General features: G+C 43.6%; 1 protein-coding gene across 1 annotated transcript; it reads right to left on the reverse strand.

The window, feature by feature from the left end:
* Positions 1-23,282: 23,282 nt before the first annotated feature.
* IL17REL (interleukin 17 receptor E like) lies at positions 23,283-58,209 on the reverse strand. Its single transcript, XM_053256224.1, has 17 exons — positions 58,138-58,209; positions 52,982-53,131; positions 52,288-52,397; positions 49,060-49,174; positions 46,076-46,120; positions 45,295-45,431; positions 43,135-43,206; positions 41,718-41,772; positions 40,354-40,520; positions 38,563-38,604; positions 36,794-36,851; positions 33,334-33,479; positions 31,010-31,075; positions 28,644-28,701; positions 27,678-27,794; positions 25,604-25,658; positions 23,283-23,366 (listed from the first exon to the last, which is right to left on the reverse strand). The coding sequence occupies exons 2-17, from the start codon at positions 53,064-53,066 to the stop codon at positions 23,339-23,341; spliced, it is 1,356 nt and encodes a 451-aa protein (XP_053112199.1). The 5' UTR covers positions 53,067-53,131; positions 58,138-58,209; the 3' UTR covers positions 23,283-23,338.
* Between the last annotated feature and the right edge of the window lie 13,880 nt (positions 58,210-72,089).

Below are 72,089 nucleotides of genomic sequence, written 5' to 3' on the forward strand. Positions count from 1 at the left end.
ATTCTACCAAAGACAACCACAGGGTTCTGTCATTGCCAGGAGTTGACACCGACTTGATGGCACGCTTTACTTTAAATGCAACCTGAAATTGAAGCCTAAGACAACCTATTTTTGTAACCTACTAAAAGCCTCAGGTGGAAGTAATCTATAGTAATTGGATAAACCTTTTCTGGTTGTTCTTTTCTTTTTATAAGCCTCTCAGAGTTGGTTTTTAACTCAAGAAAATGGCGGGCAGAAAAGGGGATTTCTCTGGTGCAAAAGAATCCTCATGCGCTCAGCAGTTACCAGTTTTCTCAACTCATGTAGGCCTACATGTGGAAGTTTTTTGTACTTATCAAATAGCAAAATAAAGAGAGTTTTCCCTGGAATTCCACCCGAACCCCAGGGAGGTTCAAGCTTTGTTGATAAGAGGGGTGGTGGTGACAGCATTTTAATTCTACCAGAAATATAGTTTTATGAGAAGCCCAGCCAGGCAGCTTGCCAGGGATGATTCAGCATGTTTGCCCCACGTGAGCTGCTCTGAGACAAAGGCTTTAATCCACTACATCTTTAAAGCCCTGAACAGCTTAAGTCCGGTTACCTTAGAGAGCATCTTCTGTATGATCCCCACCACACATTAAGGTCGTTTACCACCAGTACATCTGGTGGCAACTCGGAACCAGGCCTTCTCTGCGTTGCTCCTGGCTGTGGAATGCACTGCCAGCAGAAATTCATGGTTTGGAATCATTGTTGGCCTTCAAGAGAGCCCTTAAAACCTATTCATTTGGTCTGGCTTTCCAGGGTTTTTAAACTGCTTTTAAATGTTTTCAGGTTTTTAAATGGTTTTAAACTGCTTTTAAATTAGTTTTTTTATTGATTGTTTAGGAAGGTTTTTTTTGTCTGTGTGTGTGTTTGTGCACTGCCCAGATCCTTTAGATGGGGCAGTATAAAAATGTAATAAATAAATAAATAATCAGCTCTTGTAGTGAATCCACCCTCAGTCTAGTAAATACATCAAAATTATGAAGAGCATTAATTGAATTCATTAAAGATGAAATGCATTAATGGAAGGCACTCCCATGTGATGGAGGAAATTTATTCCTGCTTTATTTTGTGCTTGCTCATTGTCTATGTAGAAGAATGAATCGTGACTTGGAGCAGCATGGAATTACTCAGTAGCTTCATGAACAGAGGTGACACAAAACCTCTAACCCAAGAAACAATGACAGACAGCACGTTTGATCATCTGCACTTTGATAAGGCTATGAACTGACAATATTCTATAAGATGGTAGTGTCTGCATTCTAAGGTCAGTGCTACTGTGCTCAACCACAAACATAAGCAGAAAGAGCAGGTATCTCTTCATCCAATCTCTTCACTGTTTTCATCTAGAAAAACAGTGAGTTGCCTACTGTAGAGTGCAAATCCCACGGTTCTGCTGCCATTGCCACTAGTCATGGACACTGGTCAAAACCCACGTCTTTGTAATCCTCAGAGGCAAGGGGATGCACCACATAGAATGCATTGCCCTGACTATATAATTCTTACTTCCACAAAGCTAGCTTGAAAAAGGCATCGCTCATCGCATATACAGCGGGAGTGTCTACAGCAAGCTCACTCAGTAAAGTCGAAGCCAGTAGCTTGTTGACAAAATCTAACATTTGCTTTGCTTATATCTCACAAAGGGCCTTTCTTGAGAGGAGCCCTGGGGATTCTCAGAGGGATACTGCAGGGCCAGCGTGGAAGAGGAAGTTGCACTTCCTCACTTCAGCCCACATGAAAGATGACAGACAACGGTGGCATTTGCTCAGGTCTTGGTGTTTGTCTTACTCATGCTGTTATCACTCCAGTTCCTCACTCCTACTGTTATCACTCTCTAATTCTCATTCAATCTGGCAGCTTCCCAGACTGTGCCAAGATGATCTTACCATCTTTTGTAATATAAACATTACAAGGAATTTTCAGGCAGGGGTGACCTTTGTGGGAATGTCAATACTTCGAGGGAAAGGAGTGGACACAAATATCAGGCTAGCCTTAGTGATGACTTGCTAATAGCCATCTGTATTTTGAACCCACGAAATCCATTCGGTGGCTGTCTAATATGCAGCCAAGCATCCTTTCTTCAGAGCATTTTGTTGAGATGATAAGCTGAATCTTCCATTTTCATTGCTAATGCTTAAGTTTTAATTCTTCTTCACAGATGACACCAGTAGCTGTCTGCCAGGGCCCAGACCCATTAAAGGCCCCATGAAGTGTGAGCTAGAACCACCATCTCTACTCTCTCACAACTTCCTGCCAGGTGGAGGAAGCTTGCACTACCTCTGTGCAGGAGGCAGAGACCAAGACTGAGTCCCCGCATGATAACGAAAGACATTGTGGGACAGTTCCTCCGTGTACATTACCCACTCTTTTCCACTCCTCCATTTCATCCCACCAACAGACATTTACCATCTTTTAGGCCAAGTTGTCCATGGACTGCCCTCCCCTGTCTCCAGATCTGGAACCAGCCCTGCATATTAGGCCTTTCACATGAAACACTATTTTTCAAACAAGAGCCACTTTGAGGGAAGGAATCCAATGTGAGAGCCATTCCCCACAGCACTGACTTCTGTGCAGTGCTGCACTTTCCCCAGTGCCCAGGGGGAGAAACAGAGCCCTGTTGAGCCCCAGCCATAGAGCTCTAAGTAGATGTGGCCAGTGCTCACTGTGCCAGGAGAGTGGCAAGATTGGAAGAGTATGCCTTTTAAAACTGCCCAAACTGCCACCACCCAGCATGCCTGGTCCAGCACCCAACCCGGCATCCTGTGAGTACAGCTCCTCCACCCAGTTGGCTGATGCACATGGCAGGGCAGAGGGTGGACCAGGCCCATGGGATGCCGGATTGGACTCTGAACCAGGGCCTCTGACTGCTAGGTAGCAGAAGCATTTTCAGCAATTTTCAAAAGGCCTACTCTACCACCCTCACTGCCCCCCATGCTAAAGAAAGGACGAAATGCACCTGGCTCTAGAGTAAATTCTGGGAAGGGCTGCACTTCCCAGCACTCCATGCACACCCTCCCAGATGTCACTGGGGCTTTACAAGACTCCATTTCACTTAAAGTCCCACCCCTCTAGGGAAATCACTGCACTATGCTGGAGATGTGCACAGAACAGAATTTGTGTTCCATTCCAAGCTTGGAATGGAACTCATATACCTGGAACATTCGATTGGAACAATAAATTGTCCCAGTTATTCTGAAGGAACAAGCACAGGATGTTTTGAGTGTTCCAAGCTGTTCCGAGTGCCATTAGCTTGCAATCAACTTGATTTGCATGATAGCAAACTAAGAAGCAAGGAAATCGCAAGCCAATCAGAAGTCAGTGCCAAAACCAGCCAGCACGGTAAAAACATGCCTCCCAAATCTCTCTTGGGACACTAGAAACATTCCTGCTCAGAATGGGGTCATTCCATTCTGAGCTCAAAACAGGCCTTTCATTTGAAGGGTGTTCTGCAAGGATGTATAAGGAACTGGCCAGGCCAGTTTGGTTCAAATCGGAACCAGATTCAAACCAACCAAGCCCTGTCTGGTTCCAGTCAAACCGGACTTGTTCCAGTTCAACCGCTGGACAAGTTCAAACTGGTGGGCAGACCAGTTTGGGGGGTCTACTCGTAAAGAGGAATTGGGTGAGGATTTCCCTTTATAATTAAAGGGCATAGGGGGCTTCCTTACTGCTAAAGGAGGTGAGGGAGTCAGGGGTACTTACCTTAAACAGCAGTGGTATCAGGGGCAGAGGCATAGGGGCAGTAGCATCGGGGACAGAGGCAGGAGTGATGGCAACTCCCCCCACCCCTGCCAGCCTCCTCCAGAGAAGCCCAGGCCAGTTGAGGCCCAGTTCGGGGCTTTTACAGACCGGTTTGGGCCTCCACATTGAGGCCACTTAAATGAAGTCACTAAAGTGACCTCATGACTTCACTAAAATTGCCTTCATGCATGCGTGGAGTAGGGATGTGCGCTGAACCACAGAGGTGTCGTCCGGCACTGGGGGGAGTGTCGCTTTAAGGGCAGGGTGTAGTACTTACCCCTCCCTCCGCTCTTCCCCCTCCAGTGCTCGACTTTAAGGTTATGTTTTGGGGCGGCAGGGTTCCTCCCTGCCGCCCCTGCCCCCATAGTTGGCTACAAAGCTCCAGAGCAAGTAGAAGCTGGTGCCACGCATGTGCTCATCGCAGCGCATGCACCGGCGGTGGCAACGGGCGCGCGCACACGCCGCAACAAGTGCATGCATGGCACCAGCTTCTACTTGCTCTGCCCTGACACCCCTCTCACCCTCTTTAGTGGTAGGGAAGTCCCCCTGGCCCTTTACTTGTAAAGGGGAATCCTCACCAGATTACCCTTTATGAGTAGACCCCCAAACCAGTCCGGTTTGAACTCAGACCACTCAAACTGCCCTGGTTCAAATCCAACTGGTTCACATACCCCTAACGTTCTGTTTCAGGTTCAAAACATTCTGCACATCCGTCTACACTGCACAGTGGAAAAAGTCACAGAACCACAGGGACACAGTGGCATATCGGGCTTTGGCCAAAGCTTTGCACAGCCTAATAAACAATTCTTCACGAAGCCACACTTAGGGTTGATGGAAGCTGCCACTGGCTCCCACGCCTTGCAATCTAGAACACAGGTATAAAGCAACCCTGGGTGAATCTCTTTCACTTTTGGGTGAGTGTAGACTACACCCAATTCCCAGCTCTCCGTGTTGCAACCATCACTTCCTTCTCCATCAACTAGTTTTATTTTTCCTTCTTACAAGGAGGCTGCTGGCAAAAATTCAAATACAGGAAAGGAGAAGCACAGGGCCAGTCCAATCATAAATACTGCCTAAGGTGCTAAAATTCCAGAGATGCTTGCTTCAGTCATGCAAATGTTTTGGAGAGGATGCTATTTAGGGTACTTCTGAAGAAGGCTCATGAAATATCTTAGCAGCTTGACTTAATCTTCTCAGCTCTTCTGGGCAATGAAGGCATAGACTAAATTGTAAATGGGGGGAAGAAAAGCAGTTACAAACCTTTGACTTGAATATGAGAAAATAGGGGAGAGCGATGGCAACATTTTTATTTATCTAAGACAGCAAAAACAAAAGACAAAACTGGGAGAAAGACACTACATTTGGCATTTGTAGGTTATACTGAGTCTAGTTAAGAAAGATGCCAGCAGAGGGTTAGAGTGTCATATCTCCTACAAGGCAAGCCTGCTCATTTGCAGTCTTGTCAATTAGCTTGGACAAGGGCCCGTATGGGAAGGTGGGCAGGATGATGACCCAGGAGATCTAGGATAAAATCCAAACTGATCATCGTCTTCTCTGCACTCTCCCCAGGGAGTTATTCACACATGGCTTCATGTTGCGGGGTAAATGTTGAGCGAAGCCACTTCGAATTACACTCATGGCATTGAGGGAAGCAGCCCCTCCCCTCGGCTCTCGGTTTTTGTTTTTACAAGTTCACAAGTTCCTGCCTCCCTCTCTTCCTTCTAGCCAAGGGGGTGGGAGGGAGAGACAGAGATTACTAAAGAGCTACATCTGCATTTCTAAGACAGTATCCTTCTTATCGTGCAAATGATTCTAGTCAGTGCCTCTCCCTATTTGCTCCTGCATTTTCAGAAAAAAATAGCTTAAAACCAGCATTTTAAAAACCCGGAAATACCTCAAGATAAGCTAGAATTTGCAAGACAAAGCCTGACTTATGTGTGGAGTGGGTCCAAGGATCTTGAAGGGACCTTTGGGGTAAGTTTGGCTGGTGTGTGAATACACACAATCTCTCCCAAAGGAGATTCAGGGTAGAAGCCCTGTCTGTAAAGCATCCAGGCTCCACACATGTCCTTCCAGGTATTTTGAAAAAGCCCATCTGTTCATGACTTCTCATTCCTATAGGGGCTGCACAAGCCATTTCTCATATTGGGAATAACTGCTAAACAGGTGATGATTCATCAATAGTTCACAAATTTCTCCCAATGGCCATGTATTCATCCACATACACAGTAAGATGGAGGTTAAAATGTTCATCGCATGTATGAACCTGATCTAAAAGTTGATTAGAAGGGTGAGTTTCCCCAAATGCAGTTTCCTCCAGTACTGGTTCAATGACAGGAGGAGTTGCCTTTAGAATATTACTTTTTCTTCTATGCCACTGTTTTAAAAGTTATACGAATCCTCTCAGGGTCTGGACCTGGCAAATGATTCTTTTCTGAACATAACACAATGCAGATTGTGAGTCCAAAATCCACTGCTTATCACTTGAAAGTACTTTATGTTGCCTCCTTGTTAAATATTGCAATTTGAATAAAAGAAATGCTAACCCCTCTGGTCTTTCATTCTAGAAATAAACAAGTAGACTCTGCAACTGAAAGGGCAAAGTGGTGACTCACTCCAAGCTAAACAATGCTTTGCATAAATTAAGGAAATAATTTATCTAGCAGCTCAGGGCACTTAATACCATTGCGCCTTTCCCTTTGGAGAATGACACTGTGGACTAAATGCCATCTGCCAGTCAATGATATATTCTATCCCTTAGTTTTATGGTAAATGTCACATATTGTATTCTGATTACGCAGTCTATGTAAATATAGCTCACAAGGATAATTATAGTAGCTGTGGGTAAGTTCTGGGGATTAAAAAAACAGAATCATCAGAGGTCAGGAGTGAGCTGGGGCCTGAACCTTTGGAAACATTTTCCCACTTCCTTCTACCAAGAATAAAAGCAGCACACAGGAAGCTTAGAAGAGGGGATATGGAGGGGAAAGCATGTTGGTGCTTTGCATTGGCTTATTCTGAAGAAATACTCAGAATACTCAGGGCCATGGAAAGTACAGTGCCCTTGCTTACCCTGGGCACTTTTGCACAAAGCCATGGTGCTGTAGTTGTAAGAAGGACAAGCCAGAGAGAGAGAGAGAGAGAGAGAGCAGTCACCTCTCTGTTTACCACCCCATTTTCCCTAGTCACACTAGCATGACATATCACAGAAAAACATGTCAGCCTAGTAACACTGCATTTGTGCGACCTATGCAAATTGTACTAATGCAATGTTACTAGGCTGATGTACTCTTGTGCAGTCAGCCACTGTCTTTCCTGTCCACACCGGCCTCAAGGGCTCTCAGCCCAGGGACTGAGTGGGAGGATGGGTGAGGTGGACAAGAGCACGAGGGGTGGAAGAGGAAGGAGCCTCTCTCTAGAACATTCCCTATTCTGCCTGTCAAATTGCCAAGTCAGTAAACTGCTTGGAATTTTGATTCATCCAATGTGTAGATAAGGAGGGGCCAAGATCCTGGAAGCAGTTTTAAAGTGGGGGGGCTCAAGGCAACTCCGTATGTTAGTTACACATACGTAATGAATGTTGTGTAACCACACATCAAGCAACATACTTCCCACCCCCACCCCAACATTACTTTCAGAACAATCAACTCATGTTTTCCCGTAATGAAACATTATATATACAGTATTCGTTAAGGTCCCAGGGTGTGATGGGGACCTCCTGACAGTCACATGTGAATGGGGAAGAGAAGCAATTGGCCATCCCAAGCAGGCTAGCACTCAGGTTGTGGGCAAAGCAGCAGGGCAAGAGAATTCCTCTCACCCTGCTGGTCCCTTCCTACTCACCCAAGTACTAATTGAGCTAGCCCGCCCCTTTCCCCACTCACTCACAGCAGGAAGGATATAGCACAACAGTCATTTAAGGCAGGTGATGTGCTCCCCAACTCATTCTGCAAACTGGAGAGGGAGGAAGAAGGCAGCAAGGGGCAATGGAAAATTGACTGCCCCAAAATTGCTGCCTGAAATCACCACTTCAACCTGCTTTATGGTAGGGCAGCCACTGGGCACTAGAAAAATCAGTACTAATTTTCAGAAAGGTGGAGGGGAGTAGAAGCAGAATATGTACAGTATCTGCTCACCTCCCTCCTAGACTCTTTGCCATTAGAGACAGGGGCGGAGCCACCATTGGGCAAATGGGTTCAAAGAACCCGGGCTGCCACCAATCAGGGGCTGTGAGTGTGGCCCCAGACACACACACCCGTGTCTGACGTCAGATGTGGGGGGCATTATTTCGGTCTCAAACGGGGCCGTGCGACCCTGTTTGGAACCAAAATCGGCCCACGCTGCATTGGGAGTGCGGCCGGAGTGACTCAGAACTGCTCCTGGTCTCACTGCCGGGGCCAATCTCCCTCCCAAACTGGGCTGCATGTCCCCGTTTAGGAGGGAAATTGGTCCGCACTGCCCAAAGCAGTGGAGCCAATCAATCTCCCTTCCAAGTGGGGCCGCACGGCCCTGTTTGGGAGGGAGACCACTCCCCCACATCTGACGTCAGACGTTGGGGCATGGCTAGCTGGCCCTGTGTCTTACATTAGATGCAGGGGCAGGGCCAGGGGGATGCAGTGGCGGCCACACACAGGCCGCCACCAGCCTCCCTATGATCCTGATTAGAGACACATCTCTTTTAGTTCTTTGGAGGCATTTTTTCATCCTCCAAGTCTGGGACATATACTCCTTCCCTCCCATCTGCAGACACAGCACAAATCTACCTAGAAATGGCTGAGGCCTGCACAGCAGTCAAAGAGCTACAATCCTATGCAAACTTACCTAGGATCAAGCCCCACTGAACTCAGTGGTACTTATTTCTGAATAAATGTGTGTATGATTGGACAGTTAAATTAGAAGAGGCCTGTTCTACTTTAAAAGGGGATGGCAGCCTGTACAAGCTTATGTATAGCTTGTATACAATACATATTGTATTTATGATCCAATTAAATTGCACATTCAAAGGAGATCTCAGTCAACTGTACTGAAAAAGACATAGTTCATAAATGTTAAAAGGACAGTAGAACCAAAATCTTGCCATTTGACATTTTTTTGGCCTCTCCTCTGAGCCTCAACACTCCCCCCTCCTCTCTCCCCACACATACAAATACTTCTCTGCAGAGGTACACTTAGGTAATTTTGGAGCCTGGACCTAAAGGCCTTTGGAGCCCCCCCCCCCACAAATTAAGCATCATCATACTCTGCTGGGCAATCAGACCACCCAGGACAGACTAATGAGGATTTGGGGGGGCCCAGGGGCTGTGGTTGTCCTGGACTTCGGTACCAAAGTCCAGGGGTAAGAGCGCCTCTGCTTCTCTGAGTCTGATCTCAGCACAGCTAGACTCCTCTGTTCACAGCTAAACTGTGCTCTGCTCTCAATTTCAGCAAGCAAGGCTCTGCGGTCAGCTACTGGGTCCGAGAAAGAATAACTACACATCTCGGTTATCAATCAATCAGCTGATGCCTTTTTGCTTAATTATCCCCGAGGGAGCTTAGCCCCCACTGACTAGTCTTTGGTGGGGCTCTAACCCCTCCCCACCCCCATGTTCTGGAGTGAGAAAGATAGCTGAACCACTTAGTAACAGAACTTCTTAGAAACAGAAGATTTTTTGTAAACATTTCAAATAAAGAAAGACCACATAGCTATGCATAAGTAAATATAAACTTTTAAAAAGTTATTATATAGCAAAGTTATTGTTTTAAAGTTATTATATAGCATTATTATTATTATTATAGTTATTGTTTTATTATTATAGTTATTATTATAACATTAATAATACTAATTAATATTCATTAATAATTTATTTATTTAATAATTTAGTTAATATTAATTACTTAATATTCTACACTTGATCTTAGCCAAAAGGCCGAGAATATTAATATTAGTAATAATATTAACAATAACAATATTATAGTTATTGTTTTAAAGTTATTATATAGCATTGTATAGGAGTGGCCTGAGTCAGGCAATACCATTTGCCAGTATTGGCATCCCTCTGTAACTGTAGTATTGAGATCTATAAACTAAAGGGCTCTTATGGGCCTGGAGGCCACCCCCATCTAAGAAGGAAGTCCTTCCCTTCCCTGGGTAATCAGTGCCGAAAGAAAGTTGTCCTGGGCATTTCAGAGAAATTCTGCTATTCCATCACATTTTCCTAGATTCCACCATGACACTGAAAATGTCATGCTCCACCTGGAAATCAAAATTCATAAGTGTGGTGATCCATTTGGCTGTTCATGGGGTTGCTCGACTGGATCCCTGAGTAGTAAATAAAGCAGATAGGGGTTTATGATCTGACCATAAAGTGAATTTTCTGCCCCACTAGTAAGTCTTGAAGTGCTTCACCCCCCAGAAACATGCTAGAGCTTCTTTTTCAATGACAGAATACATCTTCTCTGATGCAGTAAGCACTCTGGAAACAAAAGCAACAGTAATATCTCTGTTCCCTTTTTGCTGGGTCAAGATGACAGCCAAACCATATTCAGAAGCATCATTGGTTACAACAGTGTGCCTGTTGGTGTCAAAAGAAGTGAGAGCAGGGCTTTCAGCAATGACCAATTTGATAGTCTGAAAATTAGCCTTGCAGGATGCATCCCAGTTATATGCTACATTCTTTTTAAAAAGCAGATGCAAGGGAGCAACTTTGGAGGCAAACGGTCTAACAAATTTAGAGTAATAAACACCGAGTCCTAAAAATGATTGACGTGGATCCTTGTTGTAGGGCTCTGTTGTGGGTGTGTCCCAAATAGCTCTCACCAAGTCTATTTTGGGATGTATGCCACTCTGAGATATTGTGTGTCCCAAGTACATCACTGAGTGTGTGCAAAACTGGCATTTCTCTGCAGAGATTGCAAGTGTGTGTTCTTAGGTGTTTTCTTAAAGACTTCTGTCAGTTTAGCATCATGTTCCTCAATAGTTTTGCCATATACTACAATGTCATCCTGAAAGGAAGTAATGCCATCCATAGTCCCAAAAATTGCATGCATTGTTCTTTGAAATACCGGAGCTATAGTAGAGACTATCCAAAAGGCAGTCTTTTGTATCAAAAAAGACTCTCTGAGGTAATGTAGGCTGTGAATTTGGGGAAACATTTCAGCAGAGGAATTTGATGATAGCCCAAAGACAAGTCCAAAGTTCTGAACACTGAGTTGTGAACACTCTTTCAGATTAAGCAGCATTTCATTGATATTGGGTAATGGATTGTCATCCATTACCATGTTAACATCTCTTAAATCTACGCACATTCAAAGTGTACCGTTTGATATCCACATATGTACAACAGGAGACGCCCATTCTGATGAATCAACAGGTTCTATGATGTCAGCATGCTTAGTCTTAAGAACTCCTCTCTAAGTGGTTGGTGCAATGCTATGGGTATATTCCTCACTTTGTGTTGTACAGGTATTTTTTAAATCTAATCTAATCTAATCTTATCTTATCTTATCTATCTATCTATCACACTTGTATACCGCCCCAAACTTGCGTCTCTGGGCTGTTCACAATGATATAAACGGTTAAAAACACATATAAAAATAGATGAACACAAATAAAAACTAACAATTTAAAAATCAATCACAGAATTAAAACCTATAAATTATCAAGAAGCTGAAAACACCTGAGTAAAAAGATGGGTTTTAAAATATCTTTTTTAAATTGTCAGAGATGGGGAGGATTGTATCTCAATAGGGAGGGCATCCCATAGTCCCAGGGCAGCAACCGAGAAGGCCCGTCTCCATGTGGCTACCAGATGAACTGGCGACAACTGGAGATGGACCTCCACAGACGACCGCAATGGACGGTGGGGCTCATAATGAAGAAGACGTTCTCTCAAATACCCAGGGCCTAAGCCATTTAGGGCTTTATAAGTTATAACTAGCACTTTGTATTTTGCCTAGAAACCTACAGGCAGCCAGTGTAACTCCAGCAGCAGAGGTGTAATGTGGTCTCTCCGAGATGACCCAGAGACCAGCCTGGCCGCCGCATTGTACAATGTTCTTCTGAATTGTATGTTTGAAATGTATGGCAGTGCCAGGAGTATCAGCAAAGAAATCAGCAGTCACATCAGCATATGGATGCTTCATTCATCAGCTGTAATATGGGTTCTGTGCTCTTTGGATCTAACACTATTTGTAGATCTTTCTGAGGTATCCAGCCCAATATTATGACTCTTTTTTGTGACACAAACACTTTCCGTTCCGCAGTTCATCTTTGTATTCCACAGGGATGTGCACGGAACCAGTTTTGCCCATTCAATTGAACTGGGCAGAACCAGCTCACAGGCCAGCTGGTGTGGGGGGGTATACTTGTAAAGGGAAATCCAGCAAGCATTCCCCTTTACAAGTAAAGGGCATTCCCTACAGTAAATTGGTGGTGAAAGGGTAAATTTTACCTTTAAAATTAAGGTGCTGGGGCAGCAGAGATGGTGGTGGCCATGGAGACATCAGAGGTGGTGGGAGGGGTCTCCTGCAAGCGTTCCCACAGGCCTCCCAAATGACAGCCCAGATTGGCTGCAGTGTGGTTCAGGCAGGCTTCTGCGCACGCATGGAGACATTAGAGTGACTTCCGCATCGGCACAGAAGCCATTTGCATCACCATGTGGTGACAGAAATGGCCTCTGCACATGCGTAGAGCCCAAAGCAGGCCGCAGCTGTCCTGGGCTGTCATCTGGGAGCCCAGTAGAAGAGGTTGGAGGATCCCGCACTGCCGCTGCTGATGTCTCAGCCACTGCCACGGATGCCTCCGCCATCCCCACTGCTTTAATTTTAAAGGGAAATACTGCCCTTTCTCTCACCTCCCCCCGTCCATTTATTGTAGGGAATTCCCTTTACTTGTAAAGAGGAATCCTTGCCAGATTCCCCTTTCCCCCCTGAGCTGGCCCATGAGCTGGTTTTTTAAACCAGGGGTCAGTGTGCTTGAAACTTGGACCGGCACCCGCCTTTAGGGACTGGTGCAGTTTGAACTCGGACCCTGGGCTGGCTCAATGTTGAGCCCAGCAAAGCAAGCCAGCTCACAGATCCCTAGTATTCCAGGGCAGTAGTGAAGTATCCATTTATGGCAACAGAGGAATCCCCATAACTCCATGGGTGGATGTCTGAAGGCTACAGGTGCCGCTCTGATGGAGTAATGAGTTTCTTGTAAAATAGTTGAAGGATGATAGTGTATGCAGAAACAGAATCCGCCAGCATCCAGCCTTCATGGCCATTAAGTTTAACTTGACAGTGTGGAAAAGCAGGCTCTGAGTCTGTCACACTTAAAACTCTGTCAGGAAGGGGTTCATCCGCTTCATCCTTATCATATAGTGCATCAGTAATGGAGTGGATAGCAGACTTGCAAACCTTAGCAAAAAAAATGTCCTCTTTTCTTGCACCTGTTGCAAGTTATCCTCCATACAGGACAATGAGAAAAATGGGCTTTGTGGGCAGAGTCTCCACCACACTAGCACTGGTAGCTCTTCCTTTCTTGTGCTGCCACTTTCTGGGGCAGTGCCATGTGAGAAGATTGGGATTGGAAGAATTTAGACTGAACAGCCTGGAATTCAGGAGGTTGGGTTTGGGGTACCAAAGAGAAAAATTTGGCACAGTGAAGAGCATTTTCCACCCTCCTAGCAAGCTGTATAACTTTATCCAAGTTTCTGCTTCAATAGCAATTTTTCACGCAGTTTATTTTCGTAACAATCTGATCCCTGATCATTTCACCAATAAAACTCACAGATTACACTTCAGACATGCAATGCTGTGACATACTGATCGCCAGATTCACCAGGCAGTTGGGATCTAGAATAGAACTTGTAACGTTCAGCAATCATATTCAAATTAGGATTGCAATGATCATCTAGGGCTTGAAGAGTAGCTTCATAAGAACTGGTATCCCTTTCCAAGTTAGCAGGAAAAGACAAATGATCATATTTTCTTTGGCCTTCAGGGCCCGGGCAGTGAAGCAATATAGCCTTCTGCTTTTCTGGAGTAAAATCAGCGAGTCAGTAGGGTGAGGAGGTAATTGCAGAAGAAGGATCTTTATTGTTTCCAAGGAATAGCAAGTTCTCCTGGGGTGGACAAGAAAAAAGATGGTGGTGGGATCTGAGCCATGCTGCAATGGGAATCCAGTGAACAACAGAGAGAACGAAAAAGTACCTTCAGGGGTTGTGCAGGTCAGGAAGCTGGAGAAACAATCAGCAGCAGCAACAGTAGAAAGCAGCAGTTCAGGAATGTAGGCCCAGTGATGCAGCGAAATGAGGTTGTAGGAACCTTCACAAGCTTTGCAGGCTCACACATTTAGCTGGTTCAAAATCTCATCACCAAATGTTTTATAGCTGCTTTCCTCATTAACACAGTTAAATCTGCATAAGATTACTTCAAGTTTATTCATAAACTCAATTTTCTCCTTTTCCCTCCCCTCCCTTTTCTTTTCTGATTCCACAGGATCCGCACTCTCTACAAGATCCCCACTGGGACAAACCTCTCAACAACTAAACATAAATAGACAGAATACAACAGTCAATCCCAGGCAATTTTTGTTTATGCACACATGCACTGTCCTTGGCCTTCATGTAGCAGGAGCCAGGCCTGTCTTCGCCTCTGCATCTTGATTTTGTGCACAGAGCTTTAACATCCAAGCACGTTCCTTTAAACCCTCCTAAAGGCAACATGTGTTTCAAGCCTTCCTGAAGGCAACTTGTGTTTCAGCAGAACCAATATGGCTTTCATTTACAAATTCCTCTAAAATGTGCCCTCTGCAAATACTAAGACAAAATTTCTTACACTGGGAAAGAATTCTTTAATGCCTGGCCTCTTTTTCTCATCCTTCCCTTTAATCTTTTCCAAAGCCCTCTATAAACAACTCCCTGCATAACTTAACTAATCCCACATGGTTTAGACACAATCATTTTTATGTCTATTTAACTTAACTTAACTTAACTTGTTACACATCTGAAATAAGGAATGCCTGACAGGAATTTGGACTGCAGTGAAATAATGACAGACAATGGCATTTGGCATAGTTCATAGTATTATTCTCATTTGTAAATATAAATATTGGCAGCAATGCATAACAAAAACATTTTATATTCTTCAGATCTCTGAATTTTAAATGGCTTACCATTTAGAATGGCCAATTTCCCCTCTGGCTGAAACCAACAGAGGGTTTTCCCCAATTACATAAGTGAAAAAGAAATGTACAGTATGTGATGTTGCACGACACTAACGAGAAAAGTTACAGTGTCGTGCAACATCACATACATTTATTTTATGTGAAGAACTTGAGAAGGAAACATGGTCACCCTGTGTACTGTGTTCTCCTCTTGTGACTGTACCCACACATTTTGAATCTTCAAAGAGACTCTGAGAGTTATATCCTGATTGGAGCAAGACCATCTGTTCTTACAAGGCCACAAAGGACAGCAGTATTCGTACTAATCAGCTGTACTCTACACAGTCTTCTAATGACATTAGATCTTTGCTTTTGAATATTTGGTGTGAGCTTCAACACCCACCTGACACCCATTTCTGTCTCTTAGGGGCTGCTGGTATCCAGCCACCATATTTTCTTAAGGTACTTCAGAATGGTACACATGTGCAGTGAAAAAAATATGGACACGGAAACTTGGCAGTGCCTATGGATATTTATAAGTCACCATGAAGTTTTCCATGCCTGGCTTTTAGCTGGCATCTCCTCCGGAATGGAGAGAAGCACGTTCACATATTCAGCAGATTTACCCTGAAGTCCCTGCGAGTTATCTGGGGGCACTTCACACACGATTCAGGTTTGTCACTGCTCGTGCAACCTGATTTATATCCGCGGTTAAATAATCCACTTTTTGCATCAGGTTTTGGGGATAATGTTGAGTTTGCAGTAAACTCTTGTGTAGCAGAATTCCCCGGGTTCTGAGACAGAGACTTGACACCAACGGTGGGAGAAAACAGATTTCTTTATTTGCCGGCAAATGACCCCAGCAGAATAATTTCCAAAGGCTGAGGCCCCGTTTACATTGTGTCTTCGCCTTTTATACACATAGCAATTTACATATAGTGGATACAATTCTCATTAGTAAGCATCGCCATCTTACAATTACTACCAATCAGACAATTTCCATACTAAGCTATAACTAAGCATTTCACCCCCTCCTTCTTTCTGCATACTGCTAAAAACTATTTCCACTCCCTACAGATGTGGCCTTGAGCGAGTGCTGGCCAGCAGGTTGTTATCTACAAGGGGCTCCACGTCTTCATACCAACAAGTTGACAAGAATTATTGTGCTGTCAGCAAGTTGCAATTAAAGCAGTTTGGTACTACATACCCTTTTAACCATTTCTTGACCATAAAGCTGAGTCTGCCTCATTCCCCCCTTTGCCGCTTGAAGCGGCACCTACCAACTCATTGTCCTTCCTGGACAGTGCGTGGTACAAGGGCAGAAGGTGAACAGCTGTCTTTCATTCCACTATTGACTCAAGGGCCCGTCGCCCCGAAGAGAGAAGCAGGGGCAGCATACAAGGTATTAGTGTGCAGCCCAGCAGCAATATCAGAATTCCCTCCACCATTGTTTTCAAACCTCCCATGGATTCAAACCAACCCCCAAACCAATCAGAGGTGTCTAGACCCTGCCAGGTCTGGGCAGGAACATGTGCTAGCTTGCGCATGCGATCCATGATCTCCTCTATGGCTTTCCCTTGGTCATCTATCTGGATACAACAATTGGAGAGATTAAATTTGCCACATACCCCGCCCTCCATTGCTTGCAGATAGTCAAGTGCTAGGCGGTTCTGGTACACTGCCGTGCGGAGCTGGGTATTGGTTTTAGCTAGGAGGCTGAGAGCCAGGGAAGTCTCATTTGTGATGATCTCTGCTTGTAGCCTGATAATGCAGTTTAGCATGTATATAGGAGTCCTGTACCCATAAGTTCCATCCTGGGCCCAAGTGGTGGGCCCATAATACTGTATTATCCGCTCTGGGGGCCACTCATTGTCCTTCCAATTTCCTATCAGAGGTGACCCAAGACTCCGCTTGGTCTGCCCACGGCTCTCATAGACTGGGATTCCTAGACGTTCACCTGCCCTGATGGGAAGGAGGAAAAAGCTGGGTTTGATTGTGCCCAGCACACAGGTCCCTGCCCAAGTTGGAGACAAACTGACATAGGCGGCTGTCCCACAAATCCAGTATAGGTGGTCCGGAGCCTCCCAAGAGCTGGAGGTCCCACAGGGGTCCTCCCAGAGATCATATAGGCTCTTCTGGGTAGACTGATTATAAAGGTTGGGGGGAATCTTAGAGCTTGCATGATTGAAGTCCATCCATTTCCTAGTGGTGTTGCAGACCATCCCTGCCTCACAGGCCAGGGCCCCCGTGGAGACGTAATATTTCTGCCCAGCCAGGCAAATAAAACATCTGGACCCTATGATGGAGTTTTGGAGGACCCACCGGGTGGGGCGCTGATTATCTGTCCAGGTTAGATTTGGGCTACTGCTTATGTTGACATAATCCACCTCCCGTGCCTCCCAAGGCCACTGTTCACACATCTTGGTGCATGCACAGATGTAGCAGTTGGTCACACTCAAGCTTAGGGCCACTCGCTCTGCTAAGTCCACAAACAGGTTTTTAGTAACAGCTGGCACCTCCATGACTGTGCCCATTTCCTTCCAGAACGTAGTGTGGACAAGGTGCTCAGTGGGCTTCTCCCAGTCCCCTTTCATCAGGAACTGGACTCGGCCGGTTGGATCCCTGGCCCCAGAGACATGGACTCCCATTCTAACCTCAGCCTCATAATTCCCTTCTCCTGCTGGCATCCAGGAATTCTTGGCCTGATTGGGGGTGATCCTGAGGCAGAGGGGGGTACAGCGGTGGTGTCTGCAGTCCGGTTTTGTCTGGCCGTGGGTAATCTTGCCTCCCAAGGCATTCACCCACCCCTGGCGATCCGTGTCCCACCTTCCAGACCGAGCGGGGGCCCTATTCAGAGTAGTCCTGAGGAAGCCTACATAGAACCTGGCTGTGCGGCATGTCCTTTCCCATTCTACCCCCCCACAATATACCCTGGCGGGGTCCTGGTCCATGGCATGACAGGTGTCGAAGCAAAGGGTCAAGGGCTTGTCCTGGCCATGGGAGGGCACGGTGGTATACCTCAGGAGTCGGTTATAGGTGGTGGCTCCCAGCCCCGAATTTGGCCCGTACAACTGAAGCTGCCACCCGGCCCACCTGCCTGGGGTGTGGCAGACTAGGGAGCCGGCCTCTGTACACACCTGGTAAGTGGTGTTGGCGTGGCGGCAGGTCGAGCTGATGCCATTGCAGCTGTATGAGCTATGATAGACCAACATCTGAGTGGTCTTCCAGCCATCAGTGGTAATCCGCAAGCAGGGGTTGCACCCCCCTTCCGGCCCTGACCCCTGCTCTGGGAGGGACAGCCCAGAGGCGAAACAGAGGGCCAGGAAAAGGAATTTGAGGTGGGGGAAGGTCCCGTAGCGGTGAAACAAAAACATAATTATAGGCGGGTACATTGGCCACCCAGCTGAACCTAACAGACACTAGAGCCACTGGGGAGTCTGAGGGAGCGGGATGTAGGTTTACAGTAACTGAGACCGGGGGAGCTGGTCATAAGATCCAGTGGTGCTGGCTTCTTCCTCCGTGCATAGATCAATCCGCTTCCGGTGGGATTGAAGCAGGGAGCCGACGCTCGGAATCTTGACCTGTGTCCACCGCCAGTCCCGGTCGGCGGGGAGCAGAGGTATCGTCTACTGCCTCAGTTCCTTCTGGTTGGCCTGGGGTTGAAGGCACCTGCAGCGGAGTCGAAGTCGGGGTGGGGTTTTAGGATCTAATTCAGTGGTCCACTCGTGTGGTGCCAGTTTTAGGCGGGACCAGTGGATCCAGGCAGCAATCCCCTCCCCCCGACAGCTGTCGGGGGGGCCAATGGTACTGTATAAGGCCCCTTCCAGAGGAGCCCAAAGGGCTGCCTCGGTCCTCTGGCTGGAACGGTTGTACTGTGGGCATCAAGGAGACTGGGATTCGTTCCTGGATCCACCGGTTGAGGTCCCTGAATTGGCTCCCCAGCTGTTGGATCTGGCCTGCCACTAGAGTGTTCCTCAGTCGGATCAGATCAGGGGTAACTCGGGAAACAATGGGTGGCGGCCTCCCATCCAGGGCCTCAAATGGGGAGATGCCTGTGAATTAACTGGAGTGGCCCTGATGCGGAAAAGGATGCTGGGGAGCAATTTTGGCCAGGTCAAGTGGGTCTCCTGGCATAATTTGACCAAATGGGTCTTGATCGTCCTGTTCATGCGTTCCACTCTTGCTGAGGATTGGAACCTATAGCTCGTATGGAGTTTCCAGGTAATTTGGAGGGCCTGGGCTACCTGCTGGATGATCCTGGCCACAACGAGGGCCGAGGACCCAATTGTGAGGGGGAGGCCAAATCTTGGTATGACCTCTTCTAGCAGGACCCTAGTGACCTCTCCCTCCTTTTCTGTGCGTGTAGGGAACGCCTCTACCCACCTCGTGTGGGTGCAAACAAGCACAGGGACATGGCGAACAGTCCCTGCCCGGGGGAGGTCAGTGAAGTCAATTTGGATATTCTCAAATAGGGCTGCCCCTACTGCCTGAACCTCGAGGGGCGCAATGGGCCCCTGTCTAGGATTTGTCCTGGCACATGTCACGCAATGTGCACAAGCTTTTTCCACTAAAGCAAAGAAGTTGTGAATATAGGGACTTCTGCAGTAGCCTTGCCAAGGCCGTTTTTCCCATATGGGTGGACTGATGGTAGTGTTCTACCAAAGCATGTCCCAACCCTCTGGGCACTACTGGCCTGTTGTCTGGCAAGTGGAACCAGCCCCCAGTCCCTGGCTCATGACTCAGCCACCTGAGTTCATCCTCTGAGTATTGTGGGTCCCAGAGGTCCAGGGATTTGGACAATAGGGCCCCCTGTTTTTGGGCTGGATCTGCTTTGAGTAGATCCTCAGCTGCTCTTCGGGCTGCCTGGTCAGCCCTCCGGTTGCCTCATGCAATCCTGCCATCCCTCCCCTTTGGTGGCCTCGGCAGTGCATGACAGCCACTTGCTGGGGACACCAAACAACCTCGAGGAGGTGGGGGATCTCCTCACCGTGTTTTATCTTCTGCCCCCCCACACATTGATTGTGACCATGGGCTCCCGGGGGCCTAAGTTGAGGGTGCCCGGTCTGTCCTAGTCTTCCTCCCAGGTGGCCAGGCCGACAAAATCTCCTGGCTCCTGCCACTTGGGGCCCCTCATTTTATCCTGCAGTCATCCATCACCCGTCCCTGTGCCATCCCTCTGCCACAGCTTGTGTCATGACCGCCGGGCCTCCCATCCCAGGGTTCCCGGTTTCTCTCAGGGCATTCATTCTTCCAGCAACCCTCCTCTTGTAGCCTCTCTGCGTTCTGACCCGTCCCTCTTCTCGCCCCTCTTGCCCATGCCATCTGAGATTGTAGCTGCCAAAAGTTAGCCTTTTGCCTCTGGCCACGGGCCTTTTCGCACTTCTCTTCTTCGTGACAAACCTTCATTACATCATATTTACCCTGAAGTCCCTGCGAGCTATCGGGGGGCACTTCACACACGATTCAGGTTTGTCACTGCTCGCGCAACCTGATTTATATCCGCGGTTAAATAATCCACTTTTTGCATCAGGTTTTGGGGATAATGTTGAGTTTGCAGTAAACTCTTGTGTAGCAGAATTCCCCGGGTTCTGAGACAGAGACTTGACACCAACGGTGGGAGAAAACAGATTTCTTTATTTGCCAGCAAATGACCCCAGCGGAATAAATTCCAAAGGCTGAGGCCCCATTTACATTGTGTCTTCGCCTTTTATACACATAGCAATTTACATATAGTGGATACAATTCTCATTAGTAAGCATCATCATCTTACAATTACTACCAATCAGACAATTTCCATACTAAGCTATAACTAAGCATTTCACCCCCTCCTTCTTTCTGCATACTGCTAGAAACTATTTCTACTCCCTACAGATGTGGCCTTGAGCGAGTGCTGGCCAGCAGGTTGTTATCTACAAGGGGCCCCACGTCTTCATACCAACAAGTCGACAATTATTGTGCTGTTAGCAAGTTGCAATTAAAGCAGTTTGGTACTACAGACCCTTTTAACCATTGCAAGAAACTCACAGTAAAGCCTGCTGTGTGGAGAACTCCCATGTCTGCTTGAGTGTGATGCCTATATATACTGTTTATGTTTATATTTATTTATTTATTTATTTATTTATTTATTTAATTTGTACACCACTCCAAATTTTCATCTCTGGGCAGTTAAAAATAACATAAAACAAGTTAAAAATATACACAAAAACTTAAAATAATTCAGATGATTTAAAAGTCAAAACAGATTAAAACCTAAAATTTAAAAATCTGAAAAAGCTTGGATGAAGAGGTAGGTTTTCAAATGCTTCTTAAAAAGCAAATGTTTATACATTTAAATTATGTATAATATAAATGTATGGCAGCCGCGACAATGACATTAACATTGACAGTCAATGAGAGCAGAAGGTAGTCAAGAAAGTATCTTGCCTCCTTTCTCTACTGTTAGTTCTCCCCATCGTCCTATCTCCTACTCCCAGCTGCTATAACCCAGTGGTTATTTGACTGGTCAGGGAGTTCAATTCCCAACTGGGAGAACTGCCCTGACCAGGCAAGATGAAAGAGGGAGAGAGGTAGCCAGGATGGGGCAGAAAGGGAACACTGAGCACCACACCTGTGGCTCGTTTTGCACCCCCTCACCTTGTTTGCAAGTTGGGGTGGCAGATGTGAGAATGGGCTGGTGTAGGAATTGGGTGGAAGTTTAACAGTCACCCCTCCTATATTCTATCAAAGAAAACCACAGGGCTCTCTGGGCACCAGGAGTCGAAATCAACTTGACAGCACACTTTTACCTAATGAACATTTTGAATCAGAAGAATCAACACAGTATGAAACAGGATGCTGGACTAAATGGGCCTTGGGCCTGATCCAGTAGGGCCGTTCTTATGTAAGACATGCAGAATTCAATTAAACTCACCAAGTTCAAGTAAGCATACTTACTTAAACTTAGTGAGTTCAAGTAAGCGGGCATACTTACGCACTAAGTAAGTATGCTTATGAATGCAAACACAGCAACTGTGTCTGCTATCTCTGGGTACATCAGTCCACCTGTCCAAAAAACACAACACCTGAGAATTATCTGAGGATTAGATTTTTGCCCATGGCAGGGCTTCCTCAGGAATAAAGGTAAAGTGTGCCGTCAAGTTGATTTCAACTCCTGGCGCCCACGGAGCCCTGTGGCTTTCTTTGGTAGACTACAGGAGGGATTTACCACTGCCGCCTCCTGCACAGTATGAGATTATGCCTTTCAGCATCTTCCTATATCACTGCTGCCTGATATAGTAGCAGTGGGGATTCGAACCGGCAACCTTCTGCTTGTTGGTCAAGCATTTCCCTGCTGCACCACGTAAGGTGACTCCTCCTCAGAAATAGTAACAGCTCTAGGAAAACACAATAAACAAATTGCATATTAACAAACAGACACAAAATCACCTCTGTTCAATAGGTCCTAGGAAGATCCGCTTGATTTTTTACAAAATGCGGATTATAACTGGAATGATCTTGGTATATCAAACTGTAGACTTCCTTATGTACACTTTATACATGACAGTAGTCTTATCACAGTAGGATTTCCATGGATCATCCTATGATGCGTCTGCAATATTTAAAAAGCCCACTGGAACCCCAAGGGCAGTGCGAATTGCCTGTCTATTTGCCATGGAGCTGGCACCCCACTGGAATGGAGGGTGCTGATTCCATGGGAAAGAACCATGTTGCCATCCCCACTGAGGGGCATCATCAGGGACTGGCCAGTTCAGATGCAGGCCAAAAGAACTGGTGCCCATTGAAAAGCTTCTGGTGCAACCACTAATGCTGCCCACCACCACTGAATTAGTCTCCCCATTGGAGCCTGGCTTACCAGGCAATGGTGGGGAGCAATACTGGCATCATTTTAAATTTCCCCAACACACTGGGGAGGGGCATGGAAAATGCAAAGCAGCAGCCCCACTAAGGGAAGTAACCAGTGCTGCTTCTCACCATTGCCAGGGCCCAATGGGGAGGCTAACTCAACGGTGGGCAGCAACAGATGTCCATACTATCAGGAGGTCTGCTGCAGGGCTTTGCCAAGAGCCCCTCTAGAACCTGGCATCAATCCTGTCCCTATCCAAGTAGTTATGGGTCTTTAAACTGTTACAGCAGCTGCCTGGAATGAATCCATGAAAAAACAATGTCTGTAGTATAGGTTGTAACATGTAACGGGCACCACAGCTGATCCAGAAGGAAATTAAATAGTTGTTTGTTGCCATTGTACAGGCCCTTTTTTGGACTGAGATAACAGGCCACAATGTAATAAGTTTGTCTTGCAAACATTTTCCCCTGCAACAGTCTTACTGAAGCCACTGAGGATTAATGGCTTGCGAGTCATATTCACATATGTAACTCTTTGCACTGCAAAATGGTCCTGTGACATTGCTAAAGAGATTGGAAGCATTTTGTTTAATCCGTTGCTTTTCCTTGTCAATGTGAAGAATGGATCATCTTCATTCTGATGGAGGAAGAAAAGGAGATGTGAGACTAATGGAATTTGCTCAGAAGGAAAAGTGTTTGTGCACTTCTAGTTTTTTCAGCAACAAAGAGGTCCCAACTTTTTGCATCAGCCCCTGTTGATATAAAACAGCCTGAAGAGTCCTGTTCCTAACTACTTGCCTGGTTATTGGTGATCAGGAGTTGATGCAGGCAAGAAGCAAAGGCTGGCTCCTCTCTCTCTCTCTCTCTCTCTCTCTCTCCTACACCCCTGAAAGCAGTGGAAGAACTGGCTGCTACCAAATGCCTTATTTTTTAGTCTAGAATGAGGCAGGAACTGACCAAACTGCGCATGCGTCTACACCTCTGCCTACAGTGGCAGCTTCAGCAGCTAAGGTGAGGATCGTTTCCCCAGTGGTTGATCTTTTTTAATTCTACTGAGTTCAGTGGGGCTTATTCCCAAGTAAACATGCATACTGTGAAAATAAGATTGAGACAGCTTTCTGAAAAAATCCTGCAGTTATGTAAAAGGTCATGATGTAAACTCCTCACTTGGCTATATTATGAGAGCCTTTTCAGTTGATATTTCTAGGTGAAAGGTGAGAGCAATTAGGAGGTAACTGGTTATTTATTTAACAAGCACAACTACATCAATTTTCTGATTTTCTGGTTTTCCCTCTCAATTTTCTGGTTTTTCCTCTCAAACATTGCAAAATGTAAGTCTTCTTAACTTAAGCAATGTCATGAACTTTGACATTACCGATCTATCAATTGTTTATCTCCTTAAAACAAAAAAACAGCTTAAGAGCCTGAACTCAAATGCATTAGTTCCCTACACTTTATATTTTACAAAGGCAAAAGCTGGTGGAAAGGTATCTACTTCAAAAGTTTCACTAGAATAGTTTCCTAAAAGCAAATAGATCCATCAATACTTTCATATAGGCAAAATTATTTATAGCAGGAGATTTTAGGGTAATCACAAATTGTAAATTAGGTACATTTTTGGATACTATTTGGTCCATGTGATGAAATTGTCAAATAGTCTAAAGATATCTGTAGATCTTTGCAGGCAACTCATAGAGGTCTTCCCCACCCCCATCCCTCCGCCCGCCAAATCCACACCAGTCATATTCATGGATTGCTTATACTTTTGCTTTTTTGAATTTTATTTTAAATATTATATCAAGCCTTTATTTTTACAAATCCAATGGCAGCTTACAGTGAACCATTAAAATACAATATTAAAACAAATCCAAACAAACAACAAATCCCAGGCAAAATTGCCAGAAAAACAGAAACAAAAACAAAATTGAGGAGAATAAATGCTACCCAAAACATAAATGTCTTGGCCAGATGGTGAAAGAGATGGGGCTAGCTGCGTCTCCCAAGGGAAGGACTTCCACAGAACAGGCAGGCTCCCAGTGCCTCCCACCACCAAGAAAGCTCTCTTATGCATACATAAACCCAGTTTCTGAAAGGAGAGGTATGAGACTCTCTAAAATGTTTCATGGGGAGGACAGATTCACGTGGGAGTAGGCAATCCCTCTGGTACCTTGGCCCCAAACTTCAAAAGGTCAACGCTGTATTGTATTGTAAAACCAGCACCTTGAATCATGCCTAGAAACAAACCAGCAAGCAGCACAGCTGGAACAGAACAGGTAACATATGCTCCGAGAGTCTCATATTTGTCAAGATCCTCACAGCTGCATTCTGGACCAGCAGAAGTTTCCAGAGATTTTTCAATGGCAACTCCAAGTAGAGTGTACTACAGTAATCCAATTGTGATATAACAAGGGCATAAATAACTTTGGCCTGGCCTGACAAACAAAATGGATGCTCATGGTGCATCAGCTGAAGCCAGGCAAAGGTATCTCAAGCTACAGTAGACACCTGGGCCCGATGGTTATGAGACTGTTAAATTATGCCCCTATTCCAAGCTGATGCTGTTGCACTAAAGCATTTTGGGCTTCGTTGCCTGTAATGTATATATTGAAAGCCAGTGTGGTGTTATGGTTTGAGTGCTGGACTAGGACCTGGGAGACCTGAGCTCAAATCCCCATTCAGCCATGAAACTCACTGGGCGACTCTGGACCAATCACTTCTCTCTTAGCCGAACCTACCTCACAGGGTTGTTGTGAGGATAAGCTTAACCATGTGCACTGCTTTGGGCTCCTTGGAGGAAGAATGGCATATAAATAGTAAATAATAATACTGTAACAACAATAAATCAACAAGTACAAAATTCTTCAGAATGCCCACCTTTGTGTTTTGAAAGTTACTCCATTTTTCCCTTCATGTCCCTTTGTCTGGAAAACTGCAAAACCGGAATTATCAGTTAATATCCTTTGTTAATTACATATTTATTTATTACATTTTTATGCCAGTCTAAGTAATTGGTTCAATTGTTGGAACTCCTCTTACTATTGAGAAGTTTCTCCTAACGTTCAACCAGAATCTGTTCTCCTGTAACTTAAGCCTATTAGTCTTTCTCTCTAGGGAAGCACAGAACAAGTCTTGGCCTTCTTCTATGTGACAGCCCTTCAGATATTTAAAAGAGTGCTATCATGTGCCACCCTTTTCTCCTGGGTAAACAAGGACTGTTCCTTCGCCCTTTCTTCATGGAGCTTATTTTCCAGGACCCCAATAATTTTTATTTCCCTAGTGGTCATCTGTGCTCATTTGGGCTTTGCACCTGCACAGAAACCACTTCAGGAACATTCCAAGCTTCTATCTTCTCTGTAGTTTTGGCAGGAGCTCCGCTCCTTCCCCTCATTGTGCGCATGTGTTGTCCTTTCCCTCCTCAGTCCCTGAATCTGCCATACCAAAGAACTACTGAGGGGAGGTTGGAAGGGCATGTAATAGCACAGATGATCACTAGAAGAACGAAAGTTACAGGTAAGCAACCTGTCATTCTTCGACATGGTCTTTGTGCATTACACGTTTGGATGCATCACAGTTAGCCCACAGTTTCTAATTATGACTGGATACATTTCAATTCCCTGAATGACAATTAAATGCATACATCCAGTAGGCTAATCTGGAGTGCATTTTCACAGTGATATATTGCAGGGAACAAGTTTTAAAGTAGGAGCTTGAAGGCTGTCTCATACTTTACAGGTGTTGAAAAGAGGATGCTGAAGTGACTCAGGCACCATCTTTTTGCAGTTCCAGTGTCAAAGTAATATTTGCATATTTCCCACAAGAGATGAGGTTAGAGTTTGCACATCTTTCCCAGAAGTACAAAAACAAATGTTTGAGTCCATTGTGTAATTCCTGTAATATGGTCCTGACAGAGCACGTGTCTCTGACAGACAAAAGGATGGTTTTCATTCTTTGATGCTTCCCCTGTTTATTAGAAATGTATAACAGGGAGGCATTATCACACTGGACTCATGATCTTTGCCCTCTACTTCCTCATACTTGATATACTACAGCTTTTGTGACATTACTGTGTGTTCAATGAACACAATCAAACATCCTATGACTAGACGTCACACAATTGCCATCATGAGCCATTTTTGGAAGGGTGGTATATAAATCAAATAAATAAATAATAAAGTCCCAGCAAAAAAGGAATACAGTGAAGACAGAGCAATCAGAATGAAGAGCACTTGCAGCAGAAAGTGCTGCTGGGTGTTCCTGGAAGCACCAGCAAGTGCCTAAAAAAATGTCCAAAGGGGAACTTGTATGGTGGAGATACAAAAGCTAGAAAATTTCATAAAGCTTATGCATCTCCCCTGTGGACGTTCTCCTTTGAACATACTGTGGGAACATAAATGCAGAATCAGGAGGCACTTCCCATCTTCAAACATGCTTCAGACAATGTCCAAAGTTCCTCTAAGTCAGGCCTGTAGCCAAAGGCTGCTCCAGAGCGGGGACAAAGGTGAGCGCCACACACACCCCCGCCACCCAGAGAAGCAGCTGCCCCCACCATCTGCCTCCCATTTCTATTACAGAAATCCAACATGTAAGACAAAGTTCACTCTCCCAGAAACACACCCCTTCTCTGCTCCTCTAATTGTTGACCCTTCTATGCCCCGCTAATGTTTTTTTCTCATGCTGAGAAAATTTGCTCATGCTGATAGCTCTTAGCTAGCCTCCTACTGCCTGTTGCACATACTGCTACCTGCAGTATCCCCAGAGCTTACAAAACCAGAAACCCCCAACCAGCAAGTCATCTCCTAATGCAACAGCAAAGCATTTTGTATCACTTCTTTATTACAAGAAAGAAAACATTTTCACACACCACAGTAAATAAGTCTCGTCTTTCTCACCATTTCCTGCAGTGAAGCCATTCTTATGATTCATATTTTCTTTACATGGATTATATTACCTGATGAAAGTTTAAGTCCAAGGATTGCCGTCATGATTACAGCTATGACAAGTACTGCTGCTAAAGATAAGATGCTGAAGGCATTCTCATAACTTTCTTGATTCTGAATCAAAGAGTCTGGAAAACAAAAAGGGGCTTTGTTTATTATCCAATATGTATATTTGGGAATAAGCCATCCCTAAGTATCAGTATTCCATCAGCTGGTGATGCCAAACAAGTGCCTGAAAAGAGAACTGTGGGCTAAGAATCTGAACCGTCCATACCAAGTCTCTTGCTTTCTTCTTTCTCTCTTTTCTTCCCCTCTTTCCATCTCACCAAGAAACTGCTGCTACCTAATCCGCTAAAATGAGGATAAGCATTATATGATCCTTGACCTGTCCTGACCTGCCCACTCCCCAGAAAATCTTTTACCCCCAATGTAACTAGCCCACCGCTGCATCACCAGCATTGCCCTCATGGGCCAGGGCAAAAGGCTAGAATTCTGTATTCTGTTCTCATTTACTTCATGATAGGACATGTCAAACATGAATGAGGTCCCCGTGCAATCACCTAGGCAGTTATTGGAGCTGCCACCATGTTCACCATGTATACATGGTCACAGAGATTTTTGTGATGGCAACAGCACTCTTCCAAGAGCCATGGTAGACATTTTGGAAGCTTCTTACACACCACCCATAGCAGGTGTCTCCCATGGATGATGTATCCTATGGAACGGCATCTTTATGTGAGCCTTGCCCAACTGTGTGCCCAAAAGTAGCCCCACACCCTCCCTAGGAGCCTCCTCTTATGTGTCAACTGGTTCCAAGGAGTAGGCCTAAAATATACATTGGTTGGTCAAAAGATGAGTGCTTTTGGACAGTGTTGGCCTCCAGAATCAACAAAATCAGATGTGAACTCTAGCATTTTTTAAAAAAAAAAAAACACCTTTCTTTTTTTGACTACAGCTCAATTGTTATCAGTACTTACTGCAGGGCATGTCACAGATGTGTGTAGGAATAGAATAATCTACATCTGTCCTCCATCCCTTGGAAAAGAAAAGAGGAAAGTGTTATTTCCCTCCAAATCAACCACTAAAGAATAGATAATGAGGGCTTGTTTTAAGCATATATCCACAAGTTTTTGTTTTAAAAAGCTATTCTTCAGGAAATTATCTATTTGAATGAATTACAAGTGGAAAGCTATGGTGAGATTAATATTGTGTGGACAACAATTTGCTGTCTTTTGGCCCTATTTATTTTCCCTTTCCTTTACTCAATTCATAAAGTTCAAGGTTTTAGTCTCTTTTCAATAATGCATAGCATCTTCATATGTAGTTTTGTTTACAGGTAATTCCATTGACTTTTATGTGGGTACTAAATGAGTAAGATGATTTATGAGTCATATTTCTGTCCTGGCTTTCCCTTCAATGACTTCAGGTCAGCATACATAACATCACTGTGAGATACAATGGTGGTGGTGGTGGTGGTGGTGGTGTGTGTGTGTGTCCTAAGATCAGCCAATGAGCTTTCATGGCTGTGTGGAGTCAAAACCTGGGTCTTGAACCTGAGTCTCTCGACTCCTAGTCCAACATTTTAACCACTGCATAACATTGGTTCTCAGATTAAGACAAGATCTACTACAAAAAGAAACAAAATGGATGAATCCCTATATGTTTGAGTGTCTCTGTGTTTCTTGGGAGTTTGATTCTCTGGGGTTTCTCTCAACAGTAAACTAAGGCACCTCACAGGCCCAAGAACCTGAGTAACATGTAAACTAAGGATTGGTCACTGGATGCCAGGTGGGGCACAAATCTGACCTCCAGAGGCTTTTGATCAGCCAGTCCCTGATCCCAAGAACCACCAACACTATTATGCACCTCAAGGTGTCTCTCTCTCAAGCTGAGGCACAGACAAGCACTCCCTGTCCTGTCCTGCAGCATAAATGGTAATAGCAGTTTTACCAGAACCCTCCCGCAAATTATACAACTCAGCTGCTCACTCCTGTGCACAAGCCAAGACAAAACGGATAAACAGCGAAAAGAAGATGCCTAAAAGAAAGAGGCTCTGCCAAAGCCTCTACTGCTGTTCGTGATGAGGAAGAGCAGGAAAAAGAGCCCTTTGTCCATTTCTTGGTGCATGCGAGCATACATCAGTGGGAGCCAAAATTGTTGGCCTTTGAGCCTTTATCACTTAAAACTATGGCCACTGTTGAAAACTGCTGATCAAGACCACAGGCCAAACTGGCTCTAAGGCCCTTTTCTTCTGATCTTCTTTAATCAGGAGACACTGCCATTAACAATAACATAAACCAAAAAGCTGCAGCTATGTTGTCTAAAGCTCATTTGTGTTCTTGCTGCTACACATTTGTGGAATACACTGGAGGAGGCACAAATATGTTCAACTTTGACTCAGGGCTGGTACACATAATTGTGGCTGAAGTTATATGGCTGCTTTAAATCATTCCTCATGACAGCATCAGAATGTGGTGATCCACTCACTGGCAGCATCAGGATGTGGTGATCCACTCACAGGCAGATCAGATGTTTGACTCTGTACTGCCATAGACTTTTCCCTTTGTCATTTGTGGAGGAAAGCACCTGATCAAAGTCCTAGACTGATGCCCATTATAGTTAACCGCATGGTGACAGCCAGAATATGGAGTGGTTTAAAACGGCCTTCACATAGCAGCCCTAACATGTGCACCCATCTGTAAAGAGACGCCCTGTGCTCCAACAATACCAGCATATCTAGCACTGTAACTCCTATTTGTATTTCCTTATGCTCAAAGAGAGAGTAGTTCAGCGGCTCCTTGTTGGAGCAAATCAGACCGCAAGACTCTGACTACGCAGATCATTATTGGGCCTCAAAGAGGTAATTCTGGGTTTGGCATGTTGCTAATTAGTAGAAAGCCAGCAGCACAACTTTATTTTTTTGCAGTGCTGCATCTTCTTACTAGGTTTTGACAACAGGAGCACAAGCACAAAGCACTGCCCATGCATAAGTCTAGCTACAGTCTTTGCATGTTTAACAAAATATAAATGTTTATTTCAAACTCAACCATTAAAGCTGTAACCATTTGATGCTTGGATTATAAAGAAACAGATTAGGCTACTGGTATTTTGACTCACTGGCTGTTTGTCAGGGTTTGTTTGTTTTTTTAAGATAATTAAATAATTCATTAAAAGCATGGTTTGGGTTAATGGCAGCATATTTATAGAGTATTAATAATGCTCTTTGCAAACCTCAACTGCATCATGGTCAGAGACAGCAGGGAAAGAGCAGATATGATCCTTCCCCTGCTGGTTGTTAATTTGCCTGCTGCCACAGACTAGATCTTAAAAGCAGAAGACACACCTGAATGCAAATGTTTGAACCACATGTTTTCCCTGAAATGTTGACAAATGTTGAATTTGCGCCATCCTGAAAAAGACAAAGTCAAGCACAGATCATTCCATAAAACTTCAAGGAAATGATGATCTCACCTCATTTCCATTTTTAACAATGCCACGTATTCCATGGTCTCAAAAAATACAATTGTTTGCATTAATAAAGATTTCATCTCTTATAGCTTCCTGCACTGTAAGACTTCTCAGTCACCAAGTTATGCAAAACTTCTTGCTGATCCTGAGACTAGCACGAAGGGTCTGGACCTGGGCAGGAGTACTGGCCAAGGGCCCTGGTGGCCCTCCCGCACAACAGTATGCCCACTGGGCTTTGGAATGATTGACTGGCGAGTAGCTGCAACTGCTGGTGGCAGTGCTCTCCTCCCCACAGCCTGGGTAATGGCAGAGACTTGTTCTCAGGTTACACCAGCACCATGACTGGAGCAGAGCCGCCATTTTGCCAATATCTTCACCAAGCCCCCTGATGTAGCATCAGTCTGGAGCAACGTTATGTCAGGAATTAGAGCACTGCTAAAATGACACTGCCCTTCCAGCTGTGGCACCAAGACAAATGCTGCTGCTGCTGGTGGTTGTCTGCCATCACTGCTGCCCAGCTGCAACATGGGTAACAGGCACCCGGCGGCAGCAGCGGTGCGGCACTCCTTGCTTTCAATGCCACAGCTGGAAAGGAGGCTCTTGCTAATAGCCCACATAGTGTCACTCCAGAGCAATGTTATATTAGATGAGAGAATTGGGTTGGGACATTGCCAAAATGCTGTCTGCCCTCCAACTGTGGCACTAAAGGAGAGTGCTCCCCACTTCTGCTGCAGGTGGGCTTTGGCAAACTGACTAGGTAACAGTAGGTGGCAGTGACAACATGCATTCTTCACTCTTAATACTGAGCCATCACTTTACCAATGTTGCAACAGCCTACTGACTTAATGGCATTAGGTCAGGGGACTGGACTACAGCATTTTGGAGAAATAGCACCTCCAGGTGTGCCGCACTCTGGAAAATTGGGAGTCCCAGATAGCAGGTGAGGTGGACAGCATCAGCAGTAGTGGGCCTTCTCAAGGGAAGCACTGGGCCCCCAGCATTTGCCCGAGCCGAGGGTGGCATATACAGATGCCAGCCCTGCCCAAGCCAAATGAAAGATATGTGTTTTATTATGAATGCTTTTGCCCGACAACTTCAACTGTTTCATCTTCTTGACTTTCCAAATTAAGAAGAGCATTATGTTAATATATATTAACATATATATTTTGTTAATATATATTAGAGGAGAGCTGGTCTTGGGGTAGCAAGCATGACTTGTCCCCATAGCTAAGCAGGGTCTGCCCTGGTTGCATCTGAATGGGAGACCTGATGTGTGAGCACTGCAAGATATTCCCCTCAGGGGATGAAGCCGCTCTGGGAAGAGCAGAAGGTTTCAAGTGCCCTCCCTGGCTTCTCCAAGATAGGGCTGAGAGAGATTCCTGCCTGCAACCTTGGAGAAGCCTCTGCCAGTCTGTGAAGACAATACTGAGCTAGATAGACCAATGGTCTGACTCAGTATATGGCAGCTTCCTATGATCCTATATGTACAAATCCAGAGGTAGCTGCTGAGCCAGTCGGATCCAAAAGAAGAATGTTGGCAGTGAATCATTTTATTATCCATGTCAGTCTGGAGACTGGTTCCAGTGGTCAATTCTTGTTTTTAATTGCCTAAAATTGCATTAATAACTGGTGTAGCAATCTCTGCTCAATCAAGTGTCCAGGGAGAAATGTGGGCATATTTTTAAAAACCACCAAAACCTCGTTAGCACTATTTTTAGAAAAGTCCGAGAATTGCGTGTGGAAATAATTTTTCCAAACAATTATTGCTAAGTCATGTTACATCAGTGGGAGGCATTCGAGTAAACTACCCAAAAAACCAAAGATGGGAACTCTGTGTACCAAAATGTACATAATTTCCCAATGAGAAGTATCTGTACAGAACATACCCATTTCGTAATGGCAACTGAGTTTTTTGTATTTAAAAAAAAATTGAGATGTCCCATTCAGAGTAAAGCTTGGCTACATCCCAGAACTATTTAATTGTTCCTTGTGATTTAAATATCTTGGATCTTTAGGAACTTGTATCTTTAGTTTCAGACATATGTACGGAGTATGCAGAAGTTTCCAGCTGACATGTGGTCCTCTTGTATGTCACACGTCTTCACTTTATTGCCTTAAAAGGGTCTAGCGTGAGTATCTCAGGCATGCATATCTCAGGCATTCACTTCGTAGCTTTTGAGAAATAAAAGTTGCACAAACCACTGAGATTGATTGGTGCTTTCCAGCAGGGTCACACGAAGACAACTCAGACTTATTACAGACATGAACTGAAAACTGTGCCGCAGTCATTGACATGAAGGAAACTTGTATCTGTTCATCTATCACATCAAGTCTCATATTCCAAACTGAAACAGAAGGAAAACATCTGTCTGTGTAACTGATATGTGATCACTAATAAATTAGTGATTTTATTATTAGCATTTAATATTGTTTTGATTTACACCCACTATGGCAAAAGACCTGGTTAAAAAAAATGTTCATAATTAATTTATTCTCACAACAATCCTATGGTGTAGATTGTAATTGTTCTCTTTTTTACTGACAAAAGGTTGAAGCTAATTACTTGCCGACAAGTCAGTGTCTGAGCTGGGATCTGAATGTAGGTGCACAAATACAAATACAACACTCAGTTCCATGAGCCTAATTCCTAAACCAAAGAAGACAATAGCTACAGCTTTTGCTACTGTTTATTTCACTTCAAGAGCGACTAGTTAAAATGGACTGCATTTCCCCCCAGAAGATTCAAAATAGCATGCTGAAACTCTAATCTCAATGATAAATACAGATGAAATATTTTTCCAGACCGCAATAATACTTTTCAGGTATTCCACCAACCATTAGGGATGTACACAAATCAATTTTTTTGTTTTTGATATTTAACTTACAAGAAGCTGATCAGATTAGATTTTACAATTCTAAGAGTCTGAATTTCTTTTTCTTTATCTTGTTCTAGATACCTTTTCTCTACTGATGTAATTAATTAGAAAAATGGTTTTTCATCATGAAGAATGATTGGTTTTAAATTGTTTTCATGGTGATTTGTCTTTGTCCTCTTTGGTCTATTTCTTAATAAAAATTCTTATTTTAAAAAAACAAATCAATTATTTGATTGCCTGATTTGTTTTGATCACCCCTGATTTGTTTTGTGTCCAAATCTACCCCCCGCATATCACCCCAGATTTTATTTGTATTTGCTTCAATTCAATTCAGATTCAGATGAATTCAGATCACTTAACAAGGTCCTAGGGGCACCAAATTTGGTTGTTAAGTAGGTCCCTATGGGTGCCATCTACCACCCAAATTTCAAGGCAGTGGGACACTTGGTTGATTTTTAATGTTTGTTTAGTTTTTATTGATTTTGGACATTTCCGCCATAGGCAACAATGGGGATTTGAAGTTGCCATATCCTAACACAGATCCCCAGCTTTCATTTTTAAAAAAGCTAAGCTCTAGGCCTTGTAAAAGTAGAGTTATGGAGCAAAATGTGCAGTCATTTTTCAAGTGTTTGGATTATTTGGTGTATAATAACTTTTCCTCATAATGAATCCCTATGAAGATTCATTGCACACCTTCATTTCTTCTGTTCATTTTGACTGTCACTGGACAGTGCCAACTGTCAACTGCCATGTGCCAACTACACCTACACACACACACACACACATCCCTGCAAGGCTGTGGGGAGCTCATTTTAATTTTTAGGAATATTGAAATGTTTTGATTCTTTGGTGTCTAATAACCTTTCCTCATAATGAATCTCTATGAGGATTCATTATATGCCTTAGTTTCTTCTGTTCATTTTGACTATCATTGGGCAGTGCCAACTGCCATGTGTCAACTACACACACACACACACACATACACACAGTTACTCAGTTTACTTTTTAGGTATTTCTGAAGTATTTAGACTCTTTGGTGTCTTCAGTACACACCTTCATTTCTTCTGTTCATTTTGACTCCACTGCTTTGCAGGTGGGGGTGTGGAATTAGTGGCATCCCATGTTCCAACTACCTCCCAAGCCACTGGGTACTCAGCCACTGGGTACTCAGTTTATATTTTAGGAATTTTTGAGGTGTTTAGACTCTTTGGTGTGTAATAAATCCTCATAGGGATTCATTATGAGTAAAGGTTATTATTTATTTGTTTGTTTGTTTATCACATTTGTACATTACCCCAAACTTTCATCTCTAGGTGGTTAACAATAGCATAAAACAAGTTAAAATATATACAAAAAGTTAAAACAATTTAACATGTAAAAATCATTCACAAATTAAAACCTTGAGATTTTAAAGAATTGAAAAAGCTTGGGTGAAGAGGTGGGTTATTAGACACCAAAGAGCCAAAACACTTGAAAAAATACTAGAGCATAAACTGAGTAATACCCCACTGCCTTGTGGGGTGCAGCCATGCTGCCTGCAGGCTGGCCATTTGTCAGGTAGACAGGCTGGTTAATCATTGAGCTCCACACACCACTCTACCTGATCAACGGCCAACTTGCAGGCATTGCAGCTCTCATTAATGCTGGAGTGGGGCAGGATAGAAGAGCAAATAGAGTTGCCAGGAAGGAGAGGCAGCTGTGCCTCCTTTGGCACCTTCCTGACTTGTTGGGACTTGTTGGGACAAGTCACTCCTGATCCTACTCAGTCCCAGTGACAACTATTCCTTGCCTTACACCTGACCTACCCTTCTTCTATGAAGACAAGCTGCAGATTGATTTAGCTATTTGCATGCATCTTTGACCTGAATACTGTGTAGCACACTGAAAGCCAGATTGCATGCCAGTTCCTAGATCTGCACTACAAACTAGTGATGATCCTACCAAAGTCTACAGCTAATAGTAAACCTCTAATAGTAAACCTGCACCACCAGAGCCCCTGGTGGCGCAGTGGTAAAACTGCCGCCCTGTAACCAGAAGGTTACAAGTTCGATCCTGACCAGGGGCTCAAGGTTGACTCAGCCTTCCATCCTTCCGAGGTCGGTAAAATGAGTACCCAGAATGTTGGGGGCAATATGCTAAATCATTGTAAACCACTTAGAGAGCTCTGGCTATAAAGCGGTATATAAATGTAAGTGCTATTGCTAAGTGCTAATGAGCTTCTTTCAGATTTTTTCTGTTTATACCAAATTCTCAGGTGCCTCATTTGAACTATCTGGCAGGTGTACATGCTTGGAAAGAATAGCTCAGTTACCCCATTCTTACTTTGGACCAAACCATGGCAACAGATTCTAGAAATCATATGTTTAATTATAAATTAGCTACAATCTGGGTGAAGAAAAGCTGCTTCCATGAACAGAAGAAGAGATTCATCCCTTCAGCAAATGCATCTATCCTATTAATGGGAGGAGCTTTTCTTCAATGAGTGCAAGGTTAGGATCCAACCCCATACAAAAAAGCATCTTGTTATTAACAGACGACCCTTGGGTTTATAATATTTGATCAGTTCTTGGATCTGTACTTGGATCTTTTCACAATTGGATGTGGAAAGTCCTGTGATTCAAAAGATGCAATTTCACATTGATTATGATCTTTTTTAAAACAAAAAAACAAAAACCCTACATTTTATTAACTATATAGGCTAGGCAGGCTAGTTAGCTCTAATTACTGCTAATCCAATTAATCAGTTATACATGGAACAATATATTTATAAATCAGCATTTTACCTTGAGCAGCTCCTTGAGTGAATGGGCATCTAACCCAAGATCCATGATGAGTAGTAAACTAAAATTGTTTTTTAAAAGAAAAGTTATTAGTTACACCAACTTTTTAAAACCAATTTGAATTTTTAATTTCTGTGAATGCAACAAATAGAATGAGCTGAGATAGGACTGGCTGTTTGCCATATGATGCATTCTGATGCCAAGGGAGCATAAATCTCACTGGGTCAGAAAGAATGACGGCGCTCCATATGTGATTAATCAAGCCAATTAAGTGACTGGGTTACTATAGCCTTACTCAGACAAGTTCCCTATCAGCAAGCCAAATTGAAACAAATATGAGCATTATCCAGAGTATTTGATTTGGACATCTTGGCAAGCTAAACAATTCAAATGGTATTATAAACTATTTACAAGACCACGCCTTCTGAAATGCTTCTCAAAGTATCTGTCGATCCTTTGTAATGATGGCATTAGTAATTGACTACTTGTTTAACAGAGTCAAAAATACAGAGAACATGAGGAGGAATCTTGCCTTATTTATTTTTTACTGTAAAAATGTATATCCTGCCCCTCCAACGCAGAACTGCTCAGGGCCGCTTACAACAACAAACAATATAAAGTAAATAAATCTCAGTTAAAATTAGATCCAATTAAAACCGGATTTACAAATTAAAAACCCCACTAGAACAAAGAAGAATAAAAAATTTAAAAGTCTAAAGGTAGTTGTTTAAATGTTCCTTAAAAATGCAGTGGGGGGGGGGGGGAGCATGGAGAAGTTCATCCCAGAGGAAGCATGATAAAGTTCATCCATGGTAGAGTTCATTCCAGAGTCAAAGGACCACAACCGAAAAGGTCCTGAGGCGCTTCACACAAGCAGTGTGAAGTGCCAGGGGTTCATGGGGAGAGCGGGCTTGATCAGCTCTCCCTGCACACAAGCAGGCAACTGGGTTGCCGAATCGGCCACCCACATGATTACTGGCTCTGTCATGAAGCCAGCTAGGGTAGCAGGGGACCTCACAGCCCCCAGAAGTACCAGAATGCCCCATATGAGTGCACAAGGCATTCTGGGAAGCCCCCCAATGCCGGAAGCGTGCATTCCATTAACCTCGTTTAATGAGTGGGGGGGGGGTTAAGCAGGCTTGCGGCTGGGAGCCACATGGCTCCAGTTGCAGCACACAACCCGCCAAAACCAAGCTGGGCTCCCTTAGCCCAGTTTTGCCAGGTCATGAGAATAGCCTCCCTGTCTCTGGTCCCTGCCAATTTGGGGCCACAATCAGGCTAGAGGCCCTGGCAGGTTCATATGCCTTTTCATGAGACATAGCCATATGCCTGACCTTAGCCAAATTCAGACGTTATGAAGTACATGTGTACAGATACCTGTATTCATATACATGCATTCATTTTAAAAATGAAACCATGTACAGGCCTCCTCAAATGCAGGGTACAAATAGGAAAGTGTACTATCCTATTTGTACTGAATACCTGAATAACGGTACATGCATATAGATCTTTACATGCATACACTGTACAGAGATTACATATGTTGAACATAGTGAGTGAGTAGGGTTGTTGTTGTTTTTTAAATCTTGTACAACTTCTACCTGCACAAGTTTTTTTCCTGTATTCTCTACACTAGTTTAGCAAATTAGTGGTGAGGTGAAGGAAAAAGAAGCGTTTTCTGTCTGCATGATGCAAAAGCCAATAATATATCACCTGGGGTATGATTTTTCCAAAAATAGGAAAGTTCAGTGATCTATAAGGAAATAATATACCTTCATGCAAAGAGCTGGATGCGCATCCACAGAATATGTTACCTGTTTGAAAACAAAGTGATCAGACAGTTAGGTACTGAGAGCTTCTGAAAAGACAAGCATCTGCACCACAAGCACTGGCTTTTGTGGAGTGCTTAGAGTGCTGGATTAGAACTGAGGAAGCCCAAATTCAAATCCCCACTCACTGGATAACAATGGGCAAGTTACACTGACTGACACTCAGCCTAAATACTTCTCCTATTGAAATTAAGTAGTCCTTTAGAGCAGGGACTCTCAGCGTTGGGTCCCCAGATGCTATTGGACTTCAGCTCCCATAATCCCCAAGCAAAGGCCACTGGGGCTGGGGATTGTGGGATCTGAAGTCCAATAACATCTGGGGACCCAACATTGAGAATCCCTGCTTTAGAGTAACTCCTGAGTAGTACTATTGAGTAACTTAATCTGGATGTCAGCCCTTTCTGCCAGCTTAACCTACCTCATAGGGTTGCTGTAAGGATAAGCTACTGGGGGAGAAAGAAGCATGTATGCTATCCTTCCCTCTAGGGGTGTGCACGGAACCGCAGAGCTGCGGTCCGGCACTGGGGTGGGGGGTTCCATCAAGGGCGGGGGGGGCTTTACTTACCCCTCCCGCGCTTTCCACACACTGCAGCTGTAATTATTCTAATAATCGCTCCTCCGTTGGCGGCTCCTCCGATGGCTCCTCCAGTTAAAAAAATGGCCGCCCCCTTGTAGTCCCGGCCCCCTGCTGCTGCCGCCCCCTTGAAACCCCCTCCCGCCCCCTTGAAGCCCCCTCCCGCCCCCTTGAAGCCCCCTCCCGCCCCGGGCCCCGATCAATAACTTCAGAGGCGAGCGGCGGGGAGATATCCTCCCGCCCCCTTCCCTGCCGGGCTCAGGCTGCAAATGACTTTAGGAAGGCTTCTGCGTGCGCAGAAGCCTTCCTAAAGTCATTTGCAGCCTGAGCCCGGCAGGGAAGGGGGCGGGAGGATATCTCCCCGCCGCTCGCCTCTGAAGTTATCGATCGGGGCCCGGGGCGAGATTTAAGGGGGCGGGAGGGGGCTTCAAGGGGGCGGGAGGGGGTTTCAAGGGGGCGGCAGCAGCAGGGGGCCGGGACTACAAGGGGGCGGCCATTTTTTTTAACTGGAGGAGCCATCGGAGGAGCCGCCAACGGAGGAGCGATTATTAGAATAATTACAGCTGCAGTGTGTGGAAAGCGCGGGAGGGGTAAGTAAAGCCCCCCCCCGCCCTTGATGGAACCCCCCAAACTCCCCACCCGAACCAAAACCACCCCGTGACCGGACCGGTCTGGAGGCCTTTAGAATGGCCTCCGAACCGATCCGTGCACATTCCTACTTCCCTCAGGTAGCTCTGGGTGACAATACATGCATCTTTAGTTGGAAGTTTTTCCTTATAACAATCCTATGAGTTAGGTTAGGCTGGGCGATAGTGGCTGACATCCAGACTAAGTTACTCAGTAGCACTTCTCAGGAGTTACTCTGAAGGACTATTTACATAAAATTTAATAAATAAAACAGCCAAGGTAGCCTTTTTGCTACTAATTAAATCATGGATCAGGTTACAAGGGTTAGTTCTGTGCATTATAATACTATGAGTAAATGTATACGATTCTTTAAACTGTTGCCTAGAGCAGTACAGACTGAACTGAAATTTCACAAAAACTCAAAATCATACATAATGACTGCAATATTGGTGAAAAAACCTGGTCATCAAGATCAATCCCCACAAGCCACTTCAGTGAATTAAAACACAACAGATATGCTCTCTGGTGCTTACTTTATCTTGAACTGTCTTTGAAGTGTTTTCAATATCAACACATTCACCATTAGTCTCCTTTCGCTGGCAAAGGCTGACAGTAACGTTAACAGGACAGGCAGCTTCCCAGGACAAAGTTTTTGTGCGGGAAATATATACAATGTTGTTATCCCACAGGGCCTCGGTATCTAAAAGGAACATGAAAAAATATATTTCTTTTAAGGCTGCAATGCTTTAAGAGTTTAAGCATGGCTCTCTGATGAAAGAAAGTCATAGAACCCAATCATTTCTTGTCATGCTTCATGCACATACGCCAACCTAAATTGAGTCCTCAAAATAGAGGACATTTTGTTCTCCCTTCATAAGCACAAAGAGACCACAGCACTGGAGATAACACTATCTGTTACACGCAATCAGTTTAGACAAGTGGCTTCCGAATACTCTGAACAAACCTTTTTTTTAAAGCAATTTACAATATGCAATTATTTCTGAATTAGCATATTATCTTTGCTACATATAGACAAAATGGAACGTTTAATTTATTTTACTGGATGGGGAAAATTGTAAATAGTGTGTGAACTGCAAAGCATTGCTTTTGATGAATCACTTGCAAAAAAAAGCTGACTCACAAGGTACAATTTTAAAAAAACCAACACCAGCATGTGTTCCCTCAGAGCAGGGAGTGATACTGATTACAAAGGGAGTTTCCAGTCATGTGTCACATACCTACATGCATCTGGGGTTGACTGAGGTTCCCTGCCATGTGTACAGAGGCAAAAAAAAAAAGTATTTGCTATAGCACCGAACGATACATTATACAGAGTTCTAGGTTCAGGGGCGGAGCCACCATTGGGCCAACGGGTTCAAAGAACCCGGGCCACTGACCAATCAGGGGCCGCAAGAGCAGCTCCGACACGCCCCCCCGCATCTGACGTCTGATGTGGGGGTGGTAGTTGAGCTCCCAAGCGGGGGCCACACGGCCCCTTCAGGAGCTAAAAGACTGGCTCTGCCTTGGCAACGCAGCCCAGGAGTGGCTCTTCCAGGGAAGAGCCGCTCCTGGGCTGCGCTGCAAAAGCAGTGACAGCCTTAGTTTAACTGCCAAAGGGGCCGCGCGGCCCCTTCAGCAGTTAAACTGCAACTCCCGAACGGAGCCTCAAGGCTCCGTTTGGGAGCCAGACCACACCCCAACATTTGTTGATTACCCCAACATTACAAATATTTTTTTGGAATTCAGATACATATTGGGGGAAATTCAGACAAACAGATGAGATAAACTATTGTTTATGCAGTAGTTGTGCTACCTGTGGTCTCACTCTCCCCATGTAGCTGGCATTTCTGAAATTGCAGAGAAATCATTCAAAATGCAGGGAGCACATTTTACTTGCCATTTTTGAATGGGCACAACCGCCGTCTCCTTGCATCTGGAATTGCTGGCCATGCCTATAATTCAAACATTTATCCATTAGTTAAAATGACCAGTTAGTTTCAAACCTTTTTGAAGGGCATCTTCACTCACATACCGTCCCTGGCCCCTCTTCACTAAATGTTGGAACATTTAGGGCAGCATTTTACAGGGTCTGTTGTCTTTTAGAAGAGAGAGCACTAGAGAGGCTTAGAATGCCTGCATACCTCTGCTTATTGACAAAAGCACAGTATGGGAAGGTACTACAGGCTGGCAGTGCTAGTGCCAATGTAATATCAGTGCAGCAGCCCAGGATTCAAAGCCAGCTCAATCCCAGAAAAAAACCATAGTGCTCTGTTCCTGCTCTACATGTACATGCTCACTAGATGCTGAGTAGATAAACGAATTTCAGTCTCCTACATTCCAAGGTGACTCTAAAAAAATCACAGCCACATATTCCATTAACCCATGGTCTCCTATATAAAAGCCAGAGAGAAAAGCCATCACTTCACTTTGAACAACAGAACACCCAAAGGTGCACCTAGGTAATTTTGGAGCCTGCACCTAGAGGTCTTTTGAGCCCCCCTTCCCTCATTTCAAGTTAAGCATCATCCCCCTACACACACACACACACACACACACACACAACACATGCAGTATTTTTAACACGTGGGTTCTTGAGGGCACAAACAGAAACTTAACTCACAAGAATGTAAGAATATAGAACAGGTATATTTATGCAGATATGCATTAGCAGAACACATTCCAACACATAACTTAACATATTTTCATCCCACATATTTCTTTGCCCGCTCCCCACTCTGTCTCTAAAGCAGAGGTTAACGCTCAGTGCCCAGCACAGGTCACAGTCAAGCTTGGCTGCCCGGCACAGTGTGGGTCACCCAGAGCAGCACAGCAACCACACCACCTGGGAACGACTAAAGAGGATTGGGGGGGGGGGTCTGGAGGCCCTGGACTTTGGCCCAGAAGTCCAGGGGTAAAAGCGCCTCTGAGAACACCATGGTTTTGAGTAAAATTTTCATAACTCCACAGACACATCCCCAAAACTGGAATAAATGCTTTGAGAAAAAGGATTTTGTTCATGTAAACCCTTTCTTTAATGTTGGGATTCTGGAACTCTGACCTGAAGCCCTTACCTTCCAGTCCTTCCATGTGGTGGCAGATGCAGTGGACAGCTGCGCTTAGAAAAACAAATCACCTCACCTGAGTTAGGGCTCATGTCAAGTTACAGCATTAGCACTGGACACAATTTTGGAAACATTTTTACAGCATGTTGTTCTTTGGGTTTGGGTTTTGTCCTCTGTCAGAAATAATGCCTTTTTTTAAAGTACTGCATTTTGAAGCAAGCTATATGTCAAACCAAGCTGAAAATATTTTACCTCAATGCACAAACATGGCAGCATTTGGGTATAATGTAAAGAAACTGGTTTCAACAAGTCCTTCTCATGAACCTGAAATGGTCAAACAGCAGATGGTAAGTATAATATTCCTGTACAGTAAATAGCTTTTTAGAAAGCTCCATATGCCTCGAGTTTTGCAGACACTTTGCATGATTTTTACACAACAGTGCTTCAAGCTGGCTTCAAATGATTGCTTTAGTGCTGTTTCTGCAGTGCTTTCATACTGCTATCCATTTATCATTTCATACGCCATGGCTGACTCAGGTTCATTCCAGGCCATTGGAAAGCAACACTGCAGAATTTATATTGCATTAACATTGCATTTATATTCTTATATTGTACAAAAATAAATACATGTACACCACTACTAAAGCACAGGAGAGCCCTGTTCTCTTTTGCATCTAGTTACCTTATTTTGGATAGTGCGCGCGCACACACACACACACACACACACACAATATCCTAAAAAGAGGAAGCAGAGAATCTAATTTTTATTTAGCTTTCAATGGAGGCCAGTCTAGTTATCTATGTCTGCTATTATTATTATTTATTTACTACATATTTATACCACCTTTCTGCCTTGATAAAGCACCCAAAGCAGTTTACAATATTAAAAGAAGCAAATAACAGATTAATAAAACATTGTCTCAGGCTGTTGGTCTTTTTGGAAGCTGAGGACAAGAGCTCCCTTGCCTGGGTGCATCCTTTACACAAGAACATAAGAACAGCCCTGCTGGATCAGGCCCAAGGCCCATCTAGTCCAGCATCCTGTTTTGCACAGTGGCCCAACACCTTTCTTGCCTTGCTATATGGTACACCTTAGCCATAAACACTGAATGCATGAAAATTCATAGATGAATTCCCAAATAATGTCTTTGATATAATGACTTTACAATCATGCACATCAAATATTTTCTTTTAGACATCTTTTCTACTTGCATCTTCAAGGCATGCAGCACAGATCTACCTATTTCCAAAGTAGCAGCAATAAGTTTATTTAGACTAGCAAGAGCAATACGTTCATACAGACTAGCAAGCAAACATTATTTTCACCCATAAGGTTTGTGTTGCCTTTGAGCATCTCTTGAGCTAATTGTGTTAACTTCTGATATTTGCTAATGTGGAGGAAAGGCATATGTAAGCATTGTGGTCAATGTTACAAACTTGACTGAAGCAAGAGCCTTTTTTTTCTCAACTTCATATGTGAAAGCACTCTTGCTGACATGCAGACTAAAAATGCTGTGCATGCTACAGGGAAAGGGAGGGACAATTTTTGCTAACCCACCCTCGCTTTCAACAGCCTGTTGTGCCTCCCAAAAATATGCCCCTGAGGATCACATGATTTTCAGGGACATATTTTGTGGGTAGCACAGTGGGCTGCAGAGAGAAAAACCACCACTTCTGTAGCATTGTGTGCAGCATTAATCTGGATGTCAGACTCTTAATAGTTTCCAGCACAATTTTAAAGCCAGAGATTGTATCAAGTGAACCAGCAATTGCATTACAGCTAGATAAATAATATTCAGGATACATATATTTGGAAGTGGATGAACAGCATTTGAAGGGACATTCATCAAATGCACCAAAAAATCTGACACAAAATATTCACAAGAGCATTTCTGGAAAATATCTGAAGGAGAATTTGTCAGAGCTGTCAACCACAGGTATTAAGAAGTTAAAACAACAAAATCTATATTTTGGCTCATCGTGTATACTAACAGAATCAACTCTAAAGTAACCAAAGGTATTAGAAGAGTTTATATTTGAGTCAACCTGTTCCCAATTAAGAAATAGTTGCAGTTAAAACACTCTGATTTGTGTTTAGAAACTTGTTCCTTTGGAATTCTGTAGTCTGATGCTCAGGGATTAGATTTCCCAGATGCTCAGGGGAAAGGAGGAGAAACAGAGAAAGGAAAAAGTTGGAAGAACAAAGACTAGAGCAAAAGGGGAAATAATAAACAAAGACTGTGTCCTGCTTAGTATGTCTTCCTTACCAAGAATCTGCTAACATCATTCCAAAAAATGTTAGTCCTTTGAATATCCTTTGAAAATGTGTTTTTAAAAAAAAAAAAAAAAAAACCCACAATGTTCTGCAAGGTGAACAATTTTCATGAAACACTGTATGTAGTAAGCACTTACCAAGGTGACTGCCCCCACATCCTGACACGCAAACCACTGATGGCATAAACGAACATAATAATCTGTGCCTTGAGCATTTAAAAGAGTCACCAATATGATTTGATTTTTTTTATCCACATCATATTTGATTGCTACAGCTGAAATTAAAACAAACACACACAAACACTTATTTTAATAAAGATTTCTGCTTGTATTCTGTATGAACAAAGCTTCTTTTTTTTAATATAGGTTGCAGATATGAAGCAACCTCCTACTGAATCAAGCCACTGGTCCATCTAGGTCACTATTGTCTACACCAGGGCTCTTCAACATCTGAAAGCCTCCCACAATTCCCATAATTGACTACCATGGCTGGGGATCATGGGAGTTGTAGTTCAAAAACAGCTGGGAGGCTGAAATTGAGAAGCCCTGGTCTACACTGTCTGGCAGTGGCTCTCCGGGGTTTCTGACCAGGGTCTTTCCCAGTCTTACCCAGAGATAACAGAGATTGAGTCTGGGCTCTTTGGCATGCAAAGCATGTGCTCTACCACTGAACTATGGCCTGTACCTAGTGTTAATAATAATGGCTGACATCCTGATTAGCAAAGTAAGGATGCATCAAGAGCTGTGGTGCATCTTCACAGTCAGAGGCTTTCCCAGTTCCACAACAAGCATGTGTGGGAAGGGAACCATTTTTACAGACCTTCTCTGCCTCCCAAAGTGCTCTGTTCAGAAATCAGAAACAATGGTACTGTGCTACAGGGTAGTTCATGTAACTTAGACCTCCAGGACCTCAGCTTACCAAAACAGGCTGGAATATTTTTCTCCACATCACTGTTCCTGCAATCTGCAAAATACAAAACAGATTTTTCAGCTAACTTGTTGTTTTCTGAGACATAATTTGGTCCGTTTTCTTGAGGCCTACCATGTACCAGCCCAAACTCTGTAATAATACCTGAGGAGAACAGCTTTTAGCTTAAAAGAAATGACTGTGTGTGGAGAATGAAACATAAATGGTGGGATCTTTTCAAACTGGGTGAGAACCAGGAAGTGAGATGTATTTTTCTGCACTCTGTGTCCATCCATTTTGTTCTATTCATAATAACGGACTTCTCTTAACTGGAGAAAGCATGATACGAAATGCCGCAGTTAATCACCTTGTCAGAAATACGCTATCTGTCTGTCTGCTTCAATCTGTTTTTGGAAATTAATTTATAATATCAGTATATCTGAAATTGTTACCCCATTAATACACTTTATGGAAGCCACCACTGTTTCCCCAACTTATTTCTAATTTTACTTTGTATTAGAACCATAAACAGCTTGGGTTTACACATGGATCCTCACCTATAAGGGCATCCCAGTCTCTCCTGTAAGAGGGTAATGTCCCATAGAAAAATATATGTGCTTTTGCTTTAGGGATAGAGAGCTTTTGCTTTAGGGAAGCCACATGCAATGAGATGTATATGAATAGTGCAATCTTAGGGGCACTTCCATCTTCTCTGCCACATGGGGCTATAACCACTGAGGTCAGGGGCTGGGGCGGAATATTTCAGATGAAATGTGTCTAAACTGTTGCTCCAAATTCATGTGCAGGACTCCGGTACCATAGCAGTACGTTAATTTAATATATAACTTGCTCAAAGGTTCATTCAGACTTCATAGCAGATAGTATATGGCTGTAACTCAGGACCTGATACAAAAGGGTACTGGATTCATATATCAACAAATCTGCTTTCTAGTGCTTTCCTACCACCCAGTTATCTGGAACTATTGTTTATTTCCTTATCAATTGTAGAAACAATATTGCAGCATGTATCTTTATTCTGCCCTCTCTTTAAAACAAAAAACACACTGTACTTCCTAAAGGGCTATTTACAATTTACATACTTATATTTCTCATACAATGCAAAGCAATCTAAGATAAAACTAAAATGCTTGCTAAATATTTCACATTTAATGTTTCATATTGAAGGTGGAATCTAGGAATGCGGTAGAGGCCAAAAAGGATTTGCAGTTCTCTTGGATGTACATTATCGAATGTATAGCATTTGGTCAAATCAAAGTTAAGCAGAAATTATTTCCTACAGAGAAATGCAATCGGTGAGTCTACTGCTAACTTTGGATGTGATTCCTAAGTGACATTTCTCAGAAAGCTGGTTCTATTTTTTAATTAAGTTTTACTAGAAACCATTGATACATCATCAGTTAAACCTGAACATCTGTCAATACATAGAGAATGTGTGAAAAAGGACAATCATGACTGTACTCTTAGTATAATTCTCCATGTACATAGATTGGCCAAATCTCTGAAGTTCAGAACTGCCTACATATGTGCATTTTATTAAGTTCTATTAATGTCAAACATTTAACAAAGGCCAAAGATGCAATGCTTATAATTAACCTACCTCACAGGGTTGTTGTAAGGATAAAAATAAGTATGTACACCACTCTGATCTCCTCGGAGGAAGAGCATGATATACATGTTGTTAAATAAATAAATAATAAAATGGGTGCCCTTTCAGTTTTGTCTACAGGATTGCTTCAAATATCACTTTGACCAAAAGGGCTAAAAACAAAAATAGTAGTTAGGAAAAACATTACATGTATGCCCATGACCACGTCATAGTTTTTGACTATCATTATCAAGATTCTAAACATGGCAGATTGAACAGATACTAACTCAGAGCAGAGATAGTATCTTATGTTCTTATGTTCTAGATCAGGGTTTCTCAACGTGTGGGTCCCCAGGTTTAATTGGACTTCAACTCACATAATTCCCAACCAAAGGCCACTGGGGCTGGGGATTATGGGAGTTGAAGTCCAATAACATCTGGGGACCCACACGTTGAGAAACCCTGTTCTAGATTATCATACTACTACTACAGGACCCTATGCTGGAAGCCCTTGACAGAAACTTGATAGGTGGCAGAGAGTGAGGGCAGTTTGAATAGACAAATATGCTTGGTTAAAGTCTCATTTTCAGTTCTAATCATGTCTTGGTATTGGCTTGGAGCCATACATTGAACATGGAGTTTCTTGTATAAATTGGCTGGTTTTGCTCCTAAATTATAAGATGCTGTGTATGCCTCCAGACAACTTCTGAAAGCAGCCATTGTTAAGACAAAGATCTCTGATTACCTAGCCAGCAAAGTCAAAATGAGAGCAGGATGGCGTCGGACTCTTGATTCCATTCATATACAGCCAGTCTTAAGGTAGGACAGAAGGAAAGAAAACATTTACCTTCCACCCAAAGAAAACCACAGGGCTCTGTGAGTGCCAGGAGTCGAAATCGACTTGACGGCACACTTTACCTTTAAGTGGCTGACATCTTGACTAGTGAGGCATGCACATAAAAAACACCTCTGAGCACACAGTGAGACCCTTGCAGTTTCATCATTTTTTGCCCAATGGAGCCAGTGGGCACTTCTCCTGGCGTGCTCCCAAAGCCCTCATTTGCAGGGAGAACATGTCGCTGAGCACAGCAATGTGTTTCTGCTGCAACAAAGGGCTTTGGGAGTGCAGGAGAGTGCTCTGGAAGAAGTGCTGACTGGCTCCATTGCGCAAAAACATGTCCACTAGGGAACCGGCAGCACTGCAGGGGTGGTGCCACTGTGTGCTCAGAGGTGCTGTTTACATGCACACGTCACTAGTGAGGATGTTGGCCAGGCTGTTTAGGGTTACAGCCCTACTTTGGGAAGACTGGCCATTCCCGGATCACCATGGCTCTTCATTTTAGTCTTAATCCACCTCCAGTTCATCACTTTTCAAAACAGAGATTCCTACCTTCAACATGATATTTTCGACTGCGTTGGATTCCACAATAATTTGGAACTGTTCTCATGGTCACTTGAACTTGTTGCCCTTCACGGACTTCAAAGCAATTATACTGCACTTTCACCTGTTTGGAATACATACATGAAAGGGAGGGGAATTTAGGTGAATTCCAGATCATAAGGGAAGGTTACAAAATGAGAACAAGATTAACCACCAGTCTCATTAGGCCAAATAGATTGCTTTGTTCAAACTTGTAAGAATGATATGGTTTATTGCACACTGCAATTTCTCATTGTGCAGCAGGGGCATTACTCGAAAGCATTTACTTCTGCTTTGGGGTTCCAAACACTGTTCCATTTCAAGAAATGCATAGGTGCAATGTCACATTTATTTAGATAAGTCAGTGTCAATTTGCTCTCATGCAAATTGTCACTATAGACAGAGCATTTCTTCACCCACCCACAAAGTATTTTGAGAGGGCAGGTCTAACCCCTCCACCAAAGTGAATGAGTCTTCCCACATGAGTTTTTGGACTATGATGAGGATTGCCAACCCTCCAGAGCTGGCCTGGAGTCTCCAGGAATCTACATCAATCTTCAGGCTTCATATTGTGAAAAATGGGGGGGGGGGGCAGATTGGGGGAAAATATCCAGAAGTAGTTTCATTTACAGTTGACAACCCTAAACATGACAAATGAATGCCATTTACTGAAGCCCTCTACAAATCTCCCATCAATGTTAATAGATCTGAATGGTAACCAGTGAAAGTGTACACCTTTTTTTGTCATATTAGAGTCCAAAGACTCCTTAAAATTAATAAGCATTAGTGCTGACTCAGCTCTGTTCACATAAACTGGTTCTGTGTTACAATTGCTGGCCATGGATGTGAATGCACATGCTCCTGTTTATCAAAAGATGTATTCGGCAAGCTCAGTCAGGCCCAGATGAGCAGGGTGATCCAGATGCTCATCTACATCCACCGTAGCTATTTGCACCCCACACGGATCTCCTGGCTGAATTGTGGTAATTATCAAATATATAGCTACAAATTGGCATGAAGCTCAAGTCTCACAAAAGAGATGTTATTTCAATATGAAACTTTTCATGGATATATACACTACAAATAAAAATAGATACTGATAGTGGCTAACATTCAGACTAAGGTTGCAAGCACTGAATAATGTGCACATACAATGGAGGAAGGGATGGTTTTTGCTGATCCCTTTCTTCTGCAGCCCTCTGTGCCGCCCAAAAATATGTCCCTGAGAGTGGCAGAGCCAGCATAGCGTAGTAGTTAGAGTGTTGGACTAGGACTTGGAAGACCCAAGTTCGAATCCACATTCAACCAAGAAACTCACTGGGTGATTCTGGGCCAGACATGTATCTCTCAGCCTAACCTACCTCACAGGGTTGTTGAGAAGATAAAAATAAGCATGTACACTGCTCTGAGCTCCTCAAAGGAAGAGCGGGATATAAATGTAAAATAAAATATTTCCAGAGGACACAGAAGGATGCAGAAGTAAGAGGGGATTGATGAAAATGGTCTCTTCTCTGCTGCCTGCATGTGATGTTTTTCATTGTGTGCAATGATATTCTGGATGTCAGCCAATGTATATTGCCAGATCAAAATATCAGGCAGAGGGGACATTTGCCAGTTCTGAAATAAAGGACATTTACTACACATTAAGGGAACAGTTTCTCATAGCTATGTAGACAGCTTAAAGCATATCTTTTTAAATGAAGGCATCTGGGAAGAGTGGCATAAAATATCCTCAGCCCACACACAGCCGTTATAGTGCTTTTGTAACATCAAAACAAACATAAGCAGCAACTTTTTGAGGCAGAAATAAATCAGTCTATTAATGTGGTAACAATTAAAATCAAGTGCTTATTCCTCAATGGTTAATGCTATGAATCTTATTTAAAGAATGTCAGTCCAACTTTGAGACTGCAAATGTCTGTCAATACAATCATTACTCGATATCTAAAGTAATAGCCAAAATTTCCCCAACTTGCTCCTTCCCTCATTTCCCAAATTTCATGTTTTCTGGTTAATGAAAATGAGTTCCTGGTCAGGGGCACTTCTACAAATAAGAACTGACAGGCAGGGAAAGAGGTGCTTAACTCTTCCCCAGCCTGCAACCTCTCCCTCTAGGCCTTTTTTTCCCCTCTTTTTTTCCAGCCAGGTTTATTTCTTGTCTCAGAGCCAGGTAGAAGATAGTTATAATGAAACATCTATGAATGGGGGAAGGAATAAAGCACCTTCTAATTCTCCCCTGCAAATGCCCTGTCCCAACCTCTATGGGGTACAAGCATTATACGGTAAATATAGAGGAGAGTCGCACGATCAGCAACAAGCGGGCTAAGGGAGCCTAGTCTGCTTTTTGCTGATCGTCTGCTGCCACCGGAGCCCCGCACGGCTCCCGGCAGCAAACCCTCCGAATTCCCCCTCCTCTTAGCCGAGGTTAGCTGAGTGAGCACTCCGCTAACCCTGTCTTTTTGATCGTGTATAGCCACGGCATGGCTCCGCACCGCGGCAACACACAAGGAGACTCCTGCCGGGAGGCTGAAACAAGCCCCCCACCCCACCCTGGGGATCTTTCCAGGATGCCCTGCGCAATCATGAGACTCACCTCGTTGGGTTATACACTCTTTGTTTACCATGTAATATATGAAGTCTTGCTCTAAGCTGCTTAGAAGAAAACAAATCTGAACCTGGGTTTTTCACAGCAAAGTCTAGCCACTAAACCACAGTGTCTCCACATATCTAAGGGTCAAACTAGGTATGACAGGAATTCCATAATTAGGAACTCCCAATGACTTTTTCCTTTTCAAAAAACAGCTGTGGGAGGCCAATGCAGTTTGGGGTCACAATGCAAGAGGAGGGAGAGGTTAACCTTTTGACCACGTACTGATTTTCTGACTTAAATTGTCCCCCAAACTCCTATCATGCACAGAGGGGAAACATTATCAGCATATGTTGTCCGCATAAGTTATTCTCTTCAGGGCTAACAGTAGCTTTGTAGGGAGGGACTGGAGTTGCAGTATGGGGGAAATGGTTATACCCACTTTCCCTTGTGTCACAACCAAAATCCAGTTCTCCACCCCACTTATTTTGAAAAAACAGTGAGCACTGAAATTGCAGTATTCTCATGCCATGCCTAGTTTGGCCCTGAATCTTAGGTTTCCCCGCTAAAATCTCAAAACTAATGATTTGACAACAAAATCAAGTTTTTACCTTCCTTCCAGGAAGTTTTGCACGTGCCTGTCCGGAAATCCTCACATTCACACACTGAGTACTCTGAGTGTCCATGGAGAGAGAACACATTTCTATTCCATGGATATTTCCTGAAAATAATTTTGAAATACCAGTCAGTCCTCTACCACACTAAAATATTTCAAAGAAACATATCACATATAGAGAAATATGTTAGCCATCTATAATAGAAAAGTACAGTATATGGTCTGTTTATGAGGGGGAAACCAATAATATAAATGAACCACAGAGATAAAAGACCAAATTACCAGGCAGATCATCTTTATCAGGAAGCAAAGCCTATACTGTAAGAATCACAGCTGGGGGCAGAATCAGTTTTGTTGATATAGTTGAAATTTAATAAAATAATAAATGTATTCTTCCATGATACCTTACTCATATAATTACTACAAAATTAATTATGTATAGCTGAAATAAACAATAAGCACAAAACAATTTAATTCCTTGCTAGATTGCTATTTTTTCCCCTACATATCAGGCAGAAATTTGGTAGGTGAAGCTTTTCTCACCCCTCCATCTGAATGTCAGAACGGGCTGAAGACAATAAATTAATGCATTTTGTGCAGAAACATATGTGAGCCCCCAGCTGCAAAACAAGTGGCAACTCTAGCCTCTTCACCATAATTCAAACTTTATATCAACCCTTCTAACTTACCACTAAGGTAGAGTGCCCCCCGAATAATTAAGTGAAGAGAACATGAGTGTCCTTCTACGCACTTCATTGCAGTTCCAAGCTTCATGCTTCTCAGGATAGCAGGAGAAAGAGAGGCAGGAGGCTTTTGGCAGAAACGGCTAGGAATATCAGCTGTGAATATTTTAAAAAAAGTATATATAAATGGGAAAGAATAATGCTTAATAGTCTGTAGTGAAGAAACACAAGAGATTTATTTCACAGAATCACAGTGCTAGGAGGGGATCCAAAGCTCCAAGCCAGGGATCCCCTCCACAAGCCATTGACAAGCCATTGACCTGCCACAAGCCACTGACACCCCAACACAATCCAGGAAACAGTTTGCCTCACCCAAAGAGTAGGTGCACCTGAGCAAGGTGCCAGCAAAGCCAATAAGGCTCTCCTCACGAGCAGTGTGGAGAGCTGGAAGCCGTTTGGTGGGGAGAGCAGGCATGACCCCTTAACCTCATTTAAGGGGGAATTTAGGGAGGTTTGCTGCCTGGGGCCACACGGCTCCTGTTGAACACGTGCATCCAGCCCTCTCTGGGTGGCCGGATCAGCCTCCCACACAATTACCGGCTCCATCACAGAGTCATTGGAGGCTGCGGGGATCGGGGGCTGCCCAGCCTCCAGAAGTGCACAGGGCATCCTGGGGATTCCCCCATCACTGTGAGGCTGGTTGTAGCCTCGCAGTCAGGGGTCTCCTCATGAGTCACCATGGCACGGAGCCTCACTGTGCCGACTCACAATCAGAAGAACGGGGTTAGCAGAGTGCGCGCTCCGCTACCCTTGTTTAAGAGGGGATTTAGGGAGGTTTGCTGCCGGGGGCCACGCAGCTCCCATTGCAGCACATGACTGTGCGAAACCAGGCCAGGTTCCCTTGGCCCTGTTTTGCGCAATCGTGAGAAAAGCCTCAATATTTCAAAGCCTTAAGCAGGTCCATGATACCTGAAGAACTGTTTCCCCCTGCTCCCCTTAAATGAATCTACATGGTCATGGAGGTCATTTGGTGAAGTCCTCCTGCATGTCCCACCACCTTCTGTTACAGGACCATGTGAGGGGGCCTTCTCTGTTGTACCATGAAAGATATAATGTGGAACTCCCTACTACTTGACACCCATGTTTCTTGCTTTCCCCCAGCATCTAAACATATTTCTATTTAGACAAGCCTTTGGGTGGTGTTTGCCCTTTCCTATTATTTTGCCATTTTTTGAAATGATTGGTGCTATTTTCTGTTACATCGTTTTTATACTGTGTTCTGAGTGATAGCTAACTTAGGCATTCTTTAAGTGGAAAAGGAGGATCAAAACTAACTTGGACAATAATAGTCCAAGGTGGCATAAACTACAAGCCAAACCACATTTTACAGGTCTGAGAAAGAACCTCTTACAGCAAAACTAAATGTTATGCTCAGTACAAGACTGTTGCTGAAAATGGCAGTCCTGTGTTGAGCTCTTCCTCACTACCCTATTTAGGCACAAGTTATGCATGACATTATTATGCTGTGTTCCACTGCCCCCAATCTACATTTCTGGCTGCCACTGGAAGCCCTAGGAATCACATGGCATGATCAGAGGTGCTTTTACCCCTGGACTTCGGGGCCGAAGTTCAGGGCCTCCACACCCCCTGGGGGCCCCCAAATTATCTTTAGTCAGTCCTAGATGGTGTGGTTTGTGCCCTCAAGAACCCATGTGTTAAAAAATGATGCTTAACTTGCAGTGGGCGGGGGAGACCTCCAAAGGCCTTTAGGTCCAGGCTCCAAAGTCACCTAGGTGCACCTCTGGGCATGATTACACCACAAGGTGGATAACTGCACTTGAACGTTATAATGAAGTGGAAGAGAACTCAATATTAGTTCTGCTGCCATTCTTTGTATCACTCACACTTCTAGCATAACCCATTGAGCTACTATCTCAATTGGAGAGGAGAACTCGTCTTGTGGTAGCAAGCATGACTTGTCCCCATAGCTAAGCAGGGTCTGCCTTGGTTGCATATGAATGGGAGACTAGAAGTGTGAGCACTGGAAGATATTCCCCTCAGGGGATGGAGCCGCTCTGGGAAGAGCAGAAGGTTTCAAGTTCCCTCCCTGGCTTCTCCAAGATAGGGCTGAGAGAGATTCCTGCCTGCAACCTTGGAGAAGCCGCTGCCAGTCTGTGAAGACAATACTAAGCTAGATAGACCAATGGTCTGACTCCATATATGGCAGCTTCCTATGTTCCTATCTACTTTGCCCGGGTGAAGAACTTCTTAAACCAATTTATACAATCAGCAGAACTAAATGATAAACATTTTACTGGCTTCTACCACTTCAAGCTACATGTGGGATGTTTCACGCTTCAATCCTTCCCCAACAAAAAATTCCTTGCAGCTGGAAAACTACATTTCATAGAGATGTTCGGTCTAGTCTCCCTGCCACCACCACCCCCCACCTTGAAATGCTATTTTTCTGTGTGCAGGAGCACTCAGATACTTTACCTTCCATCTGCAGCTGGAAATTGTACAGTCCAAGAAAACCTTTACCACTTCAGTCTGCTGATTGTATACTGACACACCAAAAACAGATGGCCAACTTACATATTCTCATAGACTTCTATGAAGGTTAATCTGGGAGCTAAATCTGTATTTTACCACACAAGCCAACACCTTCACAGGTGGTTAGGCGCTCTAATAAAGTCAGTGCAACTTAGCAGGAAGGGCTGCGTGCACAGCTATGGAGCACATCTGCTGAGGCAGTATATGAAATCATTTATTGGGAGCAGCTGAGAAATTAATTTATGTCCTGATTTTAACATTTAAAAGTGACTGGTCAGTCATGACTAAGCACCACTGAAATCAATGAGACAAGTTTACTAATTGAAGTCCCATTAATTTTACTGGGACTTAGTCATGACTAACATAATCTGGCTACGTCTGTTTCTCACAACTTGCAATGCAGCACAGAATTTCCATGGGAAAATGCTCCTGGGAAAGGAAGCTTGACTGCCCAAGACCAATCAGATAGCTACTTTGTATTTAATAAGTAGCAAGTGCTTTGGAGACATTACCAAATCAGCTCAGGTAGCATGAGAATACCTAAATTTATTTGACCCTGTTGGGTTGTTTTTTTGTTGTTTTTTAAACTGTTTGTGGAAGAAACTGTAGTGGCCTATAAGGGTAGAACAGGAGGGCGGTAAACAAGTACAGATGTGTGGCTTCCCCCCCCCCTTACCTATCCCCACCCTGACTGCCTCATTCTGCCTTGCCTCCCCTGCCACCGTGCTAACCCCAGGTGCGTGGGCTGCTCATTTGCCCATGTTCCCCAACCCCAGCAAATAAGCAGCCCACATGCCCTGTGTAAACACACACAGGTGGGGGAGATGAAGCAGGGAAAGGTGAGTGAGAATGAATGGCACCTGTGGTGCATTTACAACCACCTCCGCTCCTCCTGTACAGGCTGATATTGAGATAAGGGAGTGGTGGATGAGAGGAGGCAGCTGTGACATGTGATTCTCTTAGTGCTACTGCCTCATCCTGGAACCAACCTACCACCATCCTCCTGGCACCAAAGGCTCTGGGGTCTTGGGGGTCAACCATAGGCCCTCTGGTTGGTACCTGACTTGACCAGTCTCTTTTGCAAGTCCCTTTAACTTGCAAAAGAAGATAATATTTTCCATAACTACTGCTAACATCCAATACAATATGCTCGTAATGTATTATCGCTACCACAGCCTCCCCATTTCTCCTGTGTCAGTCCAGAACTGTCTGACTAAGCACTCCCACAGGATACCACCCAGGATACCTTCCAGAGGGTGCTAACCTGATAGTGATTTTAGGGGTTCCTTTCCCAAATGTCAAAATCACTGTTTGTTTCGGGCCATAATTGGACTATATATTCTAATCCATGAAGGACAGAACTATTGCAAAGCTGAGACTAAATAACAACTTTACACAAGAGGGCACCAAAGCCTTCAAAAGCTTTCTGTCTGTAAATATAATAGTTGTCATGTACACAATATTTCTGTTCTACTGATCTTACTTTGTATGAAACTATGGGACAGGTCTTTACAAAAACTGCTGAACATGGAGAGTATGGATTTTTAAAAAAACAAAAAACTTTGAAAATGCAGCCCTTCCACAAAGGTTCTGTTTGAGCGAGTGGATCCCACCATACCATCCCTCTTCATCAAGTACCCACCAAGGATGTTTGTGTGTGCACCTCCCTTAGCAGAGAGAACACATGGAACACATTTTGCTCGAAGATGCATGATTTATTAAGTAGGAAAAGAGTCCCATTCTGAGAATACCATTCTTTGGATTTCTCCAAGGACATTGTGGTGGTGATGTGTGTGGCGGGGGGAGGGGGGTTGTAAAAAAAAAAAAAAGCATATTTGGCAGGATCCTGGGGGTCCTTGAGGACTTATTAGGTTCTACTAGTGAGTCTTCCATGACACACTCACTATTTATGTGGGACAACGGTGAGAGCCAACACACTTGGCCAGCAAGTTATTGTATTAAGTAAGTGTGTGCCCTAGCCTACTTTCCTATCCTGAGAATCCCTGGCAGTATGCAGGAGTTCCATGGCAAATGTGTAACTTCCTGTGCAGAAAAGCTAGTGTAGAAAGGGATCTTTGAAGGTAGAAAATGTGAAACACACTGATAGAAGACATCTAGAAATTTGGGATGCATATGAATATTGGTGATGGACTTATGATTTCCATAGCACATTCACTAAGGACTGACTGGGTGGTAAAATCAAAGGCCTTGTACAGAAGATTTACCACCACTGTTTTCACATGGAGGTAAGAATTTGTTTTGTAGTGTTCCTCTGTGAAAATAAAGACTCACTTTTGAAAAGCAGAAGGCTGTTTTTCAAATCTTCACATGGTGGCTTCATTTTTCATAGGACACTGGCCTGAAGGAACCAATGAACTAGAAAAATGTCTACAGCTGAGAAGGAAATTTGAGGTAATGGGCTCTGCCTTAAGAACATAAGAATAGCCCTGCTGGATAAGGCCCAAGGCCTATTTAGTCCACAATCCTATTTCACACAGTGGCCTACCAGATGCCTCCAAGAAGGTAAGGGGTGAGGGCATGCCATCTCCTGAAGTTTTTCAGTTGTTTTGCTCTCTAGAACTTAGGAACAATGAAAAAGTTATACTTACTGGAATTCTGGATTTTGCAAAGAAATCCCTGGGGGAAAAATGAAAACTAATAATTAAAGCCTTGAATCTTGGGAAACAAATGTACTCTAAAGACAGCTATTATGCACTGACAAACAATGTTCACACATTATAAGCAGAGGCATTCACTTTAACGGCCCAGTTCTGCAAAAAGAGTAGTATGATTAGTAGATCAGTTGATCTGCAGTCAGAATCCAGAACACAATTGACTTTAGTGGAGTTACTAAACACTGTTCCAATTGTCTATATTGCTAAGCTGGACAAAGAACTGTATCCTTAACATCAGTGATGTTATCAGTCAATGTTGCAGTCATCAAGCAAAGTATACGGAAACCTGTCTCAGAACACATTGGCATATTTTTAGACAGCAGTTTACTACAGTTTGTAAAGTTGCTGAATTCTAAGTTGCCTTGGAGGTGGCATAGTCTCCCAACATGTCAGACTAATCCTCTGATATGTCAAGAGATTGGCATCCATCATCAAATCAAATTGTGTGTTGCCTTTCTGATACCACTTGGCAACTCCCTATAATCCCTTGTCCTTACCCAGCCATCTCAATTTTCTGTGCTTGATTTCCATGTTAATTGTTCTGTAGAATTAAAATGGGTACTAAAATTAGTGTTACAAAGAGCACATTGCCATGTTTGTTTCCATACAAAAATTTATTTCCATGTTTGTTTCCATCACTATTTTATATATATGGCTCACACACAGCGCAAAGATCTTGGTGTGTTATAACAGAATGTGCGCACAATCATACAAGAGCCCTCTTTTCACAAACGCATACAGTTGTGTGATGGACAGATACTGGAAATAAAATAAATAAATAAATAAATAATAATAATAATAATAATAATAATAAATACTGCAAAGAGCACTCTTGCACATATTCATAGTCCACATATTCCACTGCATAGTCCACATATTCCACTGCAACATGCAAAGAACTTTGCACTGCATATGAGTCACTGCTTACACATTTGCAGCAAGGTAAGCAAGGTAAAAATGTTGCAAGAAATTAGTGGTGGATGAGGTGCTAATAGCTGGCAGCAGATGGAAACAATTCACATTTCCAATCATGTTTGGTAAACAAATTCAGGCATTCAGCTCCAAAACTTGACTGAAGCTTGTTTGCGTCTCACCAGGTCAATAGCATACACCATACACTGTAGGGGTGTGCACGAAATGGTCCACAACAAAATAGTCAACAACAAACCAGGCTGATTTGACAGTTCGATTGTGAACCAAACTGGCCTCCAGGAGAGGCAGTTTGGTCCGTGATTGAACCGGACCGAGCCCAGTCCATTGCAGACCAGTTCGACCTGGTTCAACAGTCCAAGGGGCTATGCTTGTAAAGGGGAATCCGGTGTGGTCACACAAATGGCCTCCACGCATCTGCAAAGGCTGGAACCTCTCTGCTGCTGCTGGAGGATTGGTAAACACCTACTTTTAAAGGTGCCCTCTTTCTGCCCACCACCCACATGCCTGCCCTTAGAAGCCTTTTAAAAGCAAGAGTCCCCTTTGCTTGTACAGGGCAATCCTCACCAGATTCCCTTTTACAAGCATAGCCCCTCGGACCATCAAACTGGCTTGAGCTGGTTCAATCATATGGACTGGACTGGCCGGTTGGTTTGACCAAACCAGTTTGCAGACTGGCAGTTCGGTTCAAATTCAGTCCACAAAAATCGGTCCGTGCACACCTCAATATACCATTCTTATATAATCATTAATACCTTTAAAAGACTTCTTATCAATAGAACAAACAGCTCTATTTTTATGAGTACAACATAAAATTACTCTCAGGCATCCTAGTCCTTTTATCTCCAAAATAGTTCCTTTGATCAGACTGGAGCAGGTTTCTCAGGTTGTACCAACTGTAGCCTCCTTTCAGAAGAAAACAAGGATGTTAGCTCTCCTGCACACAGTTAGGCTGCTTAAATCTCATTGGCTTTAGTGCATAGGATTACAGCCTACACTGTAATATGTGAACAGTCATTAGTTTCTACATGCTTCGCTACTGCTATTCCTCCAAAAGTAGTTTTGCTTTATAAAATATTAATTCTTTTCATTTTAAATGCTGCTGTGGCCGAATGGTTTTTATGAAGAAGGCTGTACAGGAAGATTATTACCGGAACTTTGCCTCTGGGGATTTTGCTGTGACCCACTGTCCTACATTCCAAAGAAACATTTGCCTAAACATAAACGTAACTTAGAACCAGGGAGCATTTCCCACCATCTGTTTTCTTTGCTCAGTTGCACTCAAAATATGTTCATAAGGATGAACTGAAATAGCCTCTGAAATGCCCATTCCTTTTTTGGCTGTTTCCACAACAGTATTTACAACAGCAAACTGGTGTGCAGAAACCTGTTTTCATACATGGATTTGCACTTTCTGAATCAAGATCTGAGGATTTAGACTTGGCACTTTTAATTCAGATTCCAACTAAAGTGGGCAGAGAAGAAATTGTTCTCTACCTGGATCAATAAGGCAAAATAAATTCATGGACCTTTTACAACTTCACCTCCAGCACATTTATAATGAAGCCAAATCAGATCACTAAACTGGCATAACAAAATATATCTACCAAATGCATGTAGAGTGGATGCTGGAAATGCAACATGTCAGAGCAGAGCTGTATTTGCAGTGATGTGTAAGGAAGCTAGCAGACTTAATAACAATGTTATTCATATCATTATATATACCAGAATTATGGGTCAGCAAAACTAACCCGAACAAGGAAAGGATAGAATGACTATTTCTTCGGTACATTACTTTATCAGCATATCTGTATCTCCAGAAAACATGCAGCCCATGCCGAGTTCCAACTCAAGCAGCTCCTACTGGGAAGGGGCTGTCATGTGACTGTCATCAACCTGCACTGAACCCTGGGAGACCAGTTTTCTGCATCAGTCATCATCATCATCTTTATTTCAGTCTCTGAGCAGCTTCACACACAAAGTAAAATTACAAATACAATAAGTAGAATGCAGTCCTTGTCCAATTCAATCCTTATTTATCCTTAATTAGTTCACAGCACCGAATTTTGCAGCATTCTATGCGACTCCTGACCAGTTTTCAGCTTGCCTGCAATCTTCCAATTATTTAAATCTGGCTGCAGTGGAATGCTGGAAGGCCACCCTCCAGACAGCTCAGCATGCACCAAGAGCAATCCCATGAGCCCCCCTGCTGACTGCTTGGGGTACAACTTCTCATAGATGTAGGTTACTGGAAGTAGTGTAGGGAGGGCATAGGTGGCCCCCGGCCAGTGGTAGTGACCCCCAATGGTCCCCTTTCTCTCCCCACCATGTGTTTGCAGCAGCTGCTCCTGCTGCCTCTCTAAAGGAGCAGCCTGGGGTGGTTTACAATAAAAACAGTACAAATTAAAACAGAATTAAAACAATTTAAAATTTAACACGTTAAAACTCTTAAAAACTGTAAATCTAATTAAAAGCCCGGGTGAACATATATGTCTTAACTGCCTTTTTACAAGCTGTCAGAGATGGGGAGGCTGTTTTTTCAAGAGGGAGTGCATTCCAGAGCCTTAGGGCAGCAACGGAGAAGGCCCATCCCTGAGTAGCCACCAGACAAGCTGGTGGCAACTACAGATGAACTTCTTCTGATGATCTCAGTGGGTGGTAGGGATCATGATGAAGAAGACATTCTCTTAAATACCCTGGGCCTAAATTGCTTAGGGCTGTATAGGTTATAACTAGCACCTTATATTTCGCCCGGAAACTTATCGGCAGCCAGTGTCGCTCTTTCAATACAGAAGTAATAGGTCTCTCCAAAATTACCCAGAGACCAACCTGGCTGCTGCATTCTGTACCTTTTCTACATAAAAAGGCAGTCCCATAATTACAGCTCTGCTCCTGGTTACTGGGATAATAAAAAGAAAGAAAGAAAGCAGGTAGGCAGAGAGGCATGAAAGATTTGGTGGATTGTTGCCAATATGTAAAAGGGAAAACTAATTTTACAGCCTGATTTGCAAAGTCACATTCCATTTCCTGGTACAGGAGGAAGAAAAGTGCTTACTCATCTTTCTACGGAGAAAATACTTGACATGTCTGCTTACCTTATCAGCAAAGATAGACACTATTAAATCTATGCTTTTAAAGTGTGTATTTCAAACACAATTTCATTCATAATATGCTTGAAATATAAACACACACACAACAAAGTATGTCTAATATTCTTTCTTCTGCATTTTGCTTTTCTTTTTGTCCAGCTTTTCACCAGTATATTTGTTCTAATCTGCTGGCTGTTATCACCAGATCTAACTTCAGAACCTGTAACCAGCGCTAATTGGGCCCGGCGCGAGTCTTTCCTTTAGACTGTTAGTGGTCTAATTGACTTGGGTTGTTGAGCATGCTCAGTGGGGTTCTCTTTGTCTGGTCGATTGAGCATGCTCAGTGTGTTTCTTTCTTCAGTTTCTGAGCTGAGCCACACAAGATGTATGCTGCCTGAAGTGTGTGTTCTTGTGAACTCCCTTGTTAATATAAACAGCCAGGGGTGGATTAAGCTTTTTGCCACCCATAGGAAAAAAGGCTTTTGCCGCCCTTTTACCTTAAACAAAAAAGGTTGGGGGACTTTCTTCTCGTCCACTCCACCCTTGCTCCCACTGCCCACAGAGAGGGGTAGCAAAATTTGAGGAGGTGCTAAATTTTCTGCTCCTCAAATTCTGCTGCCATAGGCAAATGCCTACTCTGCCTCTCCATTAATCCACCACTGCAAACAGCACTGTTTGGACTACATGTGGTGGCTATACATTACACTCATTATACAGATTATTTCAGCTTTTGGAAGTTTCTTATATAGAAGGAGAGCAAAGTGAACAAGAATGGAGATAAATGCCAGCAGTGTTAACACTGCAGCAAGAACAACCAAGATTCCCATCTGTGATATTCATAGTCTTAGCAAATTTATTGAGGCATAAGCTTTTGTGTCCTAGAACCCATTTCACTGTACACAGGACATGATTTCCTCATTTGGTAGTTATATATTCAATATGGACAGAGGTGGCGAAATAGGGGGAAAGAGAAGACACAAGTGATGTGATCTATTTGCAGCAACCACTGGTGACTGCTAGTGCAACAAAAAATCACCAAGAAAAGCTCTCGTAATTGTTTTCTACAGGGATATAGCGACTCTTTTCTTTTAATTAACCTGGTTCCTATAGGATTGGATTTGATAATGATCCATAATTAGCACCTTGATTTACTGAAACAGTGGGCCACGTATTACATAAGAAAAAAAATGTATCAGTATAAGAGATGTTTACAATAGCTCATGGACACAAGAAGTTGCAGGTTGAAATCACAGCAAACATATGCCCAGACCAGCCAAAGTTACTCATAACAAAGTCCTACTGACATCAGTTGATCAAGTGAGTGGTGATTAACTTTAGCTGGACTGGAACCCATAATAGGTTGGGTTTATTAGTATCTCTTGTATTAGCAGAAGTACAGAGTTAGGTTCACTGAAATCTTTCAGGCTGTTTGCCCTTTGACCTGGTCCAGCTTGTGGACTGAGCTCATCTAAACATTATGCAGAATGAAATGGTACCACTGAGGTAGTAAAATTCCAGGTTGTATGACTGCAGACTGAATTACAGACTGATGGCTTGCAGACTGAGCTACGAGTCAGAAAAATACCAGTTTGAATCTCTGCTAGTCACTCAGTGGCCTTAGGGTACTAAATCCCTCACATTCCTCTACCTGTAATAAGGAAATAAAAACATTCATTTATCTTACAAAGTTATAAAGATTACAGGATACATTATCGTGAAGCATGGGTGTCTGCAGGACTTTTCCCCAGGGTTGGGGTAGGGAAGGCTGCAATTCTATACACACGAACCTGGGAGTAAACCCCATGAAGTGTTTTGAACACTCAAAAGCACTACAGAAATGCTGAGTATTATTGTTAACTAAAAAGCTCCATGCTTGTAGTAAATTAGCACACCATAAAGAAGGCAGCACTGAACCTCTCTCTCTTTGATGTACATGTTTATGACATGCTAAGAGGGTTGGTTTGTTTGTTAAAATGTGAGGAAGCATTTAAAGACCTATGGAATAGATTTCACCAATTCCATGAGCCGGGTCTCACGATCAGTGAGTTTGGTGAGGTGAGCGGGGAGGGCGGGCTAAGCCAACTCTCCCCGCACACAAGCAGGGAGGGAGCCCTGGGTGGCCAGATTGGCCACCCACACGATTGCCGGCTCCGTGATGGAGCCAGCGGGGGCTGGGGAGCTCGGGGGCCGCGTGGCCCCCCAAAGCTCCAGTATGCATTACTGGAGCTCTGGGGGGCAGGGCGGCACATCTGGGCACTTCAACCCTCAGAGCTGCCGGAGGCAGCTGGTGTTCATCTGGGCAGGCCATCTGCCCACCACGGGAAGGCGGAATGATTGTCTGCGGGGAGGTAAGCTCTTTAGGGCTCCCTCCCCACAAACCCTGTAGTCCTTTCTCATTGCTCATGAGAAAGGGCTCTTGGAGAGTTTATTAGTATCTCTGATACTAGCGGAACTATAGCGTTAGGTTCTTATTCTTAAGGGCATGACCTATGAGAAGCTAAATAGCAACAGCAACCTAACATCATCATCATCATTATTAATAATAATTCAATTTCTATGCTGCCCTTCCAAAAATGGCTCAGGGCAGTTTACACAGAGAAATAATAAATAAATAAAATGGCTCTCTGTCCCCAAAGGGCTCACATTCTAAAAAAAACACAAGATAGACACCAGCAACAGTCACTAGAGGTACTGTGCTGGGGGTGGACAGGGCCAGTTACTCTCCCCCTGCTAAATAAAGAGAATCACCACATTAAAAGGTGTCTCTTTGCCCAGTTAGCAGGGGATTGAACATGCTGGTTGTTCAAGAGTGACAGTGTTGATTCTTATAAGGAAGAATTGAACATATCTTCTATGGCAACCCAACACAGATGTTCAATGTATCCTAGCATCTCCAGTTAAAAGAGGGGCTCAAATAGAGAGGCTGGGGGAAATCTTGGCGGGTCACTGTTGGTCAGAATAGGCAGTAATGCACTAGAAGAACCAATGATCTCTCAGAGTCAAACTATATGTGGCCACCAGTGGTCCACATCTCCTCCTCACAGCACCCAGAAATATTTATTTAAAGCAGATATATGATGTGCAGCCCATGAAGTGGAACAGAGGTGGGAAACTCTGAGCTTGAAATGGTAGAGGAGGGGCAGTAGTCACATATTTAAGGTAATATGTAGTCTAGGCATCTCTATAAAGGAGGGGTTATCAAACTTGGGTCCTCAGGTATTGTTGGATTATTTAATGATTAAGAACATTGTGGCAGGGGATGATGGTAACTGTAGTCCAACAGCATCTGGGGACCCAAGTTTACACACCTCTGGAATAAATTAACAGGTGGCCCTTTTTACCCATAGTCCTGGCACCTGCGATTTCATGTATCCATGATTGGGTCAGAGAGACCCAGTTTGTTTATTTGCAGGGAGAAAATAAGGTTATTTTCACCTATCTGCAGTTCTTGAAAGGCCAGAAATGACTTCTGACACCACATCTAGCCACCATTTTGTAGTGCTAAGCCATTTTGTGGCTCTTTTATGGGGGGGAACCCTAAAAAAGGAACACAATCAAAGGATTTGGGAGTTTGGGGGGCACTGCTGGAGAGCAAGTTACTGTACTTATTTCTGCCCTCTCCCCTGCTTTTTCTTTTGATTTTCAGCACTCTTCAGTGTGCTTAAGAATCTAACCCCACATTCCCCACAGGGTTAAGATTTCTTTATCTGCAGTTTCGTTATCCACAGAAATTAGTGGGAACAGAACTCCCATGAATAACGAAGGCCACCTGTATAATCTTCATGATGTCTATCATTTCCTAGAGATGGCAGAATCAATATAGTTATTCTTGATGATAACATCTTCCCCATACCTCAGCACAGATCTGTGGGAGGCATTCCTCAATGTGCCAAAAGACAAATGTAAATTTTCTAACTTGATGCATCATGTCACACACGAAATGAGCCAGGAACAGCATCTAGAGCTCTCAATTCTCAGGCTTCTCAGTGTAGATTCCAGCTACTATTTATCAGCTCTTTCATTAGCTGTGCCACAACAACATCTTAAAGAAACCAAACACTAATATCAGAAATTAAAATAGAAAAACAATTTGTTATGGTACAATGAGGGTGATTTGCACTAGGAGATCTATAACCCAATAACTAATTGAGAAAATAAAATTCTTAGAAATGCCCCCCCCCAAAAAAACACCCTCATTTTTCTTCTCCTTTTTGCTGCACGTTTTAGGTATCAGTGATAAGGATTTTTCTTTTTCTTTTTAAGCTTCTTACTGGTTGGTGGATTGTTGTTTTGATATAGCTTAAACTTGACCAAGGGTATAAAAAGTAGGTTAACTTAATGACAGCTCCACCTCTTGACTAAAACCAAACCATACTCTTCACCCCACAAAAGGGGAGCAATCCTACTTCTGAGGAAATATGTCCCCCTGACGAAAGCCAGCAGAACTGACTTCTAAATCAACATGCTTCGAATTCAGCTATAAAAAATAACAGGTCAACTTTGAAAAAATACTGGTCTGCAAGGTGTTGGGTTTTGGGGTTTTTTAAAAAAAATGATCTGTGGTTGAGCGTTACAGCCCAGTCCCTATATATGTTTACCCAGAAGTAGATTCCACTGAGTTCAAAGAGACTAATTACTTCCTAGAAAGTGTCCTTAGGATTGCAGCCATCATGCGGTCAGGGATAGGGCTTGGTTCAGTCATTAGTTGGGACTGTCCCTTACATACAGGTAAGACAGCTAAATAGTGATTAAGCCATGATTATGCTGTATTTTAAAAGCTCAGTTAAAATAAGAATCCATTAAGCAGGAAGAAGATGAAAAGGAAAACAAAATAAAATACAGCCCCCTTTTTTTTACTGGTACTTAAAGTATCATATAAGGAAGCAGTGAAGAAAATGCTAACCGTAACACGTATATGCAATCTATGGAAATAAGTTGAATGAAAGATAAATGCCATTTAAAAAAAGAGATTTCAAAACAAACAAGGTGATGGAGCTTACTGGACTTACTTTCCCAGTAAATCGTATTGACTGGAAATATGCTTAGTCATACTTACTCAAGGTGTTTGTCAGGCTTCAGAGGAGAGCAAGTGGGCAGCTGGCAGGGAGCAGGGAATGGGAGCAACTGCTCAGTCACTCACTTACTTAGACGACGGGAGGTATGCACACTCGCCCGTGTGAGCAGGGGGCACCCATGTGGGTAAAGCGGGTGGGAGCACAAGAGGGCACCCCACACCTTTGTCCACCTAGAGGGCAGGCCAGGCCTGCCTTTGGCTCACGGGTGGCACATGACCCAGGCTATCAGTTCCCCTACCTGCTTGGAACCTAAGGTGACCACCTAGTGCACCTAGTGGACGGTCCAATCCTGGGGGTAGTTCCCCCCCCCACACACACACACACTGATTCATGGCCTTTTAAAATTTATTTATATTTCTCTTTACATATTTTATGTACATATTTTTTATATATATACACACACACACACACACACACACACACACACATACATTGCCCTCCCCTGGGGAAATTCCTGTGGATGACCAGCCTCCTGGCGTTATTGACTCTTAATACTGTTACAGATTGGCTTAAAGCCATGTTTGATCAGGGTCTGAGGTTTGATAAAAATATGATGGTCAGTAGATGCTTCTTAATGGGAGCTCAATGTTACGAGATTGTCTTTGGGTACAGTTGTCTCTCTGGAAAGTTTGGAATGGGTTTGGAGCAGAGGGATATCCCATGCATCTCCTGCCGCTAAGCGGGGGGGGGGGGGGTAAGAGAAAAAGAAACAGGTTAGAACAGTATATCTAGGAATGTGATATAAAAGAGTGGATCTGCTGCCTGGTAGCTTTGCATGTTGTTTGCCTCCATTACTAAAATGCCATAAATCTTCATTGTTCTCTCCTACCAGGAAAATAAAAGCCGAGTAGCACTGCCTCCAGAATTTCTGACAGCTTGGAGAAGTGGGATATGTGCAACAATAACAATTGTGATCACAAATAAGCCAATCATTTTTCAGGGAGGGAATAGGAGTTTTTGGGGAAGAAGTGCAATGGCGCAGAGGGGAAGTAACTTGCCTAGTGAGCAAGAGGCTGTCAATTCAAATCCCCAATGCTATGTTTCCCAGACTATGGGAAACACCTATATTGGGCAGCAGCAATATAGGAAGATGCTGAAAGGCATCATCTCATACTGTGTGGGAGAAGGCAATGGTAAACCCCTCCTGTATTCTACCAAAGACAATCACAGGGCTCTGTGGTAACCAGGAGTCGACACCAACTCGACAATGCAACTTGACTTACTTGACTTACAGTAAGTCAGAAAATAAAGTAACAGATGAAAATAAAGTACTACAAGTAAAGCGGTACAGCAATTGAGAAATTAAAGTAAGTACATTGTCTTGACCATAAATTTTCAGTACCAGTTTAAGTGGTGGTGTCACCCGAGACAAAATCACTCCATCTTCAGCCATGCCCCTTACATTGTCCACACACCCTGATACAGACACCAGCATCATGAGGCTGTGTCAGCCAGGCCAGCTCCATACCACTTCCCCCTTCTCCTGCAGCTCACTAGGCACACAGGTATGACTTTTGAAATCCCATCCCCATGCAGTGAGAGAAAAGAGATGGGGACGGTCAGTACACGAGGCACTGCCTCCCCCCTCCTCCCACTGATCACTGGTTTCTGAATGCATGCAGATGGGATTTCAAAATTTCGTCTCCAATGTGCCAGTGAGCAGGAGGAGTGGGGAGCATCATACCAGATGGCAGGTGGCACTGAGGACAGGCAGGCAGGTAGGTGAGTCATTATCCATGGATTGAGGTGGGATCCCCAAATTCACTGCCCTGAGACTCAGGTGCCACCAGAGACAATTGCCTCACCTCGTCTCATTACCAAGCCATCTTTGTAAGTGTTAAAAATATTAAAAAGTTATATAAGCACATTAATATTCTTTATAATAGCATCAGTAAAATAATATTGTAGTCTATGCAGCATTGATAAAGAGAAACAGTACTAAAGCATTCATGAAATTTATAGTTATCCTTATGGAAATCTACTCAAAGGCTTCTAGCCAAGACTGAAGTTATTTCATTACCACACAAGCAAATTCTGCTATTATCCTTTTAGCAAGCAAGAGCTCAGTTTTGTTGGTTGATCAAACCATGGTGATTGGGAAGACTTTTTCCCCCTCATGCTATCTCCAGGAAGAGGTATAGGTTCCAGAGTTTCAGCTACAATGGCATAGGTCATTATTTCTCCCATTAAATGTTTGAGGTAGATAGCTTAAACACACACAGACACAGACACACACACAGAGCCTCTTTTTGTGATTCAGACAGGACTAGTTTGGAGAATGAAGAAATTGTTACACTACCATTCAAAATAAGGAGGAAGTTGGCGGGGGGGTGGGATTAAAGAAGCTTAATGCATGTAATGAAAAGGGGGAAATGAAATTCAGGAGGCTGGACAGCACTGAGTGAATTTCAACCAGACTTCCTCAATGATCTAAGAAAATATAATGAATATACATTCTGTGTAGTTCAAAACTGTCTTGTGATCCAAACAGCATGGAAATATATGGGCAAGTAAGGGCAACTCTGAGTAGTCCTTTTTTTCCTGGAATTAGCTGTGACTTAAAAGAGAGTTCAAGCCAAATAAAGCCAACATGTTTTTCCTTTGAGTTAGACAACTGAATGTCATCAGCAAAGTATGGGTCATTTGCAAAATATGACTGAAGTAAATGTGCAAAGGGCCTGGAGGGATTCCGTTGTGGTGTGTATCAACGCAGATCATCAGTGGAAACGTGTGTTCCTTTCTCCCTTCCTGCACGTCTGCATAGCTGTGTCGAAAACAGCAAAAGGTCAACTTTGACAAGCCAGAACTTTGATCTTATTCTGTCTCTTCTGGAATACACTAAAAGCATAAACAAGCTTTCAAAATGGACACAGGTGATCCCACATCTGGGAAATGATCCGCTAGTTGATGAAAACTACTAAATAGTGCCCTCGTCACACTTCAGACTTTATCCCAATATATTTTCATTGGTGAGAGTCTAAAGCAGGGCTACACAACTTCGGCCTTACAGCTGTTGTTGGACTCAAACTCTCATCATCCCTGACTATTGGCCACTATGGCTGAGGGTGATGGGAGCTATAGGCCAAAAACAGCTGGAGGACTGAAGTTGTGCAGCCCTGATCTAAAGCTAGGTCACTGCACATATTTGACCACGGCTGCAGAGAAGAAATAAAGGATTATTAGATGACCACGCCAGAGTGGCAAAATGAAAACCTGATTTGAAATATGTTCATTGTTGCAATATAATGTTCAAGGGGAAATAGTTTGGTCCAGTTTGCATGATACTTTTTCTTCAAGCAATCTCAATAAACCTCAAGCTCGTGCTCACATGCACGACTGTAAAGTATGAATCAAGAAATCAGCACTAAGCCCCATGATCACAGCTGCACCCGAACCTGGACAGATTGGTACAGGACTCTCTCCCATGAAGCATGCTCACAGACCACCCATTCCTAGGACTGTCTTAGCATGTTTCAGCTCAAGTAACTTAGACCAGGCAAGATTGCTGTCCTTTGGCCTTTGCTTAAACAATAAAAGTGGATGACTATATTGGTGGTATTCATCAGGTGAAAGGGAGGGCTGAGTGGGAATATGGGAGATGAACATAGGCCTTTCCTTCCTGGTAATGATTTGACCCACTGGAGTGATTGTACTGTATGTGCCTAGCTAGAGTGAGGTGAAAGAAGCAGCTCTGTTGAACCTTGTGCTGATCCCTCCACCCATGGTTGCATGGGGTTGTGTCATCATGGGGGATGGATCATGGGCTAGGTGGTGGTATACCCGGGGCTTCTCATATGGACAGAAAAAGGTATTTGGTGAACTTATCCTAAAGTTAAGTAGAATGTATTGAGTTTCCAATAAAATTAATCATAATTCAAATTATTATGTAAGATTCCATCTCCCATTTCTTTTGGGGAGTTGTTCCATTAGAGTTTGTTATCATAGGCTGATGGTTACATGGTAGGGTTTAGACTTTTCAGGGCACCCAGTCTCTGCAGGGGTAGGGGACCTATTTGGAAGGTCTGTTCCTGGAGACTTTGAGATCCAGTTGTCTGTGGGCCTGGGATATTTTCCTGCTATTATATCCAATGATTCTGTGAAACCTTGACTGAGTTCTGGAATGAGGAAATGGTTTGGGCAGTCAACAAAATTGCTCTTGAACATAATAAGAACATAAGAACAGCCCTGCTAGATCAGGCCCAAGGCCCATCTAGTCCAGCATCCTGTTTCACACAGTGGTCCACCAGATGCCTCCGGGGAGCCCACATGCAGGAGTTGAGGACATGCCCTCTCTCTTGCAGTTACTCTGTCCAGTTATAGAATCAAATTTACTCCCTAGTTTTCCAGGGAATTGATGGTAATGAAACAATCAGACACATATCTTGAATATTAGAGGATAAAAACTTGTGATAAGTCCAACCAAATGCAGGCTAGAACCCAGTTTAGGAACTATTCCATAGGAATGATGGCAACAAAGAAAGTTTACTTCTCAAGGTATGGAGGATACCTTGGTTGCCTGCTGTGATCAATTTGCAAAATACTTGTGGACAAAATTGCTTACATCTGTCATAACCCGGGCTACATATTGACAATTCCTGTAGGTGTGCCTTCTGTAGTCACTTCTGATGTTGTTATGGATTCTTTTCAACTGCAGCAACCTTAGATGTGGAGTGGACAGGTTCTCTGAAGTGTGACATCATCCGTGTGCTCACTTAACCCTTGTCCATCTTGGCTGATAAAATCCATCTGGATGGACTGGCTGTGTAAGCCAGGAGGGTGATTAAGGCATATC

Source organism: Hemicordylus capensis, chromosome 5 (genome assembly GCF_027244095.1).
Source record: "Hemicordylus capensis ecotype Gifberg chromosome 5, rHemCap1.1.pri, whole genome shotgun sequence".
Taxonomy (NCBI): Eukaryota; Metazoa; Chordata; class Lepidosauria; order Squamata; family Cordylidae; genus Hemicordylus; species Hemicordylus capensis.

What these genes read in the sequence shown, in the direction of transcription:
- IL17REL (XM_053256224.1), bottom strand. Translation starts at nt 53,066, where the DNA reads ATGAAGCTTGGAACTGCAATGAAGTGCGTAGAAGGACACTCATGTTCT. An exon ending in CAAAACTTCCTGGAAGGAAG is followed by an intron (nt 49,175 to 52,287) that starts GTAAAAACTTGA and finishes TATTCCAAACAG; the next exon opens with GTGAAAGTGCAGTATAATTG. An exon ending in GTTCAAACATTTGCATTCAG is followed by an intron (nt 28,702 to 31,009) that starts GTGTGTCTTCTG and finishes TTCTTTTCCAAG; the next exon opens with GGATGGAGGACAGATGTAGA.